Here is a 72,089-nt window from a genome sequence, read left to right as displayed (position 1 = left end):
TGCTTTCTGGAACACGAGGCATCCGGTTTCAAAGACTTTGTAAGTCTGCAGCATTAAGGTGAAGTTATATGTGCATGTGAATGCTCGGGCCTTTTAGAGGAATAGCTAGTCGGGGACAGAAAATTAGAGATTCCCTCAAAAAACAGATGGCCCCCCACTTGGTGTCATGTGGCACTTTCGTGGAACAGAAAAGACTGGAATTCAGGACTTCTCAACCCTTAAATTTATTCAGCCATTAAACCTACTTAAAAAAGTCGTTATTAGATAATAATGACACTCTTCAGTTTCATTCCTGATCGGGCAATAGCTGCTTACCCAAGCAGACGAAACCACAAAGGCAACTGCAGGACACATCCACAAAGAGAACGTCATCTCTGCACAGTGGCCAGTGCAAGGTTTTATCCGCCCAAGCTGAGTGGCTGGAGACAGCTGTAGGCATCATGACAAAATTGAGAAATTAGACTTCTGAAAAGTTCTAAACAGCATCAGTTAACTCTTGCTCAGCTTTTCTGAAGCCAGCAGCACTACATTCCTCTAGAGCATGCAGTGCTCCCCTCCCCTACCCCTCCTGAACCACAGCCAGCTCGGGGTGGCGTGCAAACCCAGGGGAGGGAAGGGGGAGGAGAGCAATTCATACTTCCAAGAAGCTTGACAAAACACTGCTATGTTGAAATAACATACTAGTTCAGTTGTGAGGGGGTTTTGACCTGAATGCTGTTATCAGTTAATGTCCTGTGGATAGACTCACTGGAGGACTGGCACCAGGAAAGCTCATCAAGGCACAGTTTGCAACCTCTAAGTATTCAATTAAAAAAAAAAAAAAAGAGAAGGGTTTCCTTTGGCTGACGAGAACAAAGGCAGACTTTTTCAGGTTTCTACACTGTGCTCAGGTTATACAACCTTTAAGACAATGACAAATTCTTACTCATGAAGGCCTCACTGAGTTTCAGAACACTCTGAAGTTGGAAAATATCTTCAAATGTATGTCTCTTAAAGAGATTAGAAAGCAGAACTCTAGTTAGCTTTTGTCTGTCTGTTTTGCTGAGGGTGTTATTCTAAGAGCATGCAGGAGATGAATGATCAACACTGAAAACCTTGACGCTTCTTTAAATGCCTTATTTTCATTTTTTAAGAAATATGACAGCAAGAATTAGTACTGGCTCTTCTATTTCAATAATGGTAGTCATGTTGAAATGACAACAAACATCATTACATTTGCATGCACATTTACGTAGACAAAAATTGTCATTACTTATTTCAGTGGAACATTTTATAATTTGCCCTATAAACAAATAAAATCTGTATAAGCTGTTTTTAGCCTTCAGCAGTATGTCAACACAAGCAACTTAGAGCTAGACTTACTGGCACTTACTGGAAAGTATATCCCTCGATTTTTAAAATGCTTAAGATTAAAAATATAGTATTTACTTTTCAGTTTTTAAGAATACAGTGAAAATACTTTTTGATTGCTGGCTGCAAATAAAAAGAAGATGGTAAAATGCCCTGAAATGTTGCAAATTTAAATGAAAAGGAGGGAAATAAAGATATATCTATGTGTCTGTTTTGGCTTTAATGTTCTAAGTAGGAAATAAAACAAAAAACAATATGCAAACTTAGAAAAAAGTACACCTCCTTTTAGTTCATTTGCAATGAAAAATCATTCTGATGACCTTCCATCCTGTTATCTACTTTCTCTGTTCTCACTTCTGTCCTCTGTCTATGCTTTAATCAATGGTATAATCAATTCATATACTTTGCACTATCCTACAGAAGTCTTATGGTTAAGATCATAAGTGCTAGAGCATTTGGTATACGGATCTGTATAATCATCACTGATAATCAATCAATCAATCAATCTGATAATCATCACTGTAAAATTGGAATATTGCATAGGAAAAAGTGTTTCCTAGCACTGGAGGAGATGAACTGGCTTTTTCTAAGAGTTGCTTGTTTGAGTGTACAATGGAATGATGACAGAAGACTTGGGAATTCTCTGGGCAGACTGTGGAATAGCATGACAGAGCTCCAGGTCTTCTATGCAGGTCTTCCATAACTAATGTTGGATTTAAAACAAAGAGAACAAAAGAAGGGCATCACCTAATTAAGATACAGAAAACAGCACAGGAACAAACTTGCTATCACATTTGGCACGTTATGAAAAATTTTCATGTAAAGAGGTCTTGGATCAACTTTCCAGTAGAGAAAGTGGGAGCAGAGAAGCTAACTGGCTGTAGGGTGGAATTTGAAACACTTATGATCAGAATTATATGGCACTACCGTGACTGTGGTCTAAGAGGGTCCACACAGCCTTGTCCTAAGTTTCTATGCGAGATGTTAACATCATATACACGTGCACTAGTCAGAATATTTGATACAGAGGTAGGTACAAGATGACACAGACTGTCATTACTTCTGAGCTCTCCCATGAAAGAAGGAGCTGGACTTCAGCAGCTGCAGCTGCAAAATGTCTGTGCATCGAGGTACTGGAGTTTCAGATTTTTCACATACATCTCAGTTATTTCTTCTCCCTCTTTTATGCTTTCATTGATAGTGGCAAGTGATTGCAACAGGGAAGGACTTTACGAAACAGAGTGCAGACAGAGCCCTGCAATGTATTTGCTTGGATGGCTCCATCTGAACTCTAAGCATTGCCATGTACACACTAGCTGAGTTCTGGTCACAACAGAGCCAAACTCTGTCACTTTATGCTGAGCAAAGTCTGAAGGAAATCTATTGACTTCAGCAGAACCATTCTGCATATGCCTCCACATGGCTGAAAACGGCATTTACAGCTGAGAAGCGAACTTAAGCGTTCTCTTTAATATCAAGTCTGTTTTCAATGTTGCTTTTATTGGTCCAAACCCTGCTTTTTAAGTAGAGCATTATACACCCAGATTAGCTTCACTGAAGTAAACATAGTCACACTATGTTTATCCCCATGCAATTTACCTGAGGATGTTATTTTCCTATTTCTTAGGGCATTTGTGGTAAAGATAGCCAAATACGGAGGACAATATAAACTTTGCTATCAAAATAAACCGTGAAGAAAGTCATGTAATATAAAAAAGTCATGTAAGTGTGACATAACATGAGTGCTGATACAAGAAACTGAATAAACAGCTGAAGAACAGCTGGATGCAATCACCTGACCTGGCTTAGGGTTACAAAGGAGTACTATGTCATATGACTTGGGTCAGTATTATTGCTGCCAACAACACAGTCATATCTTCCCTCTTTTTTGAAATTCAAATGTGAACAAAATATATTGCCAACTACAAAGAATCAGTACAAACTAACACAACCCATCAAAGGGGCAGTTACTGCTAACTCCTGGCAGCTGTCACTATTGCTTCTTGAATTAAAAAAAAAAAAATCATAATAGAAAGTTTCATTTTGAGACAAACTACCTGAGTTCCCTCATACTCACTGTAAAATATTACCCAGTATTATACAAGATGTGCATTTAGCATAGTCTTTCTTTGCCTCAGAGAAAAATTCTGTGTAATGCCATTTATTGTTAAACAAGATATAACAGTGGAAAAAGGCCTTATGCAGGATGCACCTTTGGGTATCCTAATTAAAAGAAAAACTCGCAATAGCTTTATGAATAAAGAAAAGGAAGGCTCCGGCTGGTGAAGTCAAATGGCTGTAGCACATTTGTTGCTATTTTAAAATACATTTGAACAATAAGTGTATAGATCACAAATATATTTGTTAATGAAAAGTGAAAATCCAGCAAGTAGAGATGTATGTGGTTTGCTACTCTGCCCTCATTTACATTAAACAACAGGGACAATACCTTTATTTAGTTTTAGCGTTGTTTTCTTCACAAAGCTCTAGCCTCTAGTTGATAAAGGTGATAAAGCAGAGATTTACAATAGATGTCAGTGGGCGACAACATATGAAATAATTTTGGTAAAAGCTTTTTTAAATATTGAGGAAGGGTGAGGGAAACCTAAAACTAAAACATATTCTCATGAGGAGAAAAAAAAAAAAATCATTTAAAAGCTTGTAATAAATGAAAACAATTTACTTGTGCCAGTGTCCTTAAGTGCCACAAACTCTTCTGCTCCTGCTGCTACATTCTCTAATGATATTACTGCATATAGCACATCTCATCTAATCTGTTAGTAAAATCCTAAAGTCACTTATGTCAGTCTCTAATGCAAGCCAAATGAGTCTTCCCAGTAATAAGAAGCTTCGCAGAATTAGTTTTCGTTTTGCAGAAAATTGCCATTGGGGCTGGCACTTTTATCTAAAAATTTCACTCGTGCATAAGCAAAAAACTCATATATTATTTGGTTACATTCCATCAGTATGAGAAATAACATTGTGAGAATTCTATGCATGCTAATGATATATAGAAATCCACCTGCTTTCAGATAAAATGAGTTTAATTTTCTGTTGCCCACTGCCTGGTTGGCCTTTCATAAATTACTTATGCACAGCTATTATTAAAATAGAGGGAAAGCAAATTAGAAAGTCCTCATATCTCTCCACTGGATTTAACCAAGGCAGGGCTGTGACAGCTAGAGTCAGCGTTTTTGAAAAAATTCTGCTCTCTTGAAAAATTTTGCATCTCTATACAATTCTATGCCACTGTTGTAAACGTTCTGACCTGCCTTCTTACCAAATTAACCTAAATCCTTTCTATTTTTCAACATTAATGGAATCCTCTAGAGTCCTGCTGATATATATTAAAATATATTTATTGGTTAATTTGAATTCCAGCATTTTGTACCTCATTTCCCAGTACTTCTGTTATATCTGAACAGCTTGGAGCTTTAGCATTAGAAAGTTACAAATTAAGATAAATACATCTGACAATTATCAGATCAAAACAACGTAACTTTCATTGGAATATATGATTGCAAATTTCCCTTCCTGATGAAAGAGAAAATGAGGACTGTCTGCTTGAAACAGTTAATTGGATTTGAAAGTACTGTACGTTTCAGCAATCGGTGCAGCTTTTGGTTGGTCAATGACTACTTGACCTCCTGGTTTTCCAACAGACAATTGGTTTTCATTTCTTGAGGGTCTTTTAAGTCCATAGTTCATGGTGACTTTAAGTTTAATTTTCTGTTAATGATATTATTTTGCTCTCTTAGGATAAAACTTTCTTGTGATGTGCAGAGCAGCAGCGGCAATCCCATTACTGCATGAGGAAGGACACCTCAAACTGCTTCCTTTTAGTATTGTCTATATTGTTAATCTATTCTAAACATTATTTTAACATTTTAGCTTTGTAATGCATGTGCATTTAAGCTGCTAGGTATTCTGCTCCTTGAAAAAAATACAAATATAAAAAATAAAATAAATAAATCACAATGCCATTGCGGTCACCTGCCCCGTCAAGGCTCCCTTTTAAGTAATCAGGTCCTGATTCTAATCAGCCACTAGTTTCCTTCCACTTCAGTGCTGACTCCTGATTAGTGATGGTGTGGGTTAGTTTGGGCCAAGGATATGCCCTACAGGTTTCAGGCTCAATCTCTCCATTTTCAAGCCCATTACATTTGCATCCATCCCATATAATAGCACGTTAAGCCCATCCACACAGCAGGCAGTTTTTTAATGCTAACAACAATTTTGTCCATAGCTGACATCCACAGCACTTTGCTAAACCCAGCCAATCAATGCTGGCACTGCTGAGAAGTCTCTGCAGTTCCTAAACTAAATCAGCTTTCCTAATGTTGAAGCAATAATTTCTGAGGAGCTTTTGACTAAATTTACATTAAATGCATATTTGTTTGTTATCTGCCATCTTTTATTTCATATCACATTCTCAGAGATGACTGGAGACATACAAGTGTGACCAGCTCTCAGGCTGTTGTTCCAGACGTGAGCTGTGCAGCTCTAACAGCCTCCTGCCACCCAGGGGTCCGTCCTGCTCCTCCTCTGCCTCTGTTGGACCAGCTCCCACAGCAAGGCAGTTCCCAGAAGTAAACCAGCAGAAAGCTATCCACTTTTTTGGTAAGGTTAGTTTTCGGATAGTTGAGCTTCCATTGCTGGTTTAGCAGAGGACTGAATAAATGCCACGACAGGGTAACAAAAGCAGAAGGAGCATATGGCTGGGAAGGGAAGGGAAGTAGGCAGCTCTGTTAGGCAGCAGATGGCTAGTAAATGGGCTTAGGAGTGACGTGAAACCAGTTTCCCTGCCTTTTCTCAGCCAATTTAAATTCCAGCAAAGAACAAATGTTTTCTCAATGTTTTCTCATTTTAAATGTCCATCCATGAAAGAAGGCTCTTGAGAGACAGTAGAATGAAAAATTACCAGGTGTAAAACTAGACATAGATTGCAAAGAAAGTACAGAGCTCTGAAAAACTCCTGGAACTGGAGCTAGAAATCTGGATGCTTTATGAAGTTAAGTAAAGCAAGAAAGTGTAGAAGAAAGCTTGTTTATACAAATTTGCTTTATGGATCTTAATTTTTGTGAACACAGAGCAAGCAGTGGGTGCTCAGCACTGAATTCTTTGTATGGCCAGGAGGCACGGAGCATAGTGCCACAGCTTTGGTGGTTTTCTGGACTTGGCAAGTTTGCCCTTCCAGTCTTCACTGGATTCCTAGCAAAAAGGAGTTTTTAACTGTCTGATGTTTGTAGAATTGGTTCAAATGTACACATGCAAACATTGTATCCTATAAAAAAAATAATAATCTTAGAACGATTCATATAAAAGTTGAAAGCCTTTCTAACATGAAATATGCTCAAATTCCTTTCTCTACTAATTTCAGATCATACATTTTATGTCATTTCTTACAATTCTGTTATCTAATCAAGAGGACAGGTGGCTAGCTGATTAGACACAAGTTTTTACCCGTATCTAAATCATTGAAAAAACTCTTCAGCTCCTCCAAAGTAATTCCTTGTTTTAGCTATAAATATTGTTAAATTTGCCTCTGGTTTTGAGGCTTTTAGAATGCACTTCCATCACAGCCTCCAGAATTAAAACTTTGTATCCCTCTCCCTCCCTCAGTTGTCACTGAAAAGATCATAATTAATGAGTCCAGGAATATTGTTTAAAAGAATGTATACAATGCAAAATCTTTGATAGAATTGGAAGAATTAGCAGATAGAGTGCAATACTGAGTTTCAGGCATATTATATGTTAGTATGCTTGAATAAAACTAATGCAATCTACTAGACATTACAGAACACTGTAGAGACCTACTGCTCTCCACAATATCAGATTTTTCCCTGCAGTTTCCCATCCTTCCCGATATTCAGTATCTGTGAATCACACCGTATATTTTGACACAACTCTTCCTCTATACAGTCAAGGCCTAAGCAGTTAAACTTCATATTGAGGCCTTAATGGAACATGCATAATGTGAAGGCTTTAGACAAAGTGATACAAATCAGCTGTGATGAATTACAATAATGTAATGTTTATATTAAGAGAGCACACAGGAATCCTGGTCAGAACACCACTCTGACAGATGTTAGTTGAACAGAATAGAAAAGGTCATCCTTCCTGCAAAAAGTCTGCTATTAAACATCAGTTGTAGATGTATCTTTGCGTATAAAGCAATATGCTACATAAATAGCTTATAAGAAGTCCATAGACTGAAATACATTGTCCTAAAACAACTACAGATAATTTTGAACAATAATGAGTGATCATGTTTAAAAGAAAAAATCAGTCTCCGTTTGCAGATTGTTCTTGAACAGAAGTTAAAAGTATTCACTTTACATAACTTACCCAGATGCAACAGAGAAAAATGAGTAAAAGCCTGTCATGAATTAAAAAATGTTCCAAACATGAACACCAAAAACTATGACTTCTTTCTGTATCCTCTCAAGTACAGAATGTCCTGTGCACTAGTAGAGGACATCCTATACTATAAGACTGTTGAAATGCTGTAATTAAAGGTCTGTCAGACTTTCCATTAAATCCCTGATTTTCAGGGTTTAATTAATAATAACAGTGAAAATTAATGTGAGTAGAATTAAAGCCACTGTCATAGCTCTACTGCATATTAATTCATGATTTTAAGTCTCTACAACATGTGGGACTGATCCAACTTTCTCTCCTCAGGCAAAACTCCCATCACAGGGGAAACCTCTTTGAATGTAAAATTCCTTCTTGGAGACAGTGGATATTTGTATGAGCATAAACAGTGTGATCAGGCTCTGAAATGCCTATAGCATTTGTACGGTAAGTTAGAAGAACATTTCAGAAAGTCGGGAATTACTGAATTGCATAGAGTTACGGAAGAAAATTCAGGCCCTGAGAGTCAATGTGTTAAGCATAGTTCAAACTCATAAACCCTAAAACCCATGAACGTTCAGAATTCGTCAGTCAAATCTGTCTCATTATAGAACCATAGCACAGTTTGGTTTGCAAGGGACCTTAAAGATCATCTAATTCCACCCCTGCTGCCACGGGCAGGGACACTAATCAACTCAGTGTAAGCTTATGCATTTATTTTCAAAATATTTGTATTCTTAATCACTGCTAATTTTTCCTAAGCAAGAATGAAGGGATTCATCCCATAATGGAAGATGTAGAATCTATATAAGTACTGGGAAATGTGCTTTCCCTGGAAGTGTGACAGCAAATCCAATGTTCTGTTACTGAAACAAAAGCTATGGGCATTTTGGATTTGAGTGCAAATAGTTTGGAAAAGAGAACTTTCCATAAGACTATTTCCTGAAAATAAGGGCTGGTATTTCACCATACAACACAAAGAAATTTAATCTTTGGCATAAAAAGATCAAATAAAACTACCTTTGCATGGAAGTCTAGAGAAGGACCTGGCAGAATACTAGATGATATTCAGCTCTCTTAGAAGTAAACAGTATTACAGCTCAAAAATGTGAAAGCATGAAATTTTCTTAACACTGCTGTGAGAAACAGACCCAGAAATATCAGGCATATGCAAAATATTTCAGTAAAGGGTGGAGACAGTACATTCATGAATTGTTAAAAATATTAAGAATATTTTGTTTCGCATAACAGCACCTATTATAAAATAAACATTTTTGTCCAGATTTCAAATGAATAGCTGGAGTCATTTTCTCTTACATTAAAATGCTGTGTTGTAGTGTAAATATCATATACTATATCACATATTTCAATGGTCAATAGAGAATAAAAGTTTCAAAACTATTTGCTGTTAGGACTGTTAAATAGGCCAAGGAAGTTCACAAGTGAAAAACTCCATGTCATAAAGAAAGGTTGGTATTTGAAATATAATGGAACCTCTACCATCTCAGGAAGAATCACTACCAAGAACAAAGTCCACCTGAATAAAAATTTGTACTGTGTCATAAATAACAAGCTTGAAGCAACAACAGAGAATATAACCTGTTTTTATTAAAGCTAGATATATTTGCAGCACTTTTTGTGCATTTCTATCACAAAAAGTGTGATAGAAGGTATGCAATCAAAAAAAGCATGCTGTTTCTACTGTGAAAATTCTATCGAAATTTGGGGGTCTATTGTGTTTGTCACTGCGCAATTCACTAAAAGACACAGCCTTTGATCTGGAGAGCTTAACAACTAAACAGATAATATGGACAGAATGCTGGAAAAGAAAGTATTGCCACACCTTTATCAATCTAGAATTGAGGCTGTGGTTCCAGAGCAACCTAAAGTAGAAATGCAACTGCTCAGCCCTGCCTTTGTCCTCCCCTCTCCCTGTGCTGAGAGGCCTTTTGTTGAGCTGGTTTAGTTCGCTATTCCAGCATAAAAGTGTGCCCTCTAAACTGAGTGTACTGTTGTGAGTCTAAAGTACGGACATAGCACAGTAAAGGAACTGGCAAGTACTTGGGGCAGCAGGGGACACAAATGGGTGGCTAGGTGCAAGAGGATGGAGGGGAAGGACTCCTGTTTTGGGACAACAGACAAATGTAGAGATTAAGTCATTTATCTAAGTTAAATTAGGAATTATTACAACATGCATCACATAATTTTCTATTATCAGAATAAGTAGTTAAAAACAGATCCTGAATAAATTTAGGATGGACATTTCAGGAGACTTTTTAACTCCTTAAAGATTAAAAGTTTGCATCAGCCATCCTACAAGGTTAACAAGAGTAAAATCATAAAGAGGATTTAGATGGAGCTTTGCATTATATGAAATCGTTGACAGAGATGGTAAAGAGTCACAGTTTGAAAACTGGGAAGTGTCGTTTCCATTCTGTGCGTTTTGAAATGTCTCAACAATTTCAGAATTAGGCGAAGCTGAAAAAAAGCTTCTTCAAGTGTAGTGTTGAAGGCAGTTAAATCAAATGAATCCCAGTGTTAAAACCATGAAGAAGACATGCCTAGTTCTGCAGCCCTTATGAGCTGAGAATGTACTGTTTATAATCTGTCAACACCACTATAAACCAGTACACAAAGAACAGTGAGGCTCTTGATAGAGACAAGTTACCAATAAAAACAGGATAATCAGTATTATTAATTTGGATTGTATCTTGTCCTAAATCCATAATCCTTCAGAGTTTAAGGAATTAAGAAACCAAAACAAAACTTTGCATAGGGATATAGTTTGCTGTAATCAATGTCATGCTAAAATAAGGAATATGTCAACCCAAAGTGATCAACCTAGTAACTATATGTGTATATCCATTGCTGAGCTATGAGCTCTTGTGTTAGATTTAAGCTGAGCATCACACCATCCTCTTTCTCTTCTCTTTTGTTCTATAATGCTGAAGTCACATGGCAAACATCTGGTGATCAAAGTGAAAGCACGAACTGGATAATTTCTATTTGGACTTTGCTTTTTGGCTCCACTTATTCTTGCAGCTGGAGCATTTCCTTCCAACAGCTCTATGTTGTTTTGTGAGCAAAGCTGGCAAAATGCCACAAATTTATGAGAAACTTTGAAGGGGCTTAATGTTAAAGACTCCTACTTTCAAATCAGTACAGATTGAATCAATAACAACTGCTACTAAATGTAAACAGGCATAATGGAAATTTTACAAAGCGAAATCATTTGTACATAACATCAAAAACAGCACAAGGTCCTCTTTCCATAAGAGTGCAAATCACATTTAGAGTAAGACCAGACAGAAAAGCAAGATTACTTTATGATGATTTGCTGCAAAGTTCACTACACTATTTGCTTGATAATGAATTTCAGTCATATTGCCATGTACTTCAGGCTTCATCAACAGGAGTGCTACACTGTGAAAAAATATGATTTTAGCACATTGGAACAAAGGTGAAAGAAGGAAAAATAGCACAGAGTATTATTTGATTTTCTGCAAATGTTAACTCATAGATATTTATGATTTTACTATAAACTAAACTGATGTTTCTAATGCATGCTAAATGTTGAAACAGAACTTCTTCACTTGAAGTTCTTAACTTTCATAGTCTTATATTAGTTGCAGTGGGTTTTTCGTTTGGTTTTATATTATTTCTGTGCCAGCAGACAAAATACACAATGCATTTCTAGGGAAGAATAGAAGAATAAAAACCAGGAAGATACAAGACTCTCTTTAATGCAGTATGAGAAAAGAAAGAAAGAAAAGAAAGAAAAGATGAAAGGTGCTGCTGGAAGAATGAACATGCATTCCGGTATATGAAATATTGTCTAATTCTGTGATAAGATTTTGATTCCATCAGAAATAATAAATGGGAAGGGATCGCTAAACACATTTCTACTGCAAAGGGAAGAAAGGAATTTCTAGTATGTTGCACTTACAGGAATTTGAACTTCTGAGGCTTGCCATGATTTACAGTACCTTGTCTCTACTAAAATAAATAAAAGACAAACTGTCTTCTATTGCCTCTCGAGTGATACTTCAACATGCCCTCAAGACCAGACGTGCTATTGCTATAAGCGTGGCTTCAGGCACAGCCAGAGGAGGCCTTCTGATCAATTCCATGCAGTGACTCGGTGTGCTGCAAGGCCTTCCAAACATGGCATGCATGAGCTACCTACAGGCAGTCAATGCCGACAGGAGATGAAAAGTTCAGGAAGCACATCATGCTCATGGCTGCTCCAAGTGTGCTTTTTAAGAGCTGCATAAACTAACGGCAACTGGTGAATAAGTACAAGCAGCCTTCTTCTGGCTTTTGAAAATGTATAAAAGTATGGCCCCGATTGTAAGTCATTAAAGGGTTTGTTGGTCAGGTCAGGATACAGAAGCTGTAGCACACAACAGGGGGATAGCTTGTTTTTTTGTGGTTCAAATTCCCATGTGATATAACAGTTACAGTACTACATAGCTCACAGTCCTTCTCCTCTTACATTTAGACTCTGGCTGCTTCTGTTCGTAAAGCCAGTCTCCTCAAGTCTGCGGCTATGCTTTTGAATTAACAGAAGTAACCAGACATGGAGACAGGGAATAGCTGCTTTTATACAGGTCTTACAAAGAATTTGCTAGGGATTTTTGAAGAAAACTCTTCTCAGAACTGAAACTTTTCACAGGAATTTACCAATTTTAGCAAAGCTTTTAGAAGGAAAAGTATCTCAAGTCAAAGACAGGATTTCTGACAAAGAAAAAGAGGCCTGACCAGCACCTTGGGATATAGCCTAGAATGTCAAAGATAAGCATTCAAGTTCACATTCAAGTGACCCTGAGGAAGTGTTTGTAAAGTTATAAATGTAACACTCCATTTATTTAATACCTAATTTTTTCACATTGTTACCAAAATAGAAATTACTTGGATGCGTGAGAGTCCTGTATATCCCAGTCCTGGATGTTGACTCGAGTTACGACCTTACAATATTGAAGCCATGCATAAAGAGCCATCCTGAGAAAGTAAGAAATACAGTGCTGGTTGAATGCACAGGATGCCTAGAAACCTCGGGAGTAGGCGAGATGTAAATAGGAGCTTATCACGAGTCTAGAGAAGAAACAACGGGAAAGTTGCCTAAGGAGTATGAAAGTACTCTCGCAACATCCATTTACCAATGAAGTTGCTCCAGTGAGTTCAGTGAAATTATCCACATTTTACACAGGGGTCAGAGAAAACTGAAGCTGCTTAAACCATAAAAACCTACCTTGTACATCTTATTATGCAAATTAAATCAATCAAACAAACAAAACAAACAAACAAAAAACCAACAACACATGGAAAAATAGTCCAAAGAACTTTCTCTGCATGTGGCTGTAAGTCATTTAAGTTACTCAATGAGACGGGATAATGGCCATTATTTTTCACTTGGCCAGTTCATATTGTGACACTGGGAGAAAGACAGTCTGTCAAGTTTTTGTCTGCAGCATCTAATTTTTCACCACACTGCTCCTGCCCTCCCTCCATTGTGTCAGGAGTACATTAGGTGTTGGAAGGGCAATGAGAGACTCAACCAGTGGGTGGAGAGGCTGGAGAAGGGGAACTGAATTATAGGCAGCCTGCAGAGTCTGTCTGAAAGGCTGTGCTGTTTTTCTTTATAACTGATATGTATCTATGTCCCCATGCCTTATTACATGGAAGGGATTAGAAATAGGATTTCTGATATTTCAGCCGACATGTCAGGAGAGATCATTTCATGCAACTGTCTGTGTTGCAACTTAAATTCACATAGTCTGCCTTTTAAAGCGATCACATATATTTTCATCTGTACTCCTAGGCTCAGAACCTCATGCATATGACTGATGGTGCAATAAAATGTACCTCAGAGGGTCTAATTCATAGGCAGCCTTTTAAATTTGTAGGTGTACCTTACTCCCCTCTGACATAAGTGACCACATGAAATGGGAACAAGTATTAAAAAAGCTCCAAAATCTAGGTGTATCACAGTTCGTAATAGTTTGGAAGTTGTTTTGTAAATTGAACATTAGGATTTTTGTTGTTGTTTTTCTTTTTGTTTAGCCAAGAGAGGGACAAGAAATAAAGAAACAAAGTAGGGGAAAAATATTTTACATTAACTCTAAGTGCAAGATAGCTATCACTGTCTATAAATATAAATAATGCTGCCACACATAAATCTTAAAAATAAACAGCTTACTGCAACTACCAATAAAACTTAATAGTATTTAAAAGGTTAAAAGAAAATTACAGGATCATAATACCATAATAAGATTATACTATATCCTATATAGTATTTTACTGTACATATAGCAGTAACATGACAGCAAATACGCACTTTAGAAATATAAATTAACTAACTGTAACATGGTGTGACAAATATTAAGTGCAGTAACAGGTCTTAGGACCATCTGATCTCCCCATACAAAACATTATTAAATTCTTGATAGCCTCATTGTATGTCTCATGGGAAATGTATCACTTTTTTATGTCCCTGTGAGAATATGCTTTGAGCATTCCAACTATAATATATGGGTGTAAGATACTCTAACTGTTGCCTGTTGAGGCAGTAGCAATTCCAGAAATAGTATGTTGAAAATTTTCTTGGATCCTGCCCTTGTGGTAGAATGGAGGCACTTTTGCTTGGTTATATGCATTTCTAGCACCCTTGAATTGGCATTTTCCACATTGAATTCATGCAGACCACCGTCCACATCAGACACAATTTAGCATAGTTCTGTTTGTTTAGATGAGATAGTATTTAAGAATCTGTTTCACTGCTTTTATTAAGCTTGTCCAGAATGAGTAACAAATCTCCCAGTGAAGAATTTCACCTTAAGAATCCAATTGGTAGTTTAGACCAATAGAGACCCTTCTTCTGGGCCTCTGAATAGTACTAAAAATATTAATTAGAAAGTTCTGCTTGCTAAAAGTTCTGTGTACTGAAGAAAACCAAGCTCCCTCTCCACTGCAAAAGACTAAAAACATTTGATTTATGGCAGTATTTTCTTACAGCCTTGTAATGACCTTGCACAACAGAACAAATACATGGAAAAGAGGCCCACTTTGGACCTGCAATTATACACCTGAACATATATTAGAATGTTTTTGTCTGAAGCATAAGCTCCATCTCATTATGTTGCACTGTGTATAACTTACTTTCACTAGCCCTCAAATAGATACTGTTTGCAGTAAAGGGACCACACACACGTTTATATGATGAACAACAAAAGACCTTGGTTCTCTGGAGGACGTTCCTGTCACTTTTTCTTCTGCTGCTCCCCAACAAAAGCTGTTGCCTTGACAACAATGGGGCATTTTCTGGCTCTATGTATTCTGGTGGGAAGAAGGCCAATTTCTTTCCACAAAAAAACAGAACTGGTAAGAAATAAACAAGTAATAACTGCTCCAATTCCCTCAGTACTAGCAAAATAAGGAAGAAAACAAGGAATCTTATTACAGATGCAGGATTTTATAAGCCAGAAGCAGAACAATTCAAGCACTGGGGATTTATGGACAAAAGTCAGGAACAGAAGAAATTGCAGTGTCTTGAGACTTCATCAATGTTGGGAATGGCTGTTGCTAAGGTCAGGGCCCAGTTCAGTTCTTCTCTTTGACCAGCTTCCTGTAACTGTATTGCCACTACCTTCCATGGCATTGCCCTTGCTTTACCATTATGGTTTATAAAGAAAGTGGTTATAAAACAAAAAACACCACAATATAAAAAGGATCCATTTGTAATTTCTGCTACTTTTGCATACAACTTTTGACAATACTAAGTATGGTTAACATTCTTTATGTTGAATTTTGTGTCCCATTTTTCTTTTTTGAGAGCAAGTCTTCTTCAAGGAAATGCACCTCCAAAGTAAAAAAGAGGATAGGAAAATTGAAGGTCAGGAAATTGATCACAGTGTCTGCATTTCACTGGAAAGAGCAGGAGACAGACGCTGTTTATTTGTAACATAGAGGAAACTATGAGTGTGCTGCCTTGAAGCTCTGGTCTTTTCTGTATCCTATAACCGACCTGGAGACTTTTCAGCTATGGAATATTCATTCGTGTGGTTATTCTGTACCAAAAATCTGAACACATCCACGAGGAAAATCACATTCCTCAAAGCCAAAGCTTGTACAAAGAAATGTAGATATGCTGTCATAATCTTTAAATTTTTCACTACTTTAACAATATATCATGTTTTATGCCATTTCTTATGCCAAGTTATCAAACCTTCACCTAGTTAAACCACAACTACTGGCAATATAGATAGCTTACCTAATGATTACATTATGTGCATCCTTTACTGAAATGGATTTATTTGGGGAAGTATCTATTATTAATTAGAGCTTGATTTTCAGTCAAAAGAGGCTTAAAGAATCTGCAATAAACAGCAATGTACTCTGTATTGCAAAGAAACTACAGTACATAAATAGACGTGTCTGGCAAAAGCACCTAACATCATTGAAGTCCTACCATACATTTTTTATTGTATTTTATTCAAGTAAAAGAAAGACAAAGGCTGCTGTAATAGCACCTCTTCTAGCACTGCAAAATCAACATGCAACCATCTATGGCTATCTAAGGCCAGGCTTCATGGTATACCAGCCTGCTAGTCAAACTAATAGCATTTCTATTTTATATTAAATGGAAGAGGATTAGGATAAGAAAACGCCCTTTATTGACCAATGAACACATGACATTGTTTATTACATAAAAGGTAATTGCTTAGAGGATATTCTCTCTACTTTTGCTGCAGCAAATGTCTTGGTTTGCCATTAACCCTTCTCCCATTACAGTGTAGTCATATATGTACCACTGCTCAGAGGAGCATAGACAGCCTTCTGCATGATTGAGGGCAAGAACTTCGTAATGCACTACCTTTATCTGTCATATTTTCGTCTACAGCAGTAAATTTTGTATGCTTCTACAGACTACTCCCTGGAAATATGGTAAAGATGTGGCCTTTTATACAAAGATAAGGTACAGAAACGATATCCAGAAAAAATACGGTAATAGAAAAGAACAGGCTCGAACAACAATGAATAGCTCACAGTCAAATCCAAAAGCATTAGAAAATTTCAGGCTGTGTTGGTAGAGTACAAATCCATCTTGGATCAAATTATTCACCCATTTACTGTGGTTCCTTGCTTGGCCTGGCAATTAGTTCAACTGTGGAATGCTACTTATGGGTACATTCACAATCCCTACATATTCTCTACAGCACAAATGGACTTTAGAATGGAATAACTGGATACAGGCTATTCCCTGTAAATAGAATACCAATTACTTTCATATAGGATGTTAAATTTTTGTCTGAAAATAAAATGCAAGTAAAAAATTCTTACCTCTTACTTTGTGTTCCAGGCAATCTGAGGCAAGTTAGTCAACCTCTTTGTGCCTCTGTTTATCCGTCTTTAAAACAATGATCATACTACTGCCTTTATGGGACTCACTGACTATTTTTGGATCTGATAGAATTACGAACTGTCCTGTTACATGTAACATACATATACAACGGAGTTTGGGAATTCTGTGCACTCTTGTAAAACAATGCTCTCTCGTTAGGCCATCTTAACATGGACAAAACTACTCTGCCAACAAAAAGTTACGTTACCAAAACTCACTTAGGCAAATCAGTATCTATGAACAAGGAACAACCAAACCTGATCTTTCAGATGTTCTTGAGAAACTCACTCAAGCAGACTGAAGGTAGAAATGAATGTCACTGGACAGTCCTCATCTGCAGCTGATTTTTCCATTCTGTTGAAAAAGAAATCCTATTTTTAGAATTACGATTTGAAATGCCTGAGTTAGAAATATTATGAAAAGCAGAAGTATATTATACCTTTTTCTTCATAGTTCTGATTCACCATTGCATAACAATATTTCTACAATAATATACAGTGAAATATTACGATTTGTCTAATCCTATAGTGATGTAAGCTACTCTGTGAACGTGTAAATAAATCTGCTTTATCTAAGCAGCAAGCCTCAGTCTCTTCCCCCAAACTGTTGAAAAGTAATTTTGGTTTTAATTAGGAGTCCCTCAGAACATAATTATTCTGACTGACAACTTTGCTGTAGAGACTCCCTTCCTGTCGGATGGGTTTTATTCAGAAAGGTTGTTTTGGCTAATAATTTTTGTGACCTTCTCTACCCCTCCTTCACAAAGTTAAAAGCTTGAGTTAACACATGATGTCTTCAAAGGAAAGGAGCATGTCTTCTACTCTTTTATAAATATACTCTAACCTCCATCGTAGGAATAACTTCCGGAGGAAAAAAGTAAAAATTTGTTCTCCTAGAGTAAGTCCTTCGCTTTACTGCCAAATTCCTGAGAAGGCTAATCTAATCACAGCATGAAACAAAAGGGTGATTTTTAATAAGTTTTGTGCTTGAGTCTGTAGGGTTTGCTCATCTAAAGCAGAGTGCTGCTTATTCTTTTGCATTTGCCTGCTTCCACCCAGTGTAAGCAGATCTTTAGTTGCCTTTCAGCTGACTAGTGTCAATGATAGTAACAATACATTTTTATTTTTAGAACACTCAAATCTAAAGGCAAGTTAGCACTGCACATGTATGCATGCACACACAAATGTAAGTAATATCTGAACATTTCCAAAGGGCAACAAGTCCTTTTGGAATAGTAATGAATAGAGAAATCATCTTGTGCCCTGCATGAGATAGGTGCATTTCAAGATTTTCCTGTATAGCTTCCATGAAAATTGGCCCCTAAGCAAGGGTGTGAGTCATTGATGAATACAGCTCTAAGGCTTCACGCTGTGCAGCAAGAGCTGTAAAAGGCATTAGAGGAACACAGGGGAGGAGGAGGAGAGAGAGAGGGGGTTAGGAGGTTATTAAATAAAACCTAGTAATGGTTTTACATGAACATTTTCTGAACAGTGTTTTGAAAACGTACGTCCTAACCCACTGGGCACCGACCAGATTGCTGGCTGCAGTGCCCTCTGTTGGCTGATGCTCAAAGGGGCTGTACAGATACTGTCATGAAAAAAAAAAAGCTTTTGTCTTTTTTTTTTTTTTTAAAAAAAAGGCTTTTTGCTTAAACCGGTTTGTTGTCACAGTTACCCTAGCAGAGTCTCCCAGTTGAAAACTCAAGTTGTAACAGTGAAATCACCCTATGTCAGTATGGCTTATAGTAATTACTCAAATCAATATTCCAGCAAAAGGATGTTTTTCTCCGTTGCTCAAATATCCACCACACAAAATCCTGCATCCACAGCACTGTATCAACACAAGTCACATCCTTTACCAGAACAACTGCACAAAGAGAATCGATTGGAGGCAAATTTAAACTTATTTAAATTTTCATTGGAATTTGCCTTACAGTTGTCTTATTTTCCTAAAACCAATAAATTAAAACTGCTGTCAGTTTATAACATTCAATGGTTAACAATTGTTATATGTAACTGATAACACCTCAGTCTTGGATTATGAGCAATTTACCCTTTTATGTGACTGTATCTCTCCTATCCAAGTTGGAAGATCCTGGTTTCTATACCGATATTTTGGTCAATATGTAAATCATTGCCAGACCAGATCCTCCATCCTTCAAACTTCTGACTTGTTCTGATCTCATAGTCACTAGTGCTGTCCCTTCAGTCTCTCTTCTCATTTTTGCTTATTCCACTGCGTTACCAGTCTTAGTATACCCATCTGAAAGAAAAGATACAATACATCCCATTATAAAACACCTTGAGACTTAGATGAAAAGATTTACATATAAAATTTGTTATAAACATTGATTACATTACACTAACTGGTTCCATTGTTTTAGTTATAAATAATCCCAAAGCCCTTTAGATCAGTCTTTTTTCAGTAGACACCTTAGATCTACAGGCAGGAAAAAATGTTTTCTTGTATTTTAGATTCTTTTAAAAAAAAGTACTACTTGTTAGAAAGCAAATCATAATTAAAATTTTTATTTTCTCACAGATAACTATTTAAAGAACTTGGGAACAAACAAAATAATATATATATATATATTTCTTTTTTATATAACAAGTACAAGAGGAGCCATAAGTTTTAAAGGCAAGAAATGGTCATTTTACATTTATGTACATTGAATAGGCATAGTGGTCTACATAACTAAAAACACAGTGCAGAAGGAATATTAACACAGAAAAATAGTTTGCCATGTTACAGTTACTTTGTTTTTCCCATTAACTTTAAAAATAGCACTGATACATTTTACAAGGAAAGAAAAAACTCAGAGTATTTTTTTTTTTTAGAATAGAAATATTTTCCCTTTTAAATAAGGAGTTTGATAACTGTTATTAAAAAAAAAAAAAAAAAAAAAAACTGAAATACACAGACATGCAGCACCATCTGCTGGATTAACATGTCTGTCAAATATTTCTGCACTTACCAAATATAATACTTCACACAAAGGAAGGAAAAAGCCATACAAACAAAAGCATACCATGGAGATTTATTTAGTCAATATCAGGCAAGAGAAATTAATGAGCATGGAATTTTCATGAAAATTGTGGAATAATACTCTTTATGCATATAACACTTTATACTTTTCAGGCACTATATATAAATACTGTACTCAAAAAAAAAAAGTGGAACATTTATGATTACAACTATTCAGAAGTGTGGCATGTGTTTTAAATAACTGCATTAAATTGATTGTATGCATTATGGTACATGATTATAAATGACCATTTTTTAACTGTGTGTTTGTGAACAGAACTGACTGTTCACCTAATAATAAACAACTACACCAAAATTTGCTTTCTTATTATCAGGCACTATGTGGCGTCATGTGTTATTTAGCACACAAGCTCAAAATTATCGTGTGCTCATCGCTGCAACAATACTTGTCATTACAGATTTAAAATCCCTGCAAGATGATTTGCATTTATTTTTCACATAATGAGTAAGAAAAAGTTCTTGTTCTGGGTGCAGGAAGAAGGATCCCCTAACACGTAGAGGGTGACGTGTCATTGCAGTCTGCTGTACCTCTAGTAGTTTCCGGCATCTTTGAAATTCAACCTTTCCATTCTCTCAGGTCACCTAGCCACACTCTAGCTCTTAGCACACGCCTTCCAGCAGGTCAAAAAGCACAGTACTCAGCAGGCAGCCCTTTCACCTAACACCTTCCAAACAGCTGGAGCTTATGCCTTGTTATCACAGCAGTGAATCACCTCTGCACTGATCTGTTTCCTGATTATTCCCATTTCTGACACACTACCAGGAGTTGCCGGTCGTAAGAAACTTCAAAAAATTTTGAAAAGCCATCCATCTTCACGTGTCAACTTTCTAGAAGTCTCCTCTGCATACACTAGAATCAAGAATAGTTGTATCTTAAGAAGCCTGATTTTTGTGCCTATAGAAATTTTCCATCTTCTTTTTAATGGTCACGTATCTATGTATCTTAGCTATATTTTATCCTCCTGCAGGTGATCATCTTTGTCCTGTTTACACCAGTTACGTAGGTCAAATCACTCCACGTTCCTCTAGAAGGTACTAACTGCACTCAGCAAATCATTTCCAGCATCAGACTGACGTCATTTGCTGAGCTGCAGACTGTAGAAGTGTATGGCAAGGAACTCAAAACACAGCACGTTGGCAAAACTTCATCCTTCTCAGAGGGCAAACAGAAATGTGACAGGAGGCCGCTTGCCCCCTATTTACTGTCTCAATCAACTACATTTTCGTGCAGTTTACCAGGACAGGGGTATGATCAGTGACGTGACCAACAATACAAGATCAACAATAATCTGCAAAACATGACAGGTCGCCATTTTGATATATTCTCATAAGGCCCCATTTCCACTGTTTTTCAGTGACTTTTTCATCTCCAAAAACATTATTCCATAGCATATACAGATGTTTTAGTCAATATTTCCTGTCAGTGTTGCTACTATGTTATAGGTCCATGTTGTGTGTTAAACCTCACTGCAAACCCCTCACTCTGCCGAACTTTCTGCAACAATTTGTCTATTCTTCTTGTTCAGGCACATTTCAGTCATGCTTTGACTGAGTCCTTTAATGTCTTTTCATCTATCATCCCTTCAAAGGCCTGGCAATATTCACCCAAGCTTTTCAAGACAACTTTTCCTGAGAGTACAAAACTATCCTTCCTCATGCTGTAGTCTTAGCTACTTCTTGCTGTTTATTCTGCATTCTCCTTTTTGAGAGAAGATTATGCTGATGTAGAGGAAGCTTGGCTAATCGGACATTTCAAGCAGACAATGGGGCAGACAGTTACCAACAGAGGGTTTCTGCAGCAAGACTACATTTCCTTCAAAGACCGGCATGCCTTTCTTCATCTAGGAATCACAGAATTCAGTAGTACAGGATGATTTTACAACCCAGAAGTTTAAATGGATTCAGGTTCAACAAGATACTAGCCCAGTTTATGAAGAATATAGCATTAGTGTTCATAATCTCTGGCTCAGGAAACCTACCTGTTAAGAGATAATGCTAGAGCTCTGTTCAGAAGCAGGACATGGACCATGCACATGTGTGGAAGTGTTAGGCATTATCAGTAACAGGTGAGCTGTGCCACATGGTTTGACCCCAGATTTTACACAGCTGTGACAAATTCATGTTCTGGCGCGAAGCACTGAACTAGGGGGAAATCTGGAGTGCTGCTAGCAGTGTGTCAGCCAAAGGCATTTGTCTGAAGAGTTCAAGTTCAGTAAGGTTACAAGCGATTACGGACAAGGTTGTCTTCAGACAACTCTGGTAGCTGCTACAAACAGACCTACTTATGAGTTGATATAAGCACTTAGAAATTTTCAGTTTTCTGAGGACAAGAAGGTAGAGAGAATTAAAAAAGGGAACAGAAGGGCTGTCTTTTACAGTCTCACTACAGAGAAGGCAAGTTTGGGGGTCTGGCAGACTGACGGTGTCTGTGGTATCTGAGCTCTGAGGCGTGAAGTGCTGACTGAACGCCCCGGCTGAGGCGGCAGGTGCCGGCCGGGTGGCGCTGCGGGTACCACGCTGTCCCCTCCCCGGCTCCGGAGGGACCCCACAGCCACCACCACACTGTCCAAGTTTCGCCACCGTCTGTGGCCCCCTGTGGGGCCGGCCGAAGGGCGGGATGCCCGCTGGAGGGACGCCGCGAACCGCCGGGGCAAGGCGGGCTGGGGCGGGGCGGGGCGGGAGGCGGCTCCCGGCTCGGCCACCTCCCCTCAGGTCGGTCACCGGGGCCCCGCCGTTGCCAAGGGGCCCGTCAGCGCCGCTTTCCCTTCGGCGGCCGCTGCCCGCGGCCATGGATAGCGCCGGCAGCTGCTCCGCCGCCTCGGTGCTGGCCGAGCTGCAGTGGGACGATGGCTACGCCGTGCCTATGGCCAGCGCGGAGAACAAGGCGCTGGAAGACGAAGTAAGCTGGGAGCGAAGGGAAGGAGCCGGCCGGCGGTGCCCGCCCCGATCCGGCTCCCTCAGCGGCTCCCGAGGGGCTCCCTGCAAGCGGGGCGGCCCTCAGGGGCTGGGGGGGGCGGCAGCCGGAGCTCCCTCACAGCGCTTTAGCTGCGGGTAGAGAGTGTGTGAAATGCGCCAAGTCGGGAAAAAATAATTAAATAAAAATAAAAAGCTGCAAGGAAAAATGGGAAGCGGGGTCTTCGGCTGGGTGGTTGGGTGTTACCACCCTCAACAACGGCGAGCAGGGTCCGGGCCCTCGGCCAGCGGGAGCACTTTGGGACGTATTCGGGGTTCGGGTGGTTCAGGGATGTAATCCTGTGACAGGTTTGGTTATCTCGGTAAAGAAAAGCACTTAACGGTTCCAGGGTTTCTGTCGCTACCTTTTCTTTTGAAATCTCTCGTGATTTCTTTGGAGAAATGTAGGGCAGGTATTACACTTTATTTGATCAGTAATTGCAATTACTACATATTTTTAAGTAGTTGCAGGTACAAAGCACTCAACTAAAAATTATTAATTGATAATTCTGACTTTTAAATAGCTGCAGAAGATGCAAAAAGAAAAAATGAACCTGCAAAATCAGTTGACTGACTATGAGGAGCGTATAGAAGCAATGGCGTCTCATTTGAAAAATGTAAAACAAGAGTTCACCTTCACTCAGGTAAACTGATACGTCTGGTATATCCATTTTATGAGACATATTTAATCCGATTATCTTTCTGTGGTTGGTATCCCTATCTATTTGACAGATTTGTTAGAGGTTTGTCTGGCCTTTCTTCCAGGCTTTCACAAGAAAAAAAGTTAAGCCATGTATCTCAGGGGTACTACTTGATGGTCAGTAAATATAAAATAGTGGTACATAGAAAAAAAAAAAAAAGAATGCATTTTAGAATTCTTTGTGAATGGGCACTTTGGTAGATTTAAAAAAAAAAAAAAAAGAAGAAAAAGAAAGAAAAAAAGAAAAAAATCAGTGTAAGGGAAGAATAGATGCTAATCTTTATAATGGTCAAGAGTTAATTCTGAAATTCCAATGAAGAGTTAATTCATGGATATGAAGAATGAAATGAGATGGTTAAGGTGCAAGTCTGCACTTTCACTACGAGGTAATTGGCTAAAATAGGTGGTTTAAATTTCTAAAGAGTCCCAAGTCAAAGCTGCATACCTTTCAGGTAAAATATGCAAGGTGAAAAAGTCTTAGGAAACTTTCCTGCAGCTGAACAACTTTCATGTCACTGCGCTAGATTCAAGTTTTAATTTGCACATGAAGAAAGAGGCAGCACATACCATTCCAGAGAAGTTTCTAATAAGCAATAGATTTGTATTCTACAGGGGAAAAAAAAAAACTCTTAAATCACTTTTTCGGAAAGGTTACACAATATACTGCTATAGGCCAGCCTGGTGGTGTTTTTGTCTTAGCACAAAACAATAAAAACATTTATTTTGCTGTGTCTCCTGAATCTTATCTTTAAGCTGCTGGTGGTCAAGAGACTAAGATACTGACTTTTGAAAGATTATGAATTTAGGGTGAAATAACTTTATATTGGCATTTTAGTGCTATAAATGGTTGATCTGTGGATATCTGATATAATACAGTGTGTGTTTGTATGTGTGCATGTGTATAAATATATATATATTTGAGATACAAAACTCCAAACAATAATGTTATTTGGAAAACTTGTATATTTACATGAGAAAATCATGCCATCTCTGACTTCAGTTTTGGTTGTATCTTATTTAAAAAAAAATTTTTTTTGTATTAAAGACCTATTGTTTATGGTAAAGTAATGAACTGTATTATTCTCTAGTCTCTTTACAAAGCCAGAGAGAATGAAATTGAAACTGAACAACACTTTAAAGCCCTTGCTGAAAGAGAATACGGACATCTTAAAAATGAGATTAAACAAATGGAAGATGAGATAGTTGCCTTAAGAGAAAAGAAGAACAGTCAAGAAGTAAGGTTCAATTTTTTTTTTCAAAAGAACTTCTGTATTGCAGTTAAATTTTATTACTTTTTTCTTCACATTTACAGACGTAATAGTATAAGTCAAGAATAGCTATTTATAATTAAAAATTATAAACCATAAGTGATCTGGATGTGTTTTGTAATGTGTAGGTAAGTAGAATGACACTGAGGATCTCCTTGCATGGACTGGTCAAGACTTAGGAAATAATAACTAGGTATTGAAAGACTTCCATTCTTAATGCCAGATACACAGCCACACATCTATATCACTGTCTTGTTGATTCTTGCAGGTATTTTCTTTATGTTTTACGAATTAAATTGTTGGTGGCAAAGTCTCTTTCTCCCACAAAATAAATTCAGGGTATGATTTCAAAATGAAAAGTTGCTTTACTTTTTTTTTTTTTTTTAAGGTAATCTAATGCTGTCTAACTATAATATTTTTCTGTTTCATGGACTCTTTTTTTCTATGAATCATTTAAATTGTTTAATTTTTTCATGTTTTTTTTTTTCATTTAAAAATTGTAATTTTTTTTTCTCATTAAATCTGTTTGTATTCTCCAGTTTCTCAGAAAGTGTAGCAGAATGAAGATATCCTTGCTATTCAACTGCATCCAGATTCCATCATATTTATGTTAGGAAATCTCTTTACAGTCATATGGGACCATATGTAAATTTGTATGCAGGATGTAAGAACTGGGCCTTAGTGTGTGAGGAAGAAACTTTACCCTGTGATGCCTCAGATCAGTTTATTATGTGGACTTAATATCCTGCATATAGATACGGCTTGCCAGGGGTTGACTTTTCTGTTTGAAATTATTTGCGTTTTAGGTTTGTGGTAATTTATTGTCTTGTTTATTCTTTAGGATGTATGTTAGCATTTCTCAAGTATAGGACACAACAAAAAACAAACCAAAAAACCAAACCTATTTATCAGTTCTGTTGGCAACCAGACGTGTGTAAACTTGTTACGTACGGTAGCTTGAGCCAGTTGTTTCAATTACTAATCAAATAAAATGTTAGCCATCTAATATTAACCTTTAAATTTATTCAACATTTTATTAGAATACTATAAATAAAACCACTAAGAAGTTGGAAAGCTTAAAACAACAGATGAACTACGATGAGGAACTTCTGGAGAGATGGATAAAGGAATCAAATCGTACATATGACGATGCTGACACAATCAAGAAGTATGCAGAAAAAGATGAAGGGAAAATAGGCGTAAGTAGAAATGACAGTAATTTTCAGAAACAAAACAGAACTATTTTTTAGCATCTGAAGACTGTTATCAAGTCAGGTAAGACTGACATAAATTCTGCACAACAGCATTTTAAACTCTGATAATTTCCACATCACACAAGAGTGCTAAGAACTCCATATAAGGCTCATTTCAAAGGTCAAAGAAAATAGGTTTGACAAAAGATGAAAGGTGTAATTGAAGACTAATTTATGTCTTCATCTGGGTAAAAATTAAGTTTGAAGTTTTCTGAGTGCACAAATAGCTAATAAAGCCTCGTAGTGATTAGAAAGCTGAATTACAGTGAATTAAGTGGGGCGTTATTTCAAAAATGCATGCCAAATATGGACAAGTAATGTAGATTTTCCCATTAGAACAGAAATGTTAATATTACTGAGAAGAAAATATGACTACTTCACTAAAGCTGCCTAGAGTAATGAAAGATGGTATAAATAGACACTGCAATCACAAGTTCAGACTTCTTAACGGTTCGTTCTCAAATATAATATTAGTTTAGAGGTAAGTATCCCTTCTTTTTAGCCTTTAAATACAGTGGGGAGAAAATTGATTTTTACTCATTAAATACTTAACACAAAAACTTTAGCTTACACAAATAGTCTCACTAACTATAGTTGAATTAAATAGTTGGTGCTGAGGACTCCATATACACATTATATACATGGTGAAAGGGTTATTTTGGCCTAGCTGCAGTCTGTACCTAAGGGCTGACGAGAGATTATGGCCTCTTGCATGAAGAAAAATTTGAAAGGCTAAGTTCTGAGTTCTTTTTTTTCTCTAAAATACAACAAAATCAATGCCTCAATAATTCCATCCTTAGTTCTAGCAGAGCTTTAAAAATTTAAGATATTGTATATTTGTTTTCAAGTACGTTACATTTTCTATCATTTCATTTCAGGCACTAACCCTTCAAGTAGAAAAGTTAACCATGCAAGCAAATCAGAAACGCAGAGTTCTTGATAATGAGCGTACAGAAACCATAACTGCTCAGGTTTGTGCATAAAGTTCTTGAAGGTATCTTTTTGTATATGAAATCTTTAAAATCAGAAATCATTGGGATGCTTTCTTTTAAACAGATAGAGCTTGACAAGACAGCTGAAGATTTTCGCCGAGTTCACCAGGAAAGGCAAGAAGTCATCAGGCAGTGGGAGAACGCAATACAACAGATGCAAAAAAGAGATCAACAGATTAATCACTGTGCTCTGGTAAGACTGCTGTTAACTGTTTTTATCAGTATATCAGCCTACTTCTGTATCTATGAAATTGATAGGAATTTTGAGAAATAGATTTTCATATATTACTGAAATGTACTCAGAATTTATTTTGAAAACAGTCTCTCTTAGTGTAATAGTGCTCTGTTTGAAGCTATATAAGGTTTAATTTTCAATCTGAAATTTGTTGGAATATGCAAAGCATGCCAGTTTCAATACTGTACTTTTGTCTGATCTAAGAATCAACAAGATGGAGTGTAGTTTCTTAGTGCAAGGACAGTCAGCTGCAATGGAAATAAAATAGTGAGCATTTAGAATTGGAAGGAATTAGCGTTTCTACTTCCGTGAACAAATGTATGACTAGCATTTTTTTGGTCAGAATTATGATAAACAATCACATTAAGATTAAAAATTGCTCCTTTGCGGAAGTACGTTCTGCAACTGGGGAGAACTCCTGTAATCAAAAAAGATTCTGTTGAACATTGTGAGTTAGTATTGCTTTCTAACAGTCTTCATTGTTTAATAGGAGGCACAAAAAGAAAGTTTTATCCTTTCCTCAGGAGAGGTATCAGCTCCTCAGAAAGTTGTGAAGAGCAATAAGAACAGATGCACCAGAAAAAAAAGCTTGAAGGATCACTGTGTAAAGAAATTTTGTAAATGTGGATTCCAAAGTAACAATGGCTTTTCTGAAGGGGCAGAAGAGCATGACCATATGTACAAGAAGACTCTACCTAAATCTTTAGTTCTGCTAGTATTGCATGTTCTTGATGAAAGAATTCAACGTTTATATTGCCTATATAAAGAAGTTTAGTACCCAAGTAGTTTAGGGTAAAACATGGTTTACCCTTCATAGCTTAAACAAGCTTAAGATGTAACACTAAAAATATAATAATAGAAAATTTTAAGCCAAGAGAAATACTACCAAACAGAAAACATAATGGTCTGATTTGGCTGAAATATTTTGGATTTCGTGGTATTGTAGATTGTAAGATTCCTAAAAAGAACAAACAACAAACAAATGCATATATTAAAAAACAAAACAAAACAACTCCCACCAACACTGACCAAAGAAAACCAAAAAACACTTCTGGCCACCCTTCCATATGTTATTAGTTCTACTGATGCTTCTGTAAACATTTTTTTTTTTTTTTTTACCATTAGAACTACAGTACAATTTTCACAGTAGCTAATCTTTTACTTAACCTTACAAAATACAATTTTCCCTGAATAGATAGATGTAAATGTGTCAGCTAAGGTAAGCATCAGTACTGTTGTAATACACCTCTGCTGTTTCCTTCATTTCAAATCTATCTGAAGATCTGTTCACATAGGGTTTTCTTTCCCCTATTCAGTCAATACAAATTATTTTTATTTCATGCATTATAGGGTCATATTTTATTTAAATTACTGCAGTATTGTGGAAGTCACCAATCCAAAACAATTGCAGGTGTTGTGATGTATTAGTGGAATAAAGTAATTGACAAATGATGTGAAATCTAGGCTATCTTAAGCAAAGGAGCCTTAACAGCAATCTATCTTCTAGTTTCGCCCTTTATTAATCTAACACATCTTAACTAATGCAAGAAATGTTTTTTATCCTGATAGCTAATAACAGAGATAAAACAAGAGATGCGAAAGAAAAGAAGTGTGCTGAAAGAGAAGACTTCCTTTTTAATGAATGAAACTAATAATAACAAGGAATATGAAAAGAAAATTTCTTCTGCTAAGCAGGAAGCTACTAGCCTCCGGAAAGAATATCAAGCTCAGGATACTTACAGAGTTCAGCTGGAGGTTGAGGTAAGGATGACCAAGAGTTCAGAAAACCAGACTGAAACTATAACTTTTAACTTTTTACTAGATGGAAGAAATACAGGAATAGCATTTGCTTTTCTGTTCTCATACTAGATTTCAATAATTCAACAAAATTTCTGGGCTTAGTTTACTCTTGATTATTGGGATCTTAACCCTGAACTTAATCCTTTCATTGACAGCACTGAAGAGAAGCAAACATACAGCCACTGAGATGAGCTTGTATTCTCTGTTCTCTGTATAGGTATAAAATGAATTAATTTTCTCTTAAATGGTGTAACACTATTATAGGCTTCAGAAGAAGGTGTATCTTGCCTTTAGCATATATAGACTATAGTACTGTATAAAGATGAGGGAAATCTCTTCTGAATAATTGGTATCCTGTGCTTTCACAAATGAGTGTTGATAGACAAATATTTTCACATAACTTTCTAATCACAAGGCAGTAGGGTAGGGCCATCCTGTGAACAAGCCATGCTTTTTTCATACTTTGTTACTTATATTTAATCCGCATTTGTAGCGATGGAATGAGCTGTGTTGCTTCATTATTTGAATGTCTGTAGAAGTAGTACTAAGAAGTAGTTCAAGTCTCATGAATCTGTTAAGAAGGGGTACGCTTGTATTATCTGAGTAAGTTTTCTCTTAACAAGGAAATGGTAACACTGGGCTACTCAGCAAGCTTGGCAATTAAAAAAAAAAAACAGCTTCAGTTGCATTAATGTTGGATAGCTTTTCCTTAATGGGTGCTTCATGAACTGATATCCTAATTAATTTATTAGCTGGACATTTTGAAATCCAATGTGGACAGAACTGCTTCTGATTTGGAGTCTGTAAGAATACAGGTAACCAATCTCAAGAAGGAAATCCAGAAAAAAAGCACCAGGTAAGAAACAGACCTTTAAGATACAGTTTGTAAGAATTACGGATATAATCAGATCCTTGATCTAGCAAAGAACCTTAAATAATGTTGATTATTAAAGCCTACAACTTTTACTTGTGTTTACTTCATGTCTATTTCATGTCTATTTTACTACTAGGTATTGTAGTTTTCTGACACTGGGAAACTTAGAAAATATTTCTGGTAACTCTTGTTTTTAGAGGGGATGAAAAGGTCAGCTAGGGCCTTAGTTTTTATAGGTTTGAGTTCAGCCTGCTTTCTTAGGCAGCTGCTCAGTGTGATATGCTAGTAGGTTTTAGCAGTGTTGTATGTGCAACGTACATATAACTTGTTAAATCATCTAATTTTGTTTAGATTAAGCTTTCTTAAAGAAAGAAATGCAGGTCTTTCCAATAAGCTGAAGCTTGTGACTGAGAAGACACTCAGTTCAGAAGACAACGCCTGGAGGATGGAAGAAATGCTAAAGGAAGAAGAGAAAACTGTCAAGGTAAAATGTTTTTGATAGCTTCTGCAAATGAGGCTTCATTTGAATTTGCAAGCTCTATCTAGAACAATTTTATGTTAAAATGCATTGTAAATGTTTATGTGACATGCAGCTACTTCATCAAATGATGAAGTAACCAGCAAGTAGATGGGTCAGTATCTGTGCCAGGAAAACTTTGGAGGAAAGTAAGTGGTCCTAATCCAGCAGATGGTGGGTATCACATAGGATACCGGATACTGGAATTGTCATTATACAGATCAAATATAAAACCAGTAGTCTGACTGCATACTGAACACTGCATTTACCTCTGATACCAGCTAAATGTTACGTACAGCTTCTTGGCTAGATTCAAATGACAGCTATTTATTTAAGATGGCAAATTTTGTTAATGTTTTTCTTCTGGTTTGTAACACTATTGAAAAATTTCAAGAACTTATATTGTACTTAGTTCTTTTGGGATTCATTCAGTTTTATGGGCAGCAAGTGTCCTTGAAATTCTAGGCCATCGTTTTCCCATCAATAAGGTTAAGTGTTGTCAGATTATTTTCAGTAACATTTCCACTGAAAACTTCTTGGTTTTAGTAAAATAAAACCAAAACTTACCAAACTGTGAAGAGTTAGGATTTTGGCAAGTTGGGATTAAAAAAAAAAATATCTTGAAATGGTTTAAGTCATATTTGGTTGGCCTAGTCTCCTCTTGCTATTTTAATTCTACTGCATGATACTTCTATACATCTGTTTTCTGATGTTGTTGGCTCTTAAATAATTACTGGCTCACATTAGAATTCATTTTAATGATAAATAAGAATTGTGATTTGGGAATTAGCATATACAAGCTGTAAAATTTGTCTATTTCTTTTTTAGTATGTTTAATAGCACTTTATTTAATAATATCTTTTCATATTGTAGACTAAGTACAGAAATAAAAATATCCAAATTCATTATCATCTGATGAACTGCAGTGGCTTTTGAATAAATGCAATGTTGTAATGCAATCATCTGAACTTTCCTGTATTTCAGAAAAAGTTTGTAGTGTTTTGCATTTTGCTCCTAATTCTTTTATTTTACTAGTTAGCTTCTGACTGAACTTGATACAAATCCCTTTTGGATTTTGCTGGACAACTAAGTATTGCATATGCTAACGCTCTCTCTACTGTCAAATGACCAGGTTACATGAGAATGACAGAGCAGTTGTTCGCTCCATCTGTGCAAGCCACTGTATATACTTCTTTTCTGTTTTGTTTCCTGCATCATGTATGTGAAATAATTCATTTAGTAGATGGAGCTTTATTTTTCAAACTTTGTAACTACCCGGGCATTAGCTGTACATTTTAAATTTACATGCACAAACTATAGAGGTGATGTCTTTGCTTTATAAAGTTTCTCAAATTACAGACTTTATTAATGTTTTGGTTTTCCAGAGAATTTTAAAACAAGTTGGAATGAAATAATGCTCCATTAAAATGAAAACCTTACTTGCTTCTCCTTAAGACTGTTACCAGGGTGGCTAAACCATTAGCAGGGTTTTTCCACTTGCATCTGTGGCGGATAACCTAAGATGACACTGAGCTTGGCAGCTCCACTGCTTCAGGGTAGTATTTTAACTTGGATGCACTATTCTTGAACAATATCTGTAATGTATTAGTCAGAAGGATGCTTTCCATCAACATTAGACACACATGACTATTTGCGGCATCTATTAATTTACTGTGAAGAGATGCTTACAGGAACAATGTGGATGAAATCTCACCATTTTATGCTTTAGTTCTCTGATACTTCTCCCTCTTCTGTCTGTGGCAATGCACTGTTGTGGAGTGAAGCTTATTGAATATCCTATCACTATTGACAACCACACTCAACGAGAAAAACAATTTCTATTAAAGAAATAAATTTAGATATGCATGGGCATGATCCAGAGCCCACTGAAATCAGTGCAAAATTCTGTAGGCATTAACAGATTTAGTATTAAACTTACACCTGCTTTTCACTTCTGAGTTCTGGATTTGGAATTGCACTTGACAGCAAATTCGAATACAAAAAAATCTGGTGGGAGAATTTCATTATGAATTCTTAAAGGAGTTAACTGACTTTACACTGTTACTAAAACCAGCAAAATGGTTCACAAACAAAATTCACAATGTATATTCAGAGTCTGTACCAGACCCTACTAAAACAGACCCTACTAAAACCTTATTCCCTGTACTGATTAAGATGCTAAAGGTAACTTGCCTCTGTGAAAAAGGAACTGATTTTAAAATGTGTAATTACTTTTTCAAACAAAATTATTCCAAATAGAATAACTAAATATGATATAAACACCTACATACACATACAAGCTGAGTTACAAGTTTCAATAAACAGTTGAAAAGATTTGTATTATATTTCTCCAAATACTGACATATACTAGAAGTAATAAGCAACTTTTTTTTTTTTTTTTGAAAGGATGACAGGAATTCAATTTTCTGAAAGTTTGAAAAGAATACCATTCCCATCATGGAAAGAAAAGATCATGTAATAGTAGAGTAGAATCCAAGTTAAAACAAAAAAAAAACCTTCTCTTGAAGTCAAAGATTTTTCTTGACAGCCATTTTAAAGACCTATGAAATTCCACGTTCCTATTAATGGATATAGCATTGAATTTTTTTTTTTATCTTCCTATATGTGATTAACAAATCATCACAACTTACTTCTTATGTACTTAATGATTAATTTGTCATCAGGAAAAGGAAACGGAACTGAACAAGTTAAAAGAACAATTTTTCAAGAAGACTCAGGAGTTAAAGGTGCAGAAGGACAAGGAGAAGTGTGTTCTGGCAGAAATTGAGGGATGTCGAACATCACTTAAAAATCTTAATAGTCGTATGCACAGACTTGATGCAGATGCGTTAAAACAACAGGAGTTAATGTATAACCAGGTAAAATATTAAAATCCTTTAATATTATGATTTTTCGATGGGTTTAATTGGAGTAAATTGCCCAAGTTCCATAATCTTTGCCAGTATCTTAGTTTCCAAAATGCTAGGCAGCATTAATCTGAAGTCTGCATTTTTGTCTCTAGTTATATTAATAAAATTGAAATAACTGATACTTGCTATGTTTCACCTATATTATGTGCATGTGTGTTTCATTATTTTTTGGATCTGTTGCTTTACCCACTAATTTCTCAATCAATTGTTTACTTTGATCCCTGTGAACCGCAGACACCTCAGGGTAAATTTTTAAAGCAATACAAGAGGTACATGCCAAAATCCTTTTATTTACTAATTGGATTTTGTGCAAATTTCTTATGCACCACTTTGAAAATTTGTTCTTTTATATTGGCATCCACTGGTAACAGCAAGATGGCAACTTTACTGTAAGCCTCCCTTAGAGCAGACTGTGCTGAGTGTGCTTTGTTATTCTAGAAGATTACTTCTGAACCATCTTTGCACATCAGTCATCTAAGAATATTTTTCTAATGTTTCACATTTTTGAGGCCTATAAGCTATAAATTATTATAAAACAATGGCTTAATTAGGTGACTATCCTAAAGCAACATTTAGATCCAGCATTCTAGCTTTATAGGAAGACTGTAATTGCTTATCTCAGACTATTAATTCTCCTAAAATTATTTTAACAGGATTTTTATATTCAGCAAGTGCAGAGACGGCTGTCACGGTTAGAAGGGGAGGTTAATGCAGAAGAAAAACAAGTTTTGGAAGCAAAAATTGCTGAACTTAAGAAAACCTTAGAAGAAAAGAAAAACACATGTGATGTTTTACATGCACAGCATAAGAAACTTCAGGTAACTTCCTTAGAACTTCAGGTTGACTGTGTAATAGCTAGAAATGATGTTCCCAAGGCTGGAGTATTATCAAAGTCAGGTGGTTTTATCAAGATGAACTAAAAATATCAAAGTCCTGGTCAGACATTCCAAGTGATTTTTTTACATAGACCAAAATACATGAGTATATTAGTATTGCTTTGCTGGCTGAAAGATCTATATTGCACAAATAACAATGACTGGACTCCGAATAAAACAAGCAATGACATTAACACTGCAACAGCACTCTACGCCAGGACTGCAGTGCTCTTGGCACTGCTTGCACAACAGAATACGGACAAAAGATGATGATTCCTGGGCCTAGCACTTAAAAATATATTTATATATATATATAAATTCAAAAATTAACTGGTAGGTTTTGGTGTAACCTGCATTTAATGAAATAAATTAAATATAATTTACTTGGAAACAGAGTGATGTCCAGTTCATCAAGAGAGCAATGGAAAAGAGTGGAGAAGAAGCAAATGGTCTGATGATCAAGATAAATGAACTAAATCTTTTCAATGAGAAATCAGACCAAGAGTTAAAAAAAGCTAAAGCCATTAAGCAGGTACAGTATTACTTTGCAATTTTTCTAACACGGGCTGTTTTTTTGTTGTATTTGTTGTATGGGGGGGGGGGGGAAGGTTACAGAGTTTGGAATCCTTAACCGATTTTTTTTTATGATTAAAAGTGTTTGCATGCTAATGAATGTATTACTTACGGCTTTAAATGAGCTTTGGTATATACAAGTTTGCTCATATAACAATATGACCTGTAGACCTACAGAATCTAGAACATATTCTAGGATGATTGCAATAACTCAAGTCAGATATTAACTACTTCAGTAAGTTCCTGGTAAGGTCTGCTTAATTTCTTTGAAACCATCTGTTACATTCTTACCATTCATAATGCTAAACTGAAAGTTGTAGATGGAAAAGTCTAACAACCCACAACTCAGTCTGAATTTGAATAAAATCACTCAGGAAGCTATCTACCCATATGCACTAACCATGCAAACTGTTAGCAAATGAGAAACTAAGAACCTCTTACATACAGAGCAAAATGACCCTTACAGTTGTGTATATATAAAGGATAACACAATAGAAGCTTTATATATTTAAAAAAAAATATATCTTATTAACTCTTATACCTTAATTAAAAATGATGCTTTCTTATTTTGAGACCTTTTTGGCATTTGTTAGGAGATGATGATTGAAGATAATCTCCTAAAACTAGAATTGAAACGTCTTCAAGATACCCTGTGTAATAAGACAGAGAAAGTTCTAACACTGGAAAAACAAAAATTGGAGATAAACAAAGCCATAGCAGAAAGAACCGAGGAAATTAAGGTTCATAAGGCAATGCTGGATTCCCAAATCAGACTTGTGGATCAGGAACGGCAACGCATAAGGTAATTATTCTTTATTTTAAAAATCTCTGTTGCAGCAACTCAAAACCAGCAATAAAACTTAAAACATACTGTAAGATGTTTCCCTAAAAGCCCTAAAAAATCATCCTCCAGTTCTTTCATCTTCAATGTAATTTAAAAACAAACAAACAAACAAAACACAGCTTGTAGTTTTTTTGTTTGTTTTTAAATTAACAGTTGCTAAAAAAAAATAAAATTATCAAGTACCTTTACATGGGAACTTGCTTAAAAAGAGAAGCATTTTACCCAGTTATACCATTTAGAGGAATTGAGGGTGAAGTACATCTTCTTCTAAGTCATATAGTAAGACAGTTGAGGCTACCAAGCAATTTTTCTCTGAAAACCAGCTTGCAGCTTTAACCACTAGGCAATTTCTCAGTCTTTACTGTCCATTATTACTGGTGAACAAGAGATTACTGTTTATTCTGTTAGTGAAGATTAATTAAAAACCTGCTGAAGTATGTATGTCTTATTTCGTGCCCATGTATTATGATATGGGAGACACCCTCTTATAAAGCAACTACATAAAGATCACTTTTCCCTTCTGTAATAATCATTGTGAAGTATTTGGGACAGGCTTTAGCTCTGAAATACCAATACCTATATCTAGCCCCCAAATCAATGCTCAACAACCAAACTGGTGAAGTCTGGCAGGCTTTTTTTCACTCCTCTGCTAACCACACCCCACACAATAGGAAATTAGGGTGATTTAGTGTGACTAAAGATAACTGCTCACTGAGAGTGCAGACTGGATTTTTTGTATGTTTTTTTTTTTCCTTTGATAATTACACAGCTAATTGATATTTCCATGTAATTTGATTTGGGGTTATTGCCTGCTGTTGCTTATGCTCGTCTAGTAGTGGCAATATTGAGAAAGCATCAGCAGGGGGCAGCTTGTACAGCTGTAGCATTTAAATGCCAAACCTTTAGATATATTCAGGGAGTTCTGTGGGGCAGCCTCTCATGATACGCTGATCTAGAACATGAAAATAAATGTCTCATTTTAGAACTGTAATAGAACTGTAGGTAACCAGAAAACCTGTGTCTAGAACACAGAAAGCATCAAAAATTAGGAGCAGCACAACTGCTGCCTTGCCTGCATCCTAGTAGACGGACAGACTGCTGGAGTAACACCAGTAATTTAGAGTGCTATAGCAAGAACTGCCCAAAAAACACTACTAGACAAACATTTTCTCAACCCATTTATTTTTCCACAAAATACATCAGTGCTGAATTTCAAGATCGTCTAAATAAAATCGATAAACTGAGATGCAGATATGAAGTTCTTACTGTTGTCATGATGCCACCTGAAGGAGAAGAGGAGAAAACCCAGACCTACTATGTAATTAAGGTATTTTATTAACATTATGTTATAATTCATTATAATTCAAGTATTTAAGTTTCAGATTTCCCTGGGCTCCGTTCAAATAACTAAGACAACCTCCTTGCTGACTGCTTAACTTTGTCTGTTTTAAGTAATACAGCAGTTTCAGATGAATCTGTGGTCAGTCCTAATGTCAGCAGACTTAATTTTGAATAGTTCAAAAAATTTTCACTTCATTGCTCATGAATTTTAAAGACACAAGAAGTACTGGTCATGTCCTGGTAATCCAACAACTGCAAACAAGTTTATTACAGTCTTTGTCATACGCAGCATTCAGAATTAGGTATTTATTTCATTATATGGCATTTAAACTTTAAGGAATGCCAACTTCCCCCTTTTACATATCAATCAAATATGCATACTTCAGCTTTTCATTGAAAAAAAAAAAAAATCTCTCCGTAATGATTCTGATTGTGGAAAGAATTATTAGTTTTGATCTCCAGAAATTCTGTTCTGCTCTTGAAGCAAAATGCCTCTAGCTGCTATATCGGCTCTGCAGTCCATCCTTTTTCTGATTTTTAAGTGTTAAGGTTTTAAATGATGTTATTTCTGTTACTGTGAGATATGCAGCACAGCAAAAAGCTTTCAGTAAACACCTCATGGTCACTCGGGGTATACCCTCCGCAACTTCGGAGAGAGATTTTCACCTTATCAGATTTTTCTGAGGGACTATAGAAAGTATGTCCTTTTGCAAGCAGGTTGTTTCTGTTAAGTCTCACTAAGCAAATGAACAAAGACTTTCAAGTGGATAATTCACAGGCAATCAAGATGACTTTTAACACTCACTTGGTGGCTTTATATCATGTACAGTCTCAACTGTTTCTTGGATTTTGTTGGTAAACACATGTGAAGCTGATACACGCAGTGCAAAGCATGGAAAGTGCTTTGTACCCACCATGGGCACTGTTAGATACTGAGCTTAGGTACAGAGACAGGTAACTGTAATGGAACGCCACTGGTGACTGGCCACCAGGCTGATGTAACCCCTTTTATTATAACCCTTTGAGCTCAACCTGTCAGCCAATTGTTTACCTAATGGAATGGATACTTGTCTAGCTGTTGGCTGGACACTTTGTCCATAAGGATACTGTGAGAAACAGCATCAAAAGCTTTGCTGAAATCCAAAAAGACTACATCTGCTGGCTTCCCTTGATGAACCTACTGGGTTACTTTGTCACCCATTAGTTGGTCATATAAACAGGTCTTTTTTCAGTAACTCCCAGAATAATCTCCATAATGTTACCAGGCACCAAAGCAAGACCAATGAGCCTGTAATTAACAGGGTCTTCTATCTTACCCTTCTTGAAAACGAGGACAACATTTGCCAGCTTCCAGTTGACTGGGACTTCTCCAGATTCCGAAGACTGTTGAAAAATAATTGAGAAGACGTCTCGCAATGACATCTGCCGGCTCTTTCAGTACCCTGGGATGAATCACATTGTGTCCCATTATGTGCATCCAAATTCCAGTATTGTAAACAACTACTGTTGCCAGTTACCTTGTAACACAAATCTCAGTCCAATCCTGATGACATCAATAACCCCAACATCTACCACAGATTTTAAACACTAAATGTTGAATGTATTTTTTAATCTATAATTGTCCTAATGTTTTCAGTATGTATTCAGTCACCTCAAGTATCAATTTTCAGGCTGCACAGGAAAAGGAGGCCCTTCAACGTGAAGGTGATGATTTAGATGCAAAGATCTGCAAAGCTGAAAATGAAATTGTAGCTCTGGAAAACACTCTGCGCATACTTAATAACTGCAACAGCAATTACCGAAACTCTTTCAAAGAAGTCACTGAGACAAGTATGTAAAATGTAAATTGCTATTTGGTGTACGAGTTACGGATGATGGTATAGCTCTGGTATACAGTGGGGAAATTCAGTGGCACAAAATAATGAATCACAGCCAGAGACTCAACAAATTACTGGGAAAAGTCATTACTGGGAGAAAGGAAGGCCCACTGAAATATACAAGACTGGTGTATAATACTGCACAGTACAAAAAGCACTACTTTCTCTGCAGTACTGCATCTCACACTACTAATTCAAATTCTGGAAGCAGAACAAGCTGTGCCACTGCTCAGCTTTTGGTGTAGACCGAGCTAGCTTGATCACAACACAGGGCAAGAAGGCTGCTTCCAGTGGCAGCTGTTACAGCCAGTAACAGCGTTAACAGCCAGCGTTACGTGCGCTCCAGTGATGCTGACACACTAGCCACAGTTATACCTGATTTTTGCATGGAAGAGGAGGGAAAAAGAAGTAACCTGGGGAGGTGATGAGGAAAAACAAGAGAAACTGCACTGTTTTCAGGTAGTGTTAGCAATTTAAAATTAAATAGACTACCTAGCTACAAATGTTTGGATGATGGAACTCGCTCAAAATTCTGCAAAATATCTTCATCTGTTGCTTGCTCTCCTTCAGTGGAACTTTATTTAGCTTATAAAAAGCATCACCATGAGCAACTACATAAATGTAAGGCTAGAAAACAGTGCCAAAGGCAACTTCCGTGCTTTTTTTTGGCTCCTGGAAACTGGCTTTAAAGTCATTATCTTTCATGAAGCCAGTTACTTTTTCCGCAGTGATTTGGAACATACTGTAACAGTAATACAGTAACACTCCGTGATGCAGTTACTTTAAAGTGCAACTTATTTTAAAATGAAAATTGAGTTGTATACAGTACTTGCTCAGTGTCAACTCTGCCTCTTTGTTGGGATCACAGGTGAGGAGTATGAAGAAAAATTGAAACTAGAAGAGGAGAAAAGGGCTGCTGATGAAAAATACAGATATAAACGAAGACAGATCAAGGAACTTCAGGAAAACCTCCAGGTAAAATACAAGCAAAAGTCCCAGTTAGACAAGGCTGAAGGATGTTGCCACAATCCGTCTCATTGAAAGCATAGAACATTCTGGAACAATATTTTCCGCATTCTCTTTTACATCATATAGTTTGTATCAATGGATACATTTTTTTTTTTTTAGAAGGCTCTACATCTCTTTTCAAAAATCATTTAAGTGTTTATCTGAATTTCCTCAAGTCACAATGAAACTCCAGGCTGTTTAGTCAGGTACACCTTGAAGTTTTGAAATCCCATGTTCACAATGGCAGATGTTCCATGTGGCATCCAAGAAAGCAGTTGTATTTTTGTGTAGTGTACTGTATCATCCTGTCCAGTACTGCATTATTTGAAATCTACACATACGGTTTTCCCTAGCATTTTTTTTTAATTTAGTATTAAGGATGTTCCAGTTTGTGTACACAGTATTATGGTTTACCAAAAAAGAGAAAGCAAGGTGACTCTCAGCAGGTTGAGCACTAAATGCAGAAAAGGGATAACCTGCGTTCAGTCTCCACATCAGGGACTCATTCTTGGCTCCCCTTGTAATCAAAAAGCACACTTGGCCCTTATGAAATAACAACAATTAACTTTAATATATATCCCACATGATTATTCTAGGCCCTGGATTGCTACACACAGGTCAGCAAACATTCTTTTTGATCATTCTACCACAGGACATAGACCTTACTTAAGAAATAACATCCCTGAGATTGAAGAAGAGGGACACCTATCCTCAGCAGGGAATAAGCCCTAGGGTATAATGAGGTGTTTAAAACATCCCCTTTCCTACCTTTTTATTTATTTAAAAAAACAGAGCCACCCTTATAGAGCTGATTTTATTCACACTAGTCAAAAGTAGGCAATCTTCTCACAAGAAACGAATAACATTTTTCTTAGGATAGGTCGCACTGGAAAGTTAGGCACTGCAATGTTCAGTACTATGCCACATAAATCCTTTGTAGACACAGCTCACAGCTACATCTGAAAACACGTACCTGTAATTTCATTATTAGTACCTTTAAAGTCAGTGTTAATGTATTGAAATAGCTTAGTGCTCTTTATCCAGGTATTTATCCATTGAACAGTCTGACAGGCATAGTCGTGTTATCGTTAGTACTAATTGCTTGAGCTACATTTATAAACAAATTGTCAAGAGGATCTGTTATTGCTCCTAAGTAATATAAAAACTGAACGATATCAGAACTATTTTATAAATTAAAAACAACTATTCAAATGAATTTGCAGAGCATGGAAAAAAATTTGGATATACTACTGAAGCAGGAGGCCTTATTCCAAGAGCAAAAGAAGGAAAAACAAGCCGTTATATTACAGCTGAACAAAGACGTAGAAGAACAGAAGCCAAAACTAGAAAGGGTTATAAAACAGGTCTGTATGTTGATTAATGATGATTTCTAACTTTATAGTGATAAACAGCAGTATAGTTAAAACCACAGAATTTAAACTCAGCAGGTTTCTTTAAGAGTGCTGCATTTTCATAGCATGTTTTAAACTTATTTATGTTAAAAGTGTTCCAGGCTATCCAGAGAAATTCAATCTCTAAAGAAAACTAAAACAGAAACACAGGAAGAAAGAGACATCGATCTTCGTGCCTTGAAAAACTTCAACAAAACCGTCAACAAAGTGTTAGCTGATGTTCTAGAAGCAAATCCTGATTTAACTACATCCTTTCAAAAGTACTTTCGCCAGGTGAGCTTTCTGGTTAACTGCCACCAAAATTTTGACTGATAACTGAAGTCTACTGATAAAGTGTCTTTCAAGGGCAAATCCTTAATTCAATGATAAAGTATACTTATCGGAAAACAGCAAAAAAAGTGCTCATCTGCTTTCAATGTACCTTCAGATACAAAATACTATAAACTCTCCTGATATGCCCAGTCCATCATACAACCATTTTTAACTTTTTTCCCCTCAAATTTTCTAGTTCAATTTAGAGCTGCCTGCAATTGCTTCTGTTGGTGGTAGTCAAAGTTCCCGATCACCATCCACCCAAAGCTTACAAAGCTCACTAGCTTCTAGCAGGTAAGTGCTAGCAGTGTTTTGTTGTTTTTTTTTTTGGGGGGGGGGGGGGGGGGGGAGGGATGGACATGACACGAATAGCCATTTGGTTTTGATTTTAATTTAAAGCTTAGATGAACAAAACTATTCCTTATATGATAGCATTCCTCACTCTTGCCTCTGCTTACTGAACACTATTAAAATGTTTCTACCTATACTCTCCCTCCTTTAAGTCTACTAGTTGTTTTTTTTGTTTGTTTAGCACACAATTAAGTTTTCTTCAGTATCCATCACAGTTTAAAATAAAACAGTAACTACAAAAGAATTATGTTGTCCTCTCATTTTAAAAGGGTTTTACATTATGAACGCACAAGTTTGACTTCCAGCCGAACTTTGCACTTAATTTTGTGAACGCCCTTTCCTATTTAATTAGGGAAGATATATATATATATATATATATATACACACACACACACACTACTTTATTGATACCTTTTTCCTCTGTTCATCATACATTTGACTAACAGTACTACTTGAAACATACTGAATCAGCTGTGATCTAACAACATTCCCCCAGGTTACTTAAACCATGGCAATGACTACAAAGATTTTTGTAGCGGATTTGCCTAGAACAAACACTGGTGCTGGGTGGCTTTAGTTTAAGCCACCATTTAGAAGCTCCACCCCCAGTTTTAAAATAATGTTTCTGTATACTGATGAGTCAATTTTTGTCTTTCAGATCCTCCAGAAGCACAAGTTCAGGCTCTAGTCAAACTTCATTGCTCAAAGTCATAGACCTGAGCCTCTCTCTCGACACTCCTGCAGAAGCAGCTGCTTCCAGTTCACAGCCATCCAGTAGAACTAGCAACTCTGACAGTTAAAACCAAGAAAGAAGTCCTAAGTAATCTTCTGAAGGTGACAGTGAAGGCTTTACACTATTTAAGGCTTCTAAATTGGTTAAGTTGTAGCTTAATTGATACAGGTCTACTAGCAATCATAGCACTTCTATCTGAAACACGTTTTAACTTCCATCTAAAGTATGCAATATATTATTTAGTTTAAACATGTTTTACATAATAAATTAATCTTTAAATTACTTTATTCTTTTGCTGTTGGATAACAAAAGATCTGCAAAACCCTTCAGAAACCCTTCATTCACATTCTTAATGAAAATGGCTTTGACATAGTTAACTACCCTTAATTTTAGTAAAATTACTGCTGCCTCAAAGCTTAAACAGGTAAGGTAGTCCCAAGTAGTCAGCTGAACACAGTATGCTTATTCTGTACTTGCAAAAGCTAGAGTAGGGGCCGTAATGATGTAAAAGAAGCAACAAGATTAACCCTCATAACAAAGATCTTAGTTTTTAAGTATTTTCCCTCCTTAACAGCAATACTGAGCACTTGCAAAAACCTGGGTAGTAGTATTTACACTTTGGTTCCATGTCAACCTTGACTTTTAAACAAATGGTCATTTCAGATCATATCTTAAACAAAAGATGATGACAATATAAAATTAAAGTCAGTAAAACTGTACTACTTGGCAAAATTACACAGTACCTTTTTGGCAACTGACATATTAGGAATTATTCTGAAAACTTTGAGATGGGTATTGTATAGATGTTAGCTGTTACTTCAGGGGTTTTGTTTTTTTTTTAACAACAGGGAATGTGTTTGATGTGCTTAAATAATATAATACATGTGCTTTCTCACAGGTGATGGGGGGCTCAGTTCACTTACGCAGCTTATATAACCAGTGCACCAGCATCAAACATCCCAGCAACATAAACAAAACCAAGACACAAAATTAAGAAAATTTAATGATGAAATGAGCTATATACATTGATGGAATATGAGTGTCATTTACTTATTCCCCTTCAATACCTGGAAGTTAAAGTTTGATACAAAAATAGTTAACAGTCAATTGTACCCCAGGGGAAGAAGGGGGAAAAAAAAAAAGAGAAATACCTGCTTTAAAGTGCATATTTGATGTAAGTTACACAACTAACTACACTCCAAGAGAATCAAACAATTTCACCCCATTACACAAAGAATATTGTACAGGAACATCCTAAGTTAAGAGCACAGGAAACCTTGATTTTAAATAATAACTGATATTTTACGTAAGATATCCTTGCACGTCTTTCTACCACACAATCTTTACCTTAAGAAGCCTGACATTCTGCAAGATGAAACAAATTCTGCTTGTCGCTTTTCATATGTATTTCAAGAGCATTTGTTTTTCCTCAAGAGAAATATAAAAATTAATTTAACTACATCCAGCAGAAAATCATTTTATGTACTTTGTTTCTTCTGCTTACTTCCTTTTTCCCTCTCAAATTCAGCAATTTGATTGAATATGTTAACTAAGTTCTGGGGCAGGTTTCTTTTAACACCACTTTCTGTTTGTTCTGCACCATTTAAAGTTTCCTTGTTGGGTTCCTCTGTTTTATTAGACTCTTCGTGACTCCTTTCCCTACTCTTATACCCACTTTCACTTCTATGCTGGCTTAATGCATGCCTATCACTACCGTAACTTTTATCACCTTCGTGAAAGTAAGTGCTAGAATATGATCTGTACTTCCCCATTGACTTGCCAGAATAGTCGGACCCTGATGGAGACATGTAATACCTGTCTTGATCTGAGCCATGCTTTTTAAACTGTTCTCTTCTCCCCTCTATGTCTCTTTCTGACTTCCTAAAATAATGCGTCCTGGTTTTATCATCTGACTTATAATAGGAACCTGAATATCCCCTCCTACTGGAGAAAAATCTGTCCGTTTTATGATATTTTTCACTTTTGCTACTACTTGCCTGAGTTCTGGAACTACTGTAAGAATCTCTTGAATCTTCAGACCTACCTCCAAAAGTGTCTTCATCATCACCTGAAGTCCTCGACAGAGAACAGTGTCTGTCTTTCTCTCTTACCTCTGTTTTTGGACACGCTAAGCTGTCCTGCCTTTCCAGCAGTTTTTCCATTTCAAAACTTTGGTTCAGGAAAGAGGCAGAGGTATCAGCCGGAGGTGAATACCACTCCTCTTTCCTAACCTGATCTTTGTAATGTGAAGAAGCTCCAGAAGAGCGTTTTTTGGAACTACGGGAAGACTCTGATCTATGCCGATGCTTTTTCTTGTGTTTCTTGTGATCAGAGGAAGAGGAGGAAGAAGAAATTGATATGTCTGATGAAGAGTCACTTGAGGACGAAGAGGAGGAGGAAGAGGAGGAAGTTGATCTTTTCCTTTTCTTCTTCAACCTGAAAATGTAATTAGCCTGTGAGATAATCTTTAGAATCAGGCAAAAATTGTAAGTAGAAAGTAAATCTGTACTTCCCATAGTATGGCTGAGATTGGACTGCAGAGTATGAATGGAAATTGGGCCTGACCTGGCAAGACAATTTCAAATGTCATTTCTTAACCAGGACAATTAAGATTGAATCCACTGAACAATGTATTATGAAAGGCATCTTAAGGCCTTTTCAGTGGTTAATGCAGGGACAGTAACACAGTTAAGATTGCAGATAAGGACTTAATAGCAAAATTTAGTAACTGCTAATGTTAGAGCTTATTTTACCATCAGCCCAGGTTAAAAGAAAGTGACTGGGACACAACCATGGAATTGTGTTGCTTTATCTTTATGCATCATCCTTTGTCTGTACCTGCTACCTGACTTGTGCTTTAACTATCACAAATTCTAGTACTTAAATGGCCCCCTTAACAGCTCATAACTTACTGGTTTGCAGTGCTTTTTTTTTTAAATGAAAAAAGCTCACATGCTGGCTTAATAGGCTCAAGAATCAGTATACTGAATACAACAAGGTTACCTTTTTTCTTCTTTTAAAAGCTTACGCAATTTTTCTGCACTTGTTTCTATTCTCTTTTCTTTCTGTCTCTCTTCTTTTGCAGCTTGCTTCTCCCTCATTTCCAAAGATTTCTTTTTTGAACCCAAACATCATAAAAAAAATTATATTGAAAGTGTTAACACAGGTATTTTTCCCATGTCCCCAGCCCCATCCAAATGTATAATTACAGCAAGGATGTTTTACCAGGATTCCCAGATCAAGAATTAATATTGTTCAGAAGTTTGGCATTGGCCGTTGTGATAATCAGGTTTATGTTAATGACCATATTGCAGTTTTTATCCATTAAAAATATATTTGGCCAGCCATTGCAGTGGTACCCGTGATCCAGCACACCGTGAAGCATATACCCCAAAAGGTATAGATAGTGTATGCAGGAAAACCACAACGTTAGCAATATGGGGAAAAGAGGAGGAAAGGAAAAAAGAGTTGAGGGAAAGTATTGTTATTGTAGTTTACAAGTAAAATATGGCAGAGCCCATTGTAAAATGTGTTCAAGTTGGCCATGTTTGCATACAAACCATTTTGTAACAATTTCACAAACCAGTTTGACGCATAGTTTACGTAAGAAATCATGTTCCAAGGGTTTGTTGGTGATGAGCAGCACCAGATGTCAGATACAGCAGCAACGGTCCAATTCAGAAGAAAATGCATCGAAGAAAAACACATAATCAGTATTACAGGAAAACTCACTTTTGTGTTGCTTCAGCCATTCTAGCACAACCGTGATATTATCAGACGTACATATTAAAATACGTACAAATGCAACAGTGTCTGATTATCAGCTGAACAATCCTCAAAGACACACTATTAAGGTCTCTTAAAGATCAGATTTCTGCAATCTACGGTCCTAAATAGTAGCTCTATTCAGAATAAGCAGAAAGCCAGATGATAGTTTTCAAAACTTAGCAGTTGCCATAACAGACAGATTAAAGGAAATCCTTAATTGAACAAAAGGCTATGCAAACCAATGAACAAAAGCTAGCATCGTGTTTATCTGCTGCATCAATGAGAATATCAGAAAAATTCTGAAGGAGGGTAAAGTATCACTACTTGCTGAAAATGTTCTTCATCATTTTAGAAAAGACTTCAGGATCTTTCTAAAGCAACCAAATGTGGATAGTGCTCAAATACCATACAACAGTTTTTATCTATAGCTCAGTCAGTTTTTATCAAAAAGCTTGTCATAGCTCCTCTTTCCCTTCTTTCAACATGATCTGTCAGCATTATGGCTCCACCAACTGAAGAAGCATCAGGTAAGGCATCTACCTCAGTCTCTTTACTTCCTTATATGCAGAAGCACAGAACACAACAAGCCTGTTCCTCATTGCTATATCTTAAGCTGATCCTCTCTGGAAGACAATACAAGTAAAAGAGGTAAATAAAAGGAAAAAGGAAAAAAAGGACAACACAGATTAGCACAGAGACTCACCAGGGCTCACCTGGGAAACATGCTGTGTGCAAGGGAAGAAAGAAAAAAGACACCAGAAAAGAAAGCTAATATATTCAAAACTGTCTGCCCTCCAGCCCTGCTGTATTCCTTTAAATCACCTACTAGTTTCCCCTCTTGCGATCTTTCTGTGAGTTAGCTTTGGCAGGTGTTACTCTATCTTTTTCCAAACGCGAAGCATCCTGCTGGTATGAGGGCACGCAATGCTTTTTGACTTGCCTAAGGGTTTTGTATTTTGCATGTTTCTACTCACAGAATATTTAACACTAATAATCATGCTTCTTGTGATGGAATATTCTCCTCCATGCTTTAGCTAAGGCTAATGGTTTTATCCTCTTTCCTCATCTCCACTGTTAGGCATTTCTTTACTGTCCTGTTCAAAACAGCAGTCATTAAGAGGTACCTTTCTTCTGGTAGGTACAGCCATAATGCTCACTATAAAAGATTTATTATTGTGGAGAAGGGAAGCAGAGAGTAAGACAAACGATCAGCTTCAAGCCCCTCTGTTCAAAAGATTTAATGTGATTTTTGTTATTTATTGTAACAGAATTATGAAGAGAAAGTAAAGAATCACCTGCATATGCTTACGGAGTTTCGTTAAGGCCTCTTCTGCTTCCTGAAAAGTCTCATCCAAGCTTAGGGCTTTTTTATAGTAACTCTCAGCATTCAGTAGTTTGTCTTCCTCTTCCAACCTAACATTCAAATGACAATTTATATACAGTTAAGTGACAGAACTTGACAGTTTCTTTTTAGGACAGTCTTTTTTACTTGCACTAGAACGCTGCCACTGCATCCCTCCAAGACCCTATCATCCTAGCCCATCTCAGTACAGAAATAAAATAGTATTTGATGCATTTTTGTCTCCTAGTCATCATTAGAAATAATATTCTGGAATTGAAATTCTACAGTTTCAAATATACTATGTATCTTCTTAACACAGTTCTTAAGAAATCTACTCCCTGAAAATTCAGAAGCTAAATTTTGTGTTACAGTGGCTAACAAATATTTAACAGAACACAAGTGATAGAACATGATTTTGTTACACTTTCTTGCAGTACATATATATATATACATATATATATAGTAATATATATATATTCTTATAGGAATATCTTCAGACATTTCACAAAACTTTACACAAACCTGGTAACTCACTAAGGGAAAGGATATCAAATCTTAACTATCTTGCAAGGATTTTAACTAGGACAGAGTAGAAAGTGTAAACCATCTGCACAAGCAGGAGCATTTCCAACGCACACACACCAGGAAGGCCAGATGGCAATCTGTGCCCTAAGTCGGATCGTATTAAAGAATGTTTTAAGAAAAACCGTTAACAGCCAAAAAAAACAACCCCAACACTTACTGCCCGCCTCTTTCCACAAGTGTCTGACAAAGGTATTTTCTGGCATTCCTGTGGGTAGGACAGTTTTCTAATGCAATTTCAAAATCACTTATGGCTTTGTTCAGACTTCCTTTTGTTGCATACCTAGAATGACACAAAAGTTGCACGGATTTTAATGATGCTCATCTTTCATAAAGTGAGAAACCCGCAGACTTACAATGAAACAAGCAGACTTACAGAGCTCCACGGGCTACCAAAGCTTCAACGTTCTGTGGATCTATTTCCAAAGCCTTGTTGTACTCATTCATGGCTTCCACATGGCGCCCAACCTTAAAATAATCAACCCCAGCCTTCACACTGGAAAAAAAATAGAAAAATACTATGTATGGTTAGCCTACAGATTGTGTACTCTCAGTAACTCACAAATTAGGGTTCCAAACAAGCAATAACAAAACTTTATCTTGTTATAACGTACTTAAGGCTAACATTTCAAATTAATGTGATATGGGCATTTTGCATTTGCCAAAAAGATTAAGTTATTGGAAGGTAAATTATGTAAATTGAATTTCAGAACTTCCATTAGACACTCTTCTCATTAAAGATTAGATTTACCATTATGATTAGCCTTTTCTGTAATTAATTAAAGTTGCAAAACCCTATTGTTTTTAAGAAACACTGCTTTTGCTGACATAGAAACCAGAAATTCCCATTTTTTCATAACTGGTAGATTCAAGAGAAGTTTTTCCACAAAATATTGACATTCTTGGGAAAAATACGTCTCTCTTAGCACAAAAAGTCTCTTACCTCTGTATCCTCCACTCTGTATCACAAATACAACGCATATCATAAAAGCAATAGCACCCATTCCCAGCTGCTGTTCCAAATGCAGCCAGAGAAATGCATTTGATTTTTCAAAGGCAGCAAGAGCATTTGCTAAAGCATACAGCTTGAGATGAAATGGCAAGACAAGCTGTATTTAGTCATTCAACAACTAATTGAGAAAAAGTTGGGTACTCAGTATGGTCACAAGTCTTGCTCTGATCTCATCAATAGGTGAGCATGTTACAGCTATTTTAAAAAACATTCTCCCTTAAAAGTGACAAAGTTTGAAGAGTGACTCCCAAAATACATTTATCGTGTACCCACTAGGCGGTCAGGGTTACTTTCAAGCAGGCCTTCTTGGTTACATCTCAGCATGTGTGCGCTGTGGAACATATGGTTCAAGGTGTATTTTCTTTCAAGAAATATAAGCCATAGCCTAGTCTAACCTTACAATAAACTCTTTACAAGAAAATAGCGTTCTACGTACCATTTCAGGGCCCAAGCTGCAGACTGCTTTTTCCTCAATGCTGGGGCAAAATCTTCTTCATCGATATTTTTCCTTTAAAACAAACAAAAAAACCCCTCAAGTTGACTTGTAAACGTACAAAATTAATCTTACAATATGTAATGCATTTGAATTAAGCTGAAACATTATTTATTATGGATGCGTTACCACTCTCCCACAACTGGGCATGTTCTTTCATATTTCTGACACCTGATTTTCCCAGCCTGTTTTAAGGAGCTGAATTGAACCAGCATGGCTGCAGCACATTTAACAAAAATATAGCATATTCACACCTGCCTCGGGGCATAATATATGGAGGACCACAATAATCATTGCATATATATAAGCACTAAATATATATATATATTGCATAAGCATTTAACTTAAAGGACAGACCTATTACTCCAATAAACATTGTGAATGAACTTATGTTTTCTGCCATATTAAAGCTTAAGCATCCTGCATTTCAATCCAAAGTTGTTGACAAGATCTAAATAATAACTTCATAAAACCTTGATATTAGACATGATGTTTGATAAGGTGTCTTATTTATTTGAACAAACAGAATGTAAATTTATTACTCCAGAGGAGTATGCTTTTAAAAACGTTTAGGGACACAATAGCTGCAATCATGCAAGTTGAAGTTTCAGAAAAGCATCAAGTGGTTCAGGACTTTCACTCACAAGCCTATTTCAATAGATTAGAATAACCTTCACAAAGCCATAGGAAAGAAATAATGTAAAAATGACTTACATTTGAAGACTTCTCATCAATGATGGTGGATTTGATTCACTTATTCCTAGTTTTTCTGTTAAATATTCAATTAACGATGGATTATCAAATCCTCGGGAACGATGCAAAACCTCTTCAAATGTCTCTGCTGAATTAGCAACTTCTATGCTTCGCCTTAAAAAAAGCACCAATGTACATAAAACCTCAGGAACACTACACTCAATTCTATATTTACATTTAGTCCTTTTCATTAGCATAAATTTTCACACCACTTAAGCAATGCTTATTTCCTTCAGCCTAAGACAGCTTTTGAAGCCTATTCTGGCACCAACCTAGGCATCTCTAGGACATACGAAAGCTTTCAAAAATTGCACAGACAGTTGTGTCCTTCTTTTTACTAAGGGAAATCTTAAGAGTTTAATATGTCAGTCTCTCAAGTCCTTTTATTTATTTATTTATTTAAACTTACTGTTTATTGTTGTTAGCCCAGTCCCACAATGACAGATACCTGAAGTTTTGCATTTAGAGAACATAAACTCATTGTGCTTTTTACTTTTCTTAAATTTTGGAACAGATTTTGAAAAACCAACCACACCCAACACATCTAGAAAAAAGTATGTGATAGCAAATAACAATAAAATGTACGTAGGTATCTAATTAAATCAGAAACAACCCTGACAAGTTTAAAGGCCAGCCCATCAAAGACGCTTCAGACACACTGAACATATCTAGTTAGTAAAACTGAATAGCATGTTCTTACTTATAATGTAGAGGCAAGTCATCAGAGGTGATTACTCCTAGCGTTGTACTAGAGAGATTTGGTGGAAGAGCTGAGCTGTAAAGTGATACCGTGATCTTCTCGTGGTAACGATCAACATCCTTGACTGCAGCTACAGAAACAATATAAGTTAACATAAAATGGCAGAACTGTCTCAAAAATGAGACAAATTCCTGACACTGTTTGTGGCTACTTGCCTCGAATAATGTCTCCAGCTTGATAATAAGATAAAGGATCTCCGTGGTTGCTTTGAGGAGGCACATCTCGCAATGGACAAAGAGCCTGCAACAGAGCCGAGGAAGAATCGTGTGAATAGAAGCAAGCAGCCCGCATCACTGAACTTTCCATGTTTTCGCCATCAACCCACAGTCTCACCTGCAGAACAACCTTTCAACATGTAAAGTTATCTTGTAATACATGCATACAGATGCTTTTAAATACAGAAACGCTTACCCCTCTGAAGTAAAGCATGTAATAACAACATTGGAGCCAACAGACTAGCCCAGTTTTCCTCATGCTTAACAGATAATTAATTAAAAGCATTTAAACAAAATCAAAGTTTTTTTTTTCCCTCCCCAAAATTAAGAAGATCATTTTAATCTTTAACGTATGTCAAATTAAATGTATGGCCTGGTTCAAATCAAAATCTATGCATCCATAAATGACAAACTTTCCAACTCACATGAAATACATTTTGAGTATGGGACACAATGAAAGCGCTTGCTGACTGAGCAAACCATCACAAGTTGTCCTTAACTTCTGTTAGCATTCACTATCTTAAAGCTCAGCTTGCCTTTACTCCTAGCACTCCGTTATGAGACGCAAGACACAACCCCATACCCATAAAAGAGTAATCGAAGCCATATCTTACAGTGATTTCTAAGTCTGCGATCTGCCGTATGAAACCACTTCCCAGACACATCAACACCATGAAAAAGCCAAATTCACGAATGGAGGTAATCCTCCCAATCACAACGTCGCCACGTTCGATGTCTCGAAAAAATAATTCTCTCCGGAGCTCCCCGGGAACCTCCATGAACTGCTCCAGGGGAGGCATGACAGCGTAACACTCTGCAACACACGAGACGTTCACAGTCACAAAATGCCCCAGCATCGACCTGAGAACACCAAATAATTGATGATAACAATAAAAAGCCAAACGCCAACTTTAAAATACGGTGAGTTTATAGCAAAAAGTTTAAGCTTGGCCTAGAAGGCACACCAGCAAACGCCTAAGCCCCGGCCCTCACCTTCATCTTCCTCGATGTTTTCGGCGATGGGGCCGTTGGGCTGCCAGGACTGCGCGAAGAGCAGGTCGGCCTTCTGGGCGATGAAGCGCTGGATGTCGGCCTCGAGGCCCGTCACCTCGCTCCTGCGGGGAAGGAGAAGGCGCTGAGGGCGACCCAGGACCCCCTGGGGAACCCCTGGGGACCCGCCGGGACCCCCCCCCCCCCCAGGACCCCCCCGGCCCCCTCACCATGCGGCCGGCGAGCGGGGCGCCCCCCCGCGGGGCGACTCGGGGGCGGCCCCCGGCGGCGGCAGCAGGCCGCGGAAGTCGGGGTTGTCGTGCTGCTCGGCGCGGAGCAGCGACAGCAGCGCGGGGCCGTGGTAGTTCAGCGCCTGCCGGAGCAGATCCCGCTCCATCCCGGCCCCGGGCCCGGCCCCGGCCCCGCACGGAAGCGGAACGGCCGCAGGGGGCAGCGGGCAGGCGCCGGGGGAGGGGGGCGGCGGCCGCAGCGCCCCCTGACGAGCTGGAGGACCCGGGGAGGTGCCCCCGGTTGGGAGCCTTGCGTGAGGTTCCCTCGCCGTGCCGCCGGCCCGACACGGAATAAAAAACGGGCGGAGGCGGCCAGAGACGGCCCCAGTCCGTGCCCGGCCGGGCGGTCACAGCCGCGGCTCTGCCCCGGGCCGCCAGGGGCCGCTGCGCCCCGCGGCAGCCGCCTGAGGGGAGGCGGCGGGGCCAGGGGAGCCCTCGGGGGCCGAGAAGAGCCCTCAGGGCCCGGAGGTGTTCGGGTGCTGGCCCCCCGGGGCCGAGGGGACGCGGTGCCCTCTCCCGGCTGCAGTTAGTCCCCAGTTCAGGTGGCTCGTGCTCGGCACCGCGTTGCAGGAGTAAGGGGAAGCCCGGTGCAGGAATTTCGCCTCTGCCCCGGGCACAAGGGGCAGGACGCCGCCAGGCCGCTAAGGCTGAACCCCCTATAATTACAGACTTTCCTTCCAGACGTTTTCTTCTGCAAGTAGAAATCAAGTGCACTTGAGGAAGTTCAGTGGTTTAAATCAAGTTAACACACAGTGTAGCACGTTACCCCTGAACATAAGGGTTAATTTCATACGTAAAGTGATCGTTGCTCCCTGTTTGCTACCGCTGCTATCAACAGGGACATCTGACAAGGAGACAGCACGTCAGCAAAAGAATGCTGTAAAGAGTGATTCTGGAAAGCTCTTTTCAACAACAACAACAAAAAAATATATAGTCAGCTATACTACATTTTACCTGGGCCCAAGAAATTCTGCAGTTACTTTGATCAAAAGCACTGACGTAGGCCACATCATTCCATCCTCAGAAACAGCTTTGCCAGGGCAGGACAGCTGCTAAATAAGAACCTGTGTGCATGGCCCCACCTCACCCAGGGCACTCACAAGCCTTTGTTGTCCTTTCCTCTCATGGGATGCCACGTGGATATTCTCTGTGCTCTTAAAAATCTCTCTTCATGTTCTCAGTGGTGATTTTTTTTCTACACAAACAAAGGGTGTGCAGGAGGTGTCCTGCTCCTGCAGGAGCAAGTGGTACAAGCCAACACATCGCCCTACTCAAAGAGGAGCATTCCAGATACTCCGAAACCAGAAATGTCCGAATGAGTTTGATGTCAATTTTCTGACAGTTTAGCACAGCGCATGATAAAAGGCAGCTCCCGAGATCCATCACGCACCCTGTAGCTTCACAATACAAAGCTGTGACTTTACACGAAGCTACCTCTGAACCCAGGCTCCAGCTCACAGTGGCAGGGCCCCTGAACAACCCCAAAACCAATCGGTGTGATAGAATTTTAAAGCGGATACGTGAAACACTAAGCAGATTTTCATCAAACTCCAGTAAGCACAGCTTGAACGCAACAAGGTCGAGCTGCTTTTCAAGCGTTCCCAGGTATACAATATCAGTGGTAAAGCTTACAAGAAAATTGCATGGAGGAAAGGATTTTGTGTCAAGAGCCACATTTTATCACTGACAGAAAGATTAGATCCTCCAAGATCACGCTTGTCAAAATGTTCTTTTCTGCAAAGGTTGGACAGATTTGAGGCAAATTTTAGCCTATTGCAAATAGGAGTGAAATGTGCAACCAAATATGTTCTTTGGGCTAAGAAAGATGAAATGAACGGTACTAATGAGAACTAATGTGAGGAGCTGTACTTCCAGTTGTTTTGTGAGAGTGGCTTTTGGACAACTCTGCCAAAAGCAGTCCTGCTGTCCAGCATTTCTGATAATTTATGAAGCAACAAAGGCTTTGTTCAAAGATGATGCGATACCCGATAGACTATTTTAGTTGAAGAGTGGTGAAGGGAAGTTTGGTGCAAAATAATTGCTAGCCAGTTAGCAGCTCTCTTTTGTGAAACACATTATGTCTGCAGACATAAGCACCGAATTATGATGGAGGAGGTGTGAACACAACACCAAACTCTGAGTGGCTGTTCTACCCAGGCTCTGCACATTCAAGCATTTCCCTTTTTAACATGTTCCTCCCGAATCTAACTTTGGCATGGTCTGCGAGGGAGAGTAAGGTTTCAGTGACATGGAGACTTGGAGATAACCTGAGCACCCGTTTGTGGTGCCATGGACCTTTCCACTTCTCACATTTCTTGCAATGTGCAGACAAAGAATACTTGGTCCTGTGTAACAATTATGCAAAGACGGACAGTGGAAACTGCCCAGGCTCTGAATGAACAATTAGACGCTGCTGGAATACAACAGAAATAACAGTTAAGAAATGTCAGCTGAGAACCCCCTGTGACTGTTGGCAATTTCTGTCAAACTCTGCAGGCAGTGGCACCGCTGAGCCTTTGTGCGGCTGCAGGGATTACTGCTTGAGAGCTTGGTGCGGCATTTTGTGCCTGCAGATTAGTGACAAGGGTTTGAAGGTTTCAGGTGAAACTGAAAATATTACTGAAGGAAACATTGACATTGACATTTTTTCACTTGCATGTGAAAAAACAGGCTGTCACGAGCAAAGGTTTGCTTATTTGACAGGAACACCAGTCAGGCAATTGAGTGATAATCATGACACAGACAATATGCGTACACCCACCTGTACAGCATGCAACATGTCGAGACACACTGCCTACAGTGCAAATGCCTGTGATATGCGAGGGACTCGGCAGAAGGTACTCTGTGCAGACAGGTTTCTGTGTTTTCTACAAACTTTCCAGCCTCTCACTCCACAGACTGGTGGTATCTGCTGCTTTATAGTGAGGGAGCCGTCATGTTTTTGGAGTAAACCATTACAACTTACAGTCAGCACTGCAGCTTTTCAGTCAGGAGATAGATCATTACTTACAACCCCAAATTAGAGTTCCAGCACATAGCAAAATACAAGAACAATATTTGATCTCAAGTCTGCAAGCGCTACGAGATTTTTAACTTCAAGCATATGGCTCTCAGTTATTAAGGCTCTCAGCACCAGGAGAGCAGTGTTCACATTTTCATTGTAAAGTTCTTTCACCACAATTCTCATCTTTCAAAACTGTCACATGACATATATGAAACTTCCTAAGGAGTTTAAAGAAGTCTCTAAAGTATTTTGAAAATGTAAATCCATTGGAGTTCTCCTGTTCCTGGTTAAAAAAAAAAAAAAAAAATAATCATCTCTTTCTGTATCTCATAGTCAGTTTCTTTAACCTTCCATTTGTGCAGCATACACAATAAATACTAAAGAGCAATTAACAAATATTGGAAATTATTTTCTTAAAAAATAAAAGCTGTCTTAACTCATGAAGAGTTAAACAGTTGGCAGCTTCTCACTACAGATTATCTCCATGTTTGCTCCTATTTGGTGTAAGAACATAGCTTTATTTGAAACAAATAAAATGTATCAAAAACTGAGTTTTGTCCTAAATAGGTGAAACTTCTATTAAAGTTGATAAGCTGAGATGATCTGATATAATGCCCAATTAGTTTTCCTTTCCTGTAAGAACTGTCTAGAAATACAGTGATTAAACAAATACTTTTGCAAACAGAAAAGAAGTTAATTCTCGTATTAGCTGGATGGTATAATTCCACTAGCTAACAGCCATGAATAGCGACCTTCACGTGTAATAAGGGCACCCATTAGTCTCCTGACAGAAGAGGCTTGGCTTTCCAATCAAAAAGCAAAAGCAGAGACTGAAACCACAGTATGGAATCGTGAAACACCAAACTGATGCATTAATATGATATCTATTTCTTTAAACATTTTCATTTTCTGTGAATTCCTCACAGTGTTAAATCCAGAAAGCTGGACTGATATGCAGACAAATTAACATGCCATAAAAAAAAAAAAGTATATCTGCACTGAAATTTATAATTATTTGGTTTATAACTTTAATCATTAGAGGTTTCCTTTTTTTTTTTTTTTTCCTTCAATACCAGGCAAAAGTAAAATCTGTTGCCTTTTGGCTTTGTGGACAGGTTACAACAGCTGAGACAGCCACAACTGCCATTGATTTTAATGGGAAATTTTGTGCCTCTGATGAAATTTGGATGAAGATTTTAAGGGTTCAGGTTTCAGGTCAAGCATGAAAGTCAGAAATCAGTCATTAAGTTCTCTGTGCTTGCATTGCTGTCTACAATTAGGACAGCATTAATCACTACACATCAGTGCAATCAAGTGTTAACATCCAGACACTGTTTGGCTGCGGCTGTTGAAATGTAAATAATAAACATCTGTTGATTTTCTCCAGCTTCTTGTCTTAATAAGGCAGTTGAACTGAAATACATAATCACAGGGAACAGAAGGTCTGAAGCAAATAAAATCTAACACAGAAACAAGGAAATAAGAAATGCAAAAAAATACTTCTGTGAAAGAAAGGTGTGTATATGCGCAGGTAAAAATCACTGACTTGGTCTAGAAATGAAGAGACCCAGACCCACGTCAGAAATACAGCATGAGCCAGAATTTTTCTCTCTGTCTCTCTCTCTCTCTTTTTTTTGTTTTTTCTAGTACAATCTCTAATATTGCATTCCAAATCTAATGCAGAGCCATTCATCTTGATATCAAATTCTTTATTTTTAAGGGATTTGGCAGCTAAAGTCACACAATGGTGCCAAACAAGGTTTCCAAAAACATATAAGTAGATTAGGTGTGCAAATACCTTTGAAAATTCTGCCCTAAGACAGTATGATAATTAGTACCACAAATGAAGTTCCTACATATGCAAATGGATTGTTTGCTGTCACAACGAATTACAGACGTAGCTCTGTGCCTGGTTGATTGTGAGTGCAGAATAAACATATAAATGTAAAACACTGGTGTTTAAAACTCTCCCCTTGTAATTGTGATGATATGATCCTCCTAAAACTGACAACTCTATACAGGAGGGACTGTGTGTACATGTGTAGGAGAACAGTAAGTGGGAGAAAGAAAACCAAATTTCCCATCTGTACAAAATGTCAACCTACTCTCTATAAAAAGCCAGCAACAAAATCCCAATAAGCACAATTCAGTCTGGTCAAGTTCTAATTTGCATCTTCACTGACAGCGAGAGTTTATCAGAGATCCAACACATTTCCTTAACTTGAATATTTAGAAGGAAAGAATGTGGTCCTTTCAAAAATGCCATGAGACTTGGCTTATGCTAGACAGTACATATACAATCAGAAGTTTACAAAAGGTCACTAATCCAGGAGAAAGTTGGTCCTGAAAACTAACGTTTCAAGCAAACGTGGTTGAAATGTCTTGTCGGCTCTGAAAAATACAAGGAACATTTTTTCTTCAAAAGCAGTGAGTTCCAATAAAGTACTGCATCCAAACAGCCTTGGGGGCCCTGCGATCCAGAGCAGGTTTGGAAGTTGCCAAATGTGAGACAGGTTTCTCTTGATACCCCAAATGTCCTTTTGATATTGAGCACCAAGAGAAAGGAAAAGCCTGCCCCAGCCAGGGCTAATAATGCCCTCTTGTAAGCGATGGGCAGCTGGGAAACAATTTACAGGGTCAGGTGGTCAAAAACTACCTAGAGTCTGAGAAATCTCTTGTAATAAAGTGCTGTCCAAAACAAAACAACAACAACAACAACAACAAAGAGCAAAAAAACAAGTAAGTGGAAGATATGGGACAGGGAAAATGAGATTAAGATACACAGTGTCTACAGTAGGTCCAAATGGAGATATTAAAATATAACAAGGTATTAAAGTATAACAGGAGGGCTATAATGAGAAGTCTAAGATTGTAATTGCAGACTCGGAGCAGCAGAAGGTTCCTGTTGGGCCATAACCCTCCGTATTCTACTTCAGAAATTGCATCTCACGCAGCTGGGAGATGAAGCAGCCATTTGGGCTCTTCAAGGGCTGTGTTAGAAGCCACAAAGAGCAAGAGAAAGTGACAGCTTGGGTAGTGTGATATAAAAATCTTTTTTTTTTTTTTTTTCACAGGGAAAACATATTATTGCCTTCATGCTTTAAAATAATGATCACAGAGAAGAAAACTATATTATAGAGTAAGATAAAAGTAAAAGAGCTATTTAGCTTCACTGATACCAGAAGTGCAATGCAGACACTTATTTGTAATTTAGCTGGAGGAAAAAAAAAAAAGCCATTACTGGAGAAAATACTTAGGTAGAGAAATGTACAGCATAAATAGTTTACATTTTCAGAGGGGAGCATCCTTTGGTACATCAAGCTGTCATGCAGCTTAGCAGCATGACACATCTTAGTGATTAAATGCCAGCTCCATGGCAAAACCCAAAAAAAAACAAAACAAATGAAATTTTCAGGGGAGAAAGCCACTGTTCTCTCATCCTGTACATTGGCTCTCACAGCTGAAGAGAAACAGCAGCAGGATGGTAGAAATTAAACTCTATCAGCAGGTGAACTGTAGTTTGAACAAACCTCTTCACAGTCTATCTCTATCTACCTTCAGTCTCACTCGGCCATTTGGGAAAAGTGCTCCATTACCTAAGAAATTGACTTCAGTTGTTGGCTGTGTGCGATGCTGGACCTCGGACAGCAATCATTATGGAAGTCCACGTAGTTTGTTCGCAAGCCCCAAAGCAAGCTGAGTTAGCTGAGCGCCCAGCGGCATGAAGTCTGCAGTGACAAGGTGTCGGGGAGCAGCGAGGGCCGCCAGCAGCAGCAGGGGGTTGAGCTGGGCGAGGAGGCCACCTTAGGTTTACTCCAAACAGAACAAAAAAGTATTATTTTGGGAGGTGACTTACTAGTGTTTATTCACCTTTGTTTTCTTCACACTGTTTTTAAGTCACAGGGGTCACATTCAGCAGCTGACCGTGAAAAACGCCCTCCATGGACCACAGAAAGCTACTGGGAGCTGAGTGCAGGAACTGCAGTCAGATGGGGGCTGATGAAATGCACTGACACTTGACGGGATAGTGAGTATGCCATAGTTTAATAATAACATGTTAATCATCTTAGAGTCATTCTTCGCCCCCAGGCATACCAAAAAAAAAAAAAAACACAAAAAATAAAATAAAATAAAATAAAATAAAATAAAATAAAATAAAATAAAATAAAATAAAATAAAATAAAATAAAATAAAATAAAATAAAATAATCAACAAACAGAGGACACTTCTACAGGGCAAAACACAATGGAAAACTAAAAGGATCCTGTCAATGAAAATGGTCTCATCACCTATCCTAGAACACAAAACCAGCAGAAAATTGGTATAGTTTTGTGCTACCTCCTGGTACTCACCTCAAATTATTTGGAATATAATTTGGGATATACTTACATAGGTTTTTATTTACTTTATTTACATTTAATAACAATGTGAATATAAAGGCATAACTTAGTCTTGGCACCATATGAACACAATCCAACAATTTCTCGGTCTTTCATATTACTGCTCTCCAGATTTGTCTCTCACAGTAAATATGTATATGTATATCTTGATTTTTTTTTTCTAGATAGATTAGCTGGCATTTCTTCCCAGTTGGATCCATTTTTTTGTTGTATTTCATCAAGTTTTTAAGACCAGATGAGCTGTTTCCCAGTTGCTTTCCATCCTTTTTTCACAACTCAACCAGAGCACATCCATGGCATAATCAGGAGGTTTCATTACAATGAATTGCTTCTTTTCCTAGACTCTGAGTGAATGCCTTTTCTTAGGAGCTACCAGTGATCTCTACTGTTCAGTTAGTCACATTATTCTAACTCAGCATTCGCCCTTTTGTTAAGCTGGACCTAGATTTTTTTCTCGACTCTCTGCTAGCTTTAGGAAATAAATAACCGTTTGGCTTCCATTAAAAGGTATCATACCAATTGAATCATATTCCAGGAATGGAGACGACTGTAATTTTGACCTATATATGCACAGATATACGTATAGAAATGACTGTAATTCGTGCACAGATTATAATTTTATATTTTATACTCAAAATTATTTCAGTCCGTTTCGAGTAATGTAGTAGATCCTGCAGCCACCGCTGCCTGCAGCAATAGCTCATGCAAGTTTTCAGCCTTGCGCATTATTACAATACACTGTGCAACCATAATATAAACCGCCCTGGATGGTGATCCACAATTGCCAAGAACCTTCTGCAAATGCCTAATAACAGAATTTGTCTCAGTAGTCATAGAATTACTTCTGCTTAATATCTATCTACAGAAGAAGCTTGAAAGCCTGTTTGAGGGAGTTATTTTTAGATCAGTTGTCTGTTGATAAGAAATTCTTTCCTTCTGCATGCCAGCCAGAGCAAATGAGAGAGCACTGAGCTTTTGGAAGCAGAGCCACCTGCATCTTCCTGGCCTCAGACTGCGTCGCTGCTTTGATTCTGACAAATAAGACATCATGTAGCAAAATCCCACTGTTTGGGGCTTACAGCACCTGCTAACAACATCTGGTTATTGCTATTTAACTAGAGCTCAGATTCTTTTCTTTTCTGTCTCATGTGTTTCCTCAAGCTTGTCCTCACAAAAGGTCATGGAATAGAATAAAGTCCTCTTTTTGTGACCCTTGTACAATCCTATTGATTTACCCAGTGTTCAACCCACTTAATTTCAATTTACCATTTTATGACTTGTTTCCCTCAAAGTTAATAAACCTATGCTAACCATTTTAGTTCCAGCTATTATTTATTTGTGCCAAACCACAGGGGAGAAAAATGAACGGGGAGCTCCTGTGCTGTGCCTCTGAGTGATGCAGCAGAGAAATCCCAGCCCGTGGCACAGTGAGCCCTGATGGCTTAACCAGGGCTGGAGGCAGCTGCAGCGATGCTGGGGGACTGCGCAGCTGCTCCCGGTACGTGAGCACACCGGCTGATCCCTGCAGTAGGTTCCCATTGCACAGTCCCCTCGGGAACACCTCCCTTTGCTTTCGGCTTGGTAGGGGGGATTTAACGTAAGTTTGCTGAGCTCGCTGGGCTGCAACATAATTCAGAATCTATGCAACAATACATAGTCTGATCTATGATACATCTCTCAACTCTGACATGCCTTTTACACATAAATCCCGCAGGCAGCTTGGCATGGCAGCAGGCACCCCGTGGGGAGAGCCCATCAGTGCTGCTGGCCAGGTCTAGGGCATTCAGACTCTGCACACAGCGCCGCAGTCTCAACAGCAACGTGGCTGCTTTGGTGGGGTGCCAAGGCTGAGGTCATAACACCAGCTTCACGGGGAGGCACATTAGTTCAGGAACATTGCATTAAAGAAGTGAGGCTGCTCTCAATTTCTTTGTGCGGAGCAGATGTGCCCTTCGTGACGCCTGAGCATGGGAAGCTCTCTCCTGGCTGCCCTCTTCTGCTGTTGTGCCTCTCTGCAACAACAGAACCCACGGATTTCACCACGTCCAAGACAAAATGAATCAGGAGAGATCAGCATACATGACAATGTAATCACAAGCCTCTAGGACAAACGTATATTTAAGTGATATCTTGAACAGGGCTCTTGTGACCATCCCCTGAAATTATTTTTCAATGTTCTGGGACCTCCTGAAAACATGCTGAAAGATCAGTGAATTCAGAAACCTATGGTCCTTTACGCAGGTTTTCTGGTGACATTGATATGTAAGGTCAGAGATCCATGATGGCAAACACTGCTCAGTTCACAACACTGGCAGCAACACTGAATTTAGCCCAAATGCATTAGTCCACAATTATATTTTTCAAAACATTTACAGGAAAATGTTCCCACGCCTAATGAAAATTATTCAGTGCTTCTTTCTGCTGACCCTGAATGTTCTCTCTAATACCCACTTCCAGTGGATATCTCTATCATCCGTAGCTTTTTTTTTTTTTCTAGCAGTTATTTCAGCTCTTCTCTGAATTTGAGACCTGTAGCTTAGAGCAAAAGAAACATTTGAGGTAAGGTTATCTCAGAAGTAAGGTTTCAGATGGCAAAGTAGGGCTGAAATCTATCACACTCTGGTCTCCATTTTACCCGTGTCAGTTAGGGCAAACATTGATTTTTCCAAGAAAAACAAATACATAACTATAGATCCTGTACCAGCGTTATTTTAATTAGATTGGTAGCAAAGAGAAAACACAATATATAATTGCTGACTGACTCAAAGATAGCTACAACTGCAAATAACAAGAACCAGGTTAGAGCAGGGCACAGTGCCTGGAGATTTTACCAGGCAGCAGATCAAACAGCTGAACTCTTGACAGACTCTGCAGCTTTCCTCTGCCTGCTGTTTCCCAGAACAGCGGATTTGGGAGCCATTTGTGAGTCACTGGCCAGTTCATCTTCACAAACCATTAATGTCACATGTGAACTTTGTAATGCCACAATGGAAACTGCTACCATTAAAAAAAAAAAAAAAGAAAGAAAGAAAAAAAAATCCAACTCCAAGCTCTTTCCTATTTCTCAAAGAATCGTTTCATTGTACTTTTTGAAAAGGTTTGGAATGTGCATTTCAGGTGATTGACAGGCCTACATCTGACAAGTTTGGGTGGGAAGAGCCTGTATAAAAGCCCCTAAAATGTTCTTTTGCAGTTATTCTGCCACTGACTAAATATTTTTATCGTGATTAAGCATCAAATGCAAAGTGCCATTTCCTGCATGCTTGTTGAAGGCTTTTAAATTTTTTTCTGTTGAGCAAATTAGAACAGCAGTAGTAATTTCCCGCAGTTCCCCAGGGAACTAATGCATTTCACTGCAAAGAGAAGCATGAGGACCTAAAACCTACAGACATTTATCTTTTAAAAAATTTTAGTCATTGATTTTGCACCTTAAGGAGTCAAGTTCAGAACAGCCTTTTGTGTGCCACAGCAATGAAGAAAGTGGCCATTGACTTTTAGAAATGTATTATTAATTGCATGTGCTTGTCTGCTTGGACTCTAACGCATAATGCTTTGAAGCGCACATCTAACGAGGCCCAAACTAAAACATGCCAAAGGTGAGGAGGAGGAGGGGAAATCATCATAGAGGGATAAAGGGCCATCCCTCCGCAGCTCTGCTGATTGATCAGCAAAGCCCGAGGCTGAGAAGGGTTACCTGCAGCACCACTGCTGCTGTTCTCATTCCCTCTGGTGTCACCAGGGCACTATTTATCTCCAGAACAGTCTTGTTAATGCTGGTTCCCCAGCTGTGAAAAGCAGGCAAAGATGCGAACAACAAGAGCTCACCTCTCTCTTGCTCATGAGCAAATGCTTTACAGGAACCCAGCTCCTCAGATCTAATTATAGTCCAAAATTCCCTCTGCTGACTGTGAAGAGGGATGGAGTAAATCTTACCTGGCTCAGAGTTAGAATTTGACTGAAATTACTGCCTGCTGGAGACACAAAATATTTTTTTTTCCTAGGATGCTTTAACCTCTGTTTTTTGTTTTGTTTTGTTTTTGTCTTGTTTTGTTTTGGATAGTCCACATCTTTTAAAATACTAAAAATATCAATGCTGTGAAATGACTAACAACAGGCTTCTAAGAAAATCATTAGTTAGGGTAGCACACAGTCTGGCCTTTTGTACATCGCAATAATTTACAATGAAGGGAGGTGAGAACTTTGAACTTTTAAAGAAGACCTTGTGTACAACACATCCCCAAAGAAATGTGTACATTCACATGGAAAATAACTAAATACAACACAAAATGAATCTTGTATACCCACCAACTGTCCTATGTCTTGTTTACATCTCTTCATATATCACTTTGAATGAAAACCAATTTTTTCCTAATGTCAGGATGGGTGTAATGCACAAAATAAACTCCTATAAAAATAATACCATTCTCCTATAGAACTTGCAATCAGTAGGTCTCAAAGTAATTTAGAAAAGAGAACAGTATGATTATCCTTAATTTCTAGATGGGGAAATCGAGGCGCATAGAGGTGAAATCACTTGCCTAAAATCCTCCACTAGATCTGAAGTCTTAGTGCACAGAGATTTCAAAGCCTTTGCAATACCTTTATGTGTCAAAGAATTCCAGAGGGAAAGTCCGTATATTCAGGTCCATTCATAACCTAAAAGTGAAATTCAGGTTCTTGAAGTACCCAAATACTCAAAACGAGCACCTGATGTTCCCACTGAATGTTATCCTCCTTAACTAGGTAGAGTAACCTACTGTGCTAGGTATGTTATATAAAATTAGTAAGATTTAATGTCTGCCTTGAAGAGCTAAAATTACAGTCCTTTTGGTTACCAAAAAATCTTTCTTACATCTTAAGGGTTTCAAAATTTTGGCTCCCTTGCTATTAATTACATATCTATTTCACAAAGTTTTCAAGAAACAGCTGCCTCAGAGATCAAAGCTGATCAAACTAACAGGGGGTGCAGGGAAGGGGTTATATTCTCTTTAATACATTCCTGTGGTTTTGATCAAAGTATGCAGAGAAGCACATTAAGCAGAGACTGATTTTAGTGGGATGCATGTATATTCAGCTGACAAACAGAAAAATAGTCTCTTCTGGCTTATTGAATACATAAGTCTGTGTTTATCCTCTTTCTGTCTCTCATCTTCATTTTTCCCTACAAAGCATTCATTATATATGTGCAAACTGAATGGACTCAGGGTGTTCAAGACAAGAGTCTAGTGCATAAACCGATTAGAGACGCAACTGCTCTCACTTTACCTTTTCCATTGTGTTCTTGATTGCCAAACTCTGCTGCCAACAAAGCACAGCTGTAACAGCACAATAACGAGTTGCATCGAAGGTCCTTAGCAAATATTGGAGAGTAATTGTTAATGCAGGTGGCCCCTGGCCTTGCTTGTTTGAACAGAATTATTGCCCCCATGCATGGCTCCACAGCTTTGAAGGCAGAATGCAATGCTTCGGGTGGGTCTTGTCTTGTTTAGGAATGGGCCCAGAAGATTGTTTAAAATGGATAAAACCAGATTCACCTAAACAGCAAACTGGCTGCAGTTTACATTTATTTGTGGCTGCACAAATACACCCAGCAACAGGAGCAAGGAAATCTATACATATCTTTAAATTATTTGGTGTGCATAGGTCAATTATATGAGAAAGTAATATTCATATAACTTAAACCAGATTCCTGACCAGCGTAATTACGTCAACACAAAAGTTTTTGCATTATCTTATTATCTTACTGAGAGGAGTAGTTTGCTGCCAACTAGATTAAGATGCTTCTAACAGTGCAACATAAAACGAAAAAAAGAAACCACTCAAATTGAATTAAAAGAAGCCCAAATTTTTCTGCACTAGTGTAACTATGTTAGATTAAACTCATACTTTAAATTATACCATTGCAATTGTGATGTAAAGATAATGCTGTACTTAACTATGTTCATTAAAGATATGGAAAAATGAATGGAATAACAATAAAAGGAAAACCTGGTCAAGGGCCAGGATATGCATTTATAAGGCTTCATAATAGCACTAATCTATTCCTAAAGTTAAAGATAAGACACACATGGTGAAGGTCCTTGTCATGCTTGTAAAGACTGAACATCTTAAGATTTCATTATTAGAAAAATACAGAGAATTCTGTGGTATTAGTCCTAGTACTAGTCCTAGTCCTAGTCTTTGAAAAAATCCAGCTTCAGAATATAAATATAAATTTCAACATTTCCTGTGAAGAGCAACTAATTTCTTTATTTTAGAAAAATGGGCAGAAGTTCTCTTCAACTTTTTATTACCTGAGAAGCAGCTGTCTGGCCCTTGGCTAGGAAGTCCTCCAGGCCAGCAGCTCTTCAGGAGCTGCTCGGTATCAGGCCAGCTCAGTTTGTTCCCAAAAGCACGGAAGTCCTTTGAGAAGATGGGGCACGGTGGGGAATCATGTGGGACATGCCCAGCATCACGGCATGTGGCACAGGACATGGTCCCTCTGCTTAGGGTTACACAACAGAGGCGCACTCGATGCGCTGGGGTGCAGTGGTGATGTGGGGCTGGGGTCCTGCTGTGAGCACCTCCGTTGTTCTTTTGGCAGTGGCTTGAAAAGGAGAGACGTGGATAATTCTGTAAGCTGGCATGTGGAATGGTTATTTATCCTGTCCACAGAAATCAGGGAAAAAACAGCTGGGAAAATTCTGGACACGGGATCTGACAGCTGCACCTGGGCAGGGTGCCCACGACCAGGCAGGCTGCCCTCCCAGGCTTGCCTGATTTCTGGGGAGAGCGCTGCCGTAGGATGCAGTCCATCCAAACATTTACAATTTGCCATTATCAGCATTTTCCAAAGAAGCACATTCCCCCAGAAAATTTCCACTAAGCTCCTATTAAGTGCCCAGATTGAAATGCGTGTGTGGCCAAATGGCATGTTTCTAACTTCATTTTATCTGTGGGCCTAAATTCTCCCTTTTCCATTTGGGAACCCTCTTCCTGTCCTGAACTCTGCTGTGCCAGTCGTTACACAACACTGCGGTGCTCTTTTGCCCTCTCAAGTGCTTTTGTTAAGTGGTAGATTATTATTCATTTATAGTTAGATAGCTACTCGCTTATAAAGGGCCTCGCTCTGCTTTTACATTCCCCCTAATTCTGAGATGCTGCACAGAAAATACATAACTGGTGAACAAACGGGGGAAAGATAAGGTCAAACCCGAGCAGATGAGGTTCTCGAGAACTAAAAGGACTTATATATAAAAATAGAAGATTATATTTTCTCATTAATAAGAAAGTTTCTTAATTTTCTCTCCGAGGCCTTGATTCCACTCTTCCCGTCTGGGTGAACTTTTGTTTTCAGTGCCTATCTTTGGTGTTTCCCCTCAAACTTTTAATAAACAGTTTAGCTTGCAACTCACTTGCTGGCAGACAGAGAGCACTCAGATAGATGTTAGTGGGAGGGATGAAGCCAGTTCTCCAGTTTCAGGCTGAGAAGAACCCTTCAGCTCCATGAGGATGAGCACGTCTGTCTTAAGGCCCAGTGGACAGATTCTGCTTGCGGATTCCCCCGCATAGATCAAAAGTGACATTATCACAGTCAGGAGGAAGAAAAGGGTAAATCCTAATAACGGGAAGAAAGCCAAGCCTTGGTGGGGAGGGGTAAAGAAAGTGGATTGCTTTGGGTAGTTTTAAGCAACTATTCTCAAGAAAGCACTTGGAGACAGTTGAGTTTAATTAGGCTACAGCTTGTCCTAGCTGTGGGTGGTTTTGTTTCAGCCACAAACCTCTTTTCTTCTCCTCTCACGTGTACCCAGGAGCAGCACAGTGAGCAAATACAGCCAGAACTGTTTGCAGTCAACACAGCTACAGGAAGAAAACTTCAGTGGGTATGTGAGGCTTAGGAAGAGGTTCAGGTTGCTGGCAGATTTTTTCACATTATTTTTTTAATGTATTTGGGTTAAATTTTAATCAGGCAGAAAAATTAGAGTCTAAAAACTGTCTGAGTTAATTATATTTTGTGTTTTCTTTATTCACCCACAATTTTTTTAAAGTAATATCCTTGACACATTGCATTTGTGACAACAACGCGGTGAAACGACTCGATTTCATACATAATTTATTGACATTTTTTAAACTGTACATTCCTGGAGTCATTTTCATGTATAATTGAGCTTAACTTGCATTTGGCTTATTCTGAATTAGGAAATCTTGTATTGGATCATGTCAGATTTATACATGTGGTATCTCAGTAAGAAGCCAACTCTACATCCTTACTAATTTTTAAAATTTCCCTGAATCTTATTAAAATGAAATTGAATCGCTGTGGTTTAAAAATCTATACTTGGTGTTTGAATATATGAAGATAGATTTTTGGCCATTTTCTTACTGCCTCTTGAATTATGAAGTTCTCCCAAAAAGCTTTCTAGCCATATAGACTGGTTTTAGAGAATTTATGCTAGTTTTAAAGAAACATTAGAAAAACAGTAAACTAGCAAAAGCAAGTATGTATGTATATATGTATATGTATGTATATATTCTAGGCCTAACTGTAAACCTAATACTATTCGACACTCTGGTGTTTGCTGAAATTCTACAATCCATAACACTGCATACATATGGATAGCACCTTCCTTCATAACCTTGCGAGGGCAGCTGGTCTTGCACAAAATGGGACAAAGAGCAGAAAAATGGGTGCATAGAGGTTGCTAATTTGGGAAGATGTGAATTTGCCTTCCCAGTCTTACTTAACTCTCACAGTAGTCACCAACGTATCCCAAAATAGGAGTTTGCAGCCCTAACTATAGCCTTGCAAAACAACTAGAAACTCATAACATCCCTCCCATTAGAAAGACTTACAGTTTAGAAAGCAGATAATTTGGCACAACACGTCATCCAATTGCAGTCATTTAGCAGAATATTCCAAAGAACAAAAGAGCTCAGCAATGCATTTCTATTACTTTAATTAGGATTAATCTCAGGTTTTATTACCTCAAATCCCTTTGGCCTAATTTTGATTCATATTGACATACTAAGAAGAAGCAGGGAAGTTGGGGAAAGAGAAAGAATATTCACATCCTGTGGAGTCCTCTGCTTCACCTCAACAAACAATTCCAAGTCATGCCAGTAAATAGTGTGACCTTGTACCACAATAAAGTAAATAAAACGGAAAATAAAAACATTACTAACAAAGGCAGCACTTGGGAACGTCACCATGTTTATAAAAGTGTCAGCATTCTTGTAGGACATCATAGTGTTAAAATGTCGGTATTCTAGGTTTGCAGATTTCTCTGCAATATGGCTTAATGTTTTGCAGATAGAAGTTCAAAATTATTGAAAAATTATATATCAAATGATGACAGTGAAGTTACAGAATTTGCAAGTGTTCAGGATGCTCAGAAAAGAGCATTCTTGAAATCTAGCCATTGATGTCACATGAGATTTGAGAATTTGAAAATTAGGCCCTACATTTTTTGTGCTGGCTTTACAAAGCATTTATGTGTCTAACAATGAAGAGAAACATCTAGGGAGATTTGTAGAAGCACCTAAACATTGGTTGTTAGTCAATGAAAATTAAGCATCAAAGCCAGTCAGATGCTTCTGTAAATTACACTAGATGTCCAGCTGCATATTTAAAAATAGAAAACATTTATAAATCAAGTCATTTGAAGCTTCAACCTCCTATAAGGTTGAAACTATATCAGCTATCTGGCATCTCAATATCCAGGGATGGATTGCTCTCAGCCTGGATCCTTATTTTAAAGATGTCCCTTACCTGGGTGATGGACCAATGAAACACAGGACAAATCACAAAGGAAGCATCATAAAAAGTCACTGGTTACTCAATTTCTGTAGCTTTTTCATTGATTTCTCCCCAAGGACAAATTCTATTTTGTTTACCACCACTTTCTTATAAACATATGAAAATAAATTTCTCTCAAGTATTCATTGTATGTGGAAAGGTGAAATAGCCTTTCAGGTGTCATTGAAACGTCGTGAAGTGTTTTGAGGTATTTTCTCCACTGAGGTTTTATATGCACTTAAAGCCAGGCAAAAGTGTCAGAAATATTCTATTAATTTCTCCATAATATAGAAAGGATTTTTCCTGTTTCACTTTCAGCTTACTCATGTGCTGTCTAATATAGACTTGCTAGGAATATACAGGGAGATGGCACATGTTTTGCTTGGAACAGATGCAAACTTGGATCTAAAATGAGAGGTGTGTTGTGTAAGTTGTTACTGATGACATATGGGCATGACAAATTCAGGACAGATTGTCATTTAACACCACCAAGAACCTTACCCTTCAAACCAGCCTGGATGTGACCCTACCTGATTACAACACTGCTTGCACTCACATCTTTGTGGCCAGGAGGAATTGTTTCAGCTCCCTTGGCATCATCACAAACTCGCCAAAATCATATACATCATTTAAAAGAATCACTTTGATGACCTTTTTCTTTCGATGCTATGTATTTCGTTGTGCTCCATCACACCTGCACGTGTACGGCAGAGTAGGCATCCAGAGGAGCACAAGACCCTCAGTCCTCTCTGGCACTGAGGCTGACTTAATTCTGACCTGGAGCACCCTGATGCTGACATCTGGATCCCCACTATTTCCTGTTTTATATGGTATAAAGTAAGTGAGAGCCATTCTAACTTGACGCTGCCAAATAGTGAGAGGAAGCATCACGCATACAATGTTACGGCCATTCTTATCAGCAGCTGGGAAATGCTGATTAGAGGAAAGCTGTTAGGCTTTAGCTGCAAATCTGAAATGCTTTGCCTGACAGACAGCCACCCATCGGTGACTATGGATTACTGATGGGAGAAATGGCTGCTCTCCATGGAGCTGCTTTCTGGCTTGTGATCAGCTCCTTATTACCTTATCAGTTTAATGAAATTTCCAAAGAGACCTGTGCTGACCTTTACTACAGGGTGGCATGAGGAAGAGCTCTCACAAGAAAGGGAACAAGAAAGATGAGTAGCAAGCAAGTCACTTACTGTCCTGCTCCTCAGACAACGAGAAGCTCAGGGAGAGATGGGCACAGGGCTGAGCGAGCTGTTCAGCTGCCAGAGGAGACAGAGCAATCATCTGAGCGTCTGAGCTTGCACAGGATACCTGGCTCCATGCAACTGCATATTTTGCCTGAACACAAGACTGGTCCTAAGTGATGTTCTCAATTTCCATATTAATTCAAGGACTGCAGCCAAAGGTAAAAACCCAAAGTCTCCAGAGAAGGGGAAAAAATGTTTTGACTTCTGAAATAAATCAATATTAGAATCCACATTGATTAAAGTGTTGAAGCCCATGGATTGGTTCCAGATTCCGTGAAGAAATCCCTTAGGAATACTAGAATAGCTCTGCATTACATTCAGCTTAGAAACACTCCAAGCAGGAGATGAAGTTAAGCTGGACAATTCTGCAAATAGATCGTCTTTTGGCTTAGGAACCAAAATACATCTTTGTGTAATTTAAAACAGTCTGCTAAATCTGTGAACTCTGCC

At 38.0% G+C, this 72,089-nt stretch overlaps 2 protein-coding genes and 1 long non-coding RNA gene across 7 annotated transcripts; 1 reads left to right on the top strand and 2 right to left on the bottom strand.

Moving 5' to 3' along the window:
- Positions 1–14,970: 14,970 nt before the first annotated feature.
- On the bottom strand, positions 14,971–22,198 carry LOC308199868. The gene is made up of 4 exons (XR_013955061.1): positions 22,132–22,198; positions 19,160–19,369; positions 17,396–17,461; positions 14,971–15,630 (listed from the first exon to the last, which is right to left on the bottom strand). It is a non-coding gene; the product is annotated as an uncharacterized lncRNA (long non-coding RNA).
- A 69-nt stretch (positions 22,199–22,267) lies between these two features.
- On the top strand, positions 22,268–44,211 carry CCDC39 (coiled-coil domain 39 molecular ruler complex subunit). Of its 3 annotated transcripts, none has more exons than XM_080604588.1 (20): positions 22,268–22,546; positions 23,629–23,748; positions 24,893–25,039; positions 26,113–26,271; positions 27,204–27,296; positions 27,382–27,510; positions 29,122–29,313; positions 30,105–30,208; positions 30,578–30,710; positions 33,428–33,622; positions 34,327–34,491; positions 34,943–35,080; positions 35,715–35,923; positions 37,169–37,292; positions 38,977–39,136; positions 40,052–40,158; positions 41,415–41,555; positions 41,697–41,876; positions 42,112–42,209; positions 42,925–44,211. In XM_080604588.1, the coding sequence occupies exons 2-20, from the start codon at positions 23,638–23,640 to the stop codon at positions 43,064–43,066; spliced, it is 2,727 nt and encodes a 908-aa protein (XP_080460714.1). In that variant the 5' UTR covers positions 22,268–22,546; positions 23,629–23,637; the 3' UTR covers positions 43,067–44,211. The 3 variants fall into 3 exon arrangements, with proteins under 3 accessions (XP_080460714.1, XP_080460713.1, XP_080460715.1); XM_080604587.1 differs by lacking the exon at positions 22,268–22,546 and adding an exon at positions 22,570–23,051; XM_080604589.1 differs by lacking the exon at positions 22,268–22,546 and adding an exon at positions 23,093–23,517.
- On the bottom strand, positions 42,256–53,380 carry TTC14 (tetratricopeptide repeat domain 14). Of its 3 annotated transcripts, XM_080604594.1 has the most exons (12): positions 53,145–53,377; positions 52,918–53,039; positions 52,539–52,738; positions 51,865–51,949; positions 51,650–51,779; positions 50,911–51,063; positions 50,140–50,211; positions 49,068–49,187; positions 48,852–48,974; positions 48,063–48,180; positions 46,003–46,112; positions 42,256–45,435 (listed from the first exon to the last, which is right to left on the bottom strand). In XM_080604594.1, exons 1-12 carry the CDS (start codon positions 53,309–53,311, stop codon positions 44,478–44,480), a joined length of 2,358 nt encoding a protein of 785 aa, XP_080460720.1. In that variant the 5' UTR covers positions 53,312–53,377; the 3' UTR covers positions 42,256–44,477. The 3 variants fall into 3 exon arrangements, with proteins under 3 accessions (XP_080460720.1, XP_080460722.1, XP_080460721.1); XM_080604596.1 differs by lacking the exon at positions 42,256–45,435 and having other exon boundaries at positions 45,864–47,390; positions 53,145–53,380; XM_080604595.1 differs by lacking the exon at positions 42,256–45,435 and having other exon boundaries at positions 45,864–48,180; positions 53,145–53,380.
- Positions 53,381–72,089: the final 18,709 nt, after the last annotated feature.

Source organism: Anser brachyrhynchus (assembly GCF_964034855.1).
Source record: "Anser brachyrhynchus genome assembly, chromosome: 9".
NCBI lineage: Eukaryota > Metazoa > Chordata > Aves > Anseriformes > Anatidae > Anser > Anser brachyrhynchus.
This window is presented reverse-complemented; position numbering and strand designations above follow the sequence as displayed.

What these genes read in the sequence shown, in the direction of transcription:
- CCDC39 (XM_080604587.1), top strand. Translation starts at nt 22,770, where the DNA reads ATGCCCGCTGGAGGGACGCCGCGAACCGCCGGGGCAAGGCGGGCTGGG. An exon ending in CAGGAACGGCAACGCATAAG is followed by an intron (nt 35,924 to 37,168) that starts GTAATTATTCTT and finishes AAAATACATCAG; the next exon opens with TGCTGAATTTCAAGATCGTC. An exon ending in AACTTCAGGAAAACCTCCAG is followed by an intron (nt 40,159 to 41,414) that starts GTAAAATACAAG and finishes ATGAATTTGCAG; the next exon opens with AGCATGGAAAAAAATTTGGA.
- TTC14 (XM_080604594.1), bottom strand. Translation starts at nt 53,311, where the DNA reads ATGGAGCGGGATCTGCTCCGGCAGGCGCTGAACTACCACGGCCCCGCG. An exon ending in AAACATCGAGGAAGATGAAG is followed by an intron (nt 52,739 to 52,917) that starts GTGAGGGCCGGG and finishes CGTGTGTTGCAG; the next exon opens with AGTGTTACGCTGTCATGCCT. An exon ending in AGCTGGAGACATTATTCGAG is followed by an intron (nt 51,780 to 51,864) that starts GCAAGTAGCCAC and finishes TTGTTTCTGTAG; the next exon opens with CTGCAGTCAAGGATGTTGAT.